General features: G+C 38.5%; 2 protein-coding genes and 1 long non-coding RNA gene across 3 annotated transcripts; 2 read left to right on the plus strand and 1 right to left on the minus strand.

Annotated features, from left to right (window-relative positions):
- Nucleotides 1–3059: 3059 nt before the first annotated feature.
- Nucleotides 3060–18213, plus strand: DECR1 (2,4-dienoyl-CoA reductase 1, mitochondrial). The gene is made up of 10 exons (XM_017830592.1): nt 3060–3143; nt 6441–6643; nt 7547–7604; nt 7745–7831; nt 10269–10416; nt 13542–13641; nt 14919–14991; nt 17154–17300; nt 17616–17678; nt 17773–18213. The coding sequence occupies exons 1-10, from the start codon at nt 3072–3074 to the stop codon at nt 17830–17832; spliced, it is 1011 nt and encodes a 336-aa protein (XP_017686081.1). The 5' UTR covers nt 3060–3071; the 3' UTR covers nt 17833–18213.
- Nucleotides 18214–23520: 5307 nt separating this feature from the next.
- On the minus strand, nt 23521–41178 carry CALB1 (calbindin 1). Its single transcript, XM_017830593.1, has 11 exons — nt 41007–41178; nt 40661–40737; nt 36049–36123; nt 31875–31958; nt 31730–31786; nt 28754–28831; nt 26369–26424; nt 26234–26273; nt 26093–26146; nt 25889–25960; nt 23521–25477 (listed from the first exon to the last, which is right to left on the minus strand). The coding sequence occupies exons 1-11, from the start codon at nt 41086–41088 to the stop codon at nt 25364–25366; spliced, it is 789 nt and encodes a 262-aa protein (XP_017686082.1). The 5' UTR covers nt 41089–41178; the 3' UTR covers nt 23521–25363.
- LOC108505013 lies at nt 33575–36102 on the plus strand. The gene is made up of 3 exons (XR_001877343.1): nt 33575–33974; nt 34863–34968; nt 35868–36102. It is a non-coding gene; the product is annotated as an uncharacterized LOC108505013 (long non-coding RNA).
- Nucleotides 41179–72089: the final 30911 nt, after the last annotated feature.

Genomic DNA, 72089 nt, shown 5'->3' on the forward strand with positions numbered 1-72089 from the left:
TTCCTTTTTTTCAATTCACAGAAAAATGATTCAGCAGTTCAAAAGTTAGAGACTATCAGAGCAGAAAGGGGCGTTTCAGATACTCATATGGACCACAGGCTTAACTTGCATCTAACTTTTGAAATAGTACCACAGCTGACACCTGTGAAACCGTATCTAAACAGAATATCAAGGCAATCTTTCATTAACATTTGCTCTTAACAGAAATTTAGATCAGCATTATGTCCATATTTTATTCCTGACCTAGGATTTTTTTTTCCTTAGTAGTCTTTTGTGTCAAAAGTCTCTTTTATTTTTAAACTTTATCATCAGGTGCTATTGCATTTCTTTCAACAAGGTAGTCTGAGTGGCAGAAACAGCACTGGCATGCAAGTTTACAATGGTGACTGAGGTTTCTGCTGAACTCTGTTATGCCACTTGGCTTAATCCGTGAAAATCTAAATTATGCCTGCCAGCTCTTACATATTCGTCACCTCTTAGGTATTTCTGTAAGAGGTGATTAAGACATCATTACCTTTGCAGAAGTCTAGTCACAGACAGACACTTTCAGATCATGCTTTTCTGGGTATTACATTTTTTGATTACTTTTTCCCCTACAGATGTTAGATTTAGTCTTATAATTTCTCATGTTACCCTGGAAGATTAAAAAACGAAAAAAAAAAACCACCAAAAATCCTAACAGATACTTTCTGCTTTAAACCTCCTGGCATGCTTTAAAACAGAGATTGGATGCTTCAGTATTTCAGTTAAGCTGTTCTTAAACTCTTTCTAAACTTATAAATCACCCAAAATGAAGTAGAATTTTAGAAAGTGGGGTAGTAGCCTATTAAGCCAATTTATTTTCCTTGTAAAATGCTGGTAGTTCTTCCTTCAATTATATTTTTAGATTTTTTGGTTGGTTAGGTGATTTTTTTTTTTATTTTTAGTTCAGTGATTACATATCTCTTGAGACTCAGTATGTTTTGAATTAATTAATTTTAATCAAATGTTACCATGTAAATCTTAGAATGTCAGAGTCTCGGACACCTATCAGATATGCAGTTTTAATGGTACTGTGGAAACTACTGCCTAGCGGTGTGGCACTATTGCTTCAGTGGCTGCCAGATGGTGTGCAGCACCTAGATGTTAGGTACTCTAGAACTTACTGCACCAACAGAGCATCAACATTATTTTTTTTTTGTTTTTTCTAAATGTTGAACATTTAGAAAAATAGCTGTTTGGCCATTTGGCAATGATGACTAAGCTGTAAGATTTGAAGTCTGATGGCTCTGAACTCCCATAGCAGCGTGTGTTCAGTTTGCCCTGAATTCAAAAATTGATAGTATAGACCTAGTGATAGTTTTTTTGTCTTTCATGGCAAGTTTTCTAACTGCACAGATTCATCAAGTGTCGTCTCTTCCCCTCAAAACCAGCAGCTTTATTAAATCTCTATGTTCTTACAGGTACCATTCATTTTCCTCACACCCTTACCCTCTCATTCCTTATGGGCAGATATGACTCTGCAGGTTTCTCTGCCTTATTACCCAGGCTGTGCAAATGGGTAGGTATCAGTCAGTCATTACCTTTCTGGTTGGCCAGTCTATGTGCTCAACATAGATAAACTGAATGTCTTGTTACCTCAACATAATCCCCTGTCACTGAATGGCTTAATGTTCGCAGACTGCTCAGGCCTTTTCTGAACTCCCTTGACAGTGCTGAATTTGAAATGAGGAATCTTGATCTTTCTGATAAACTTTGCCTCATGGCAGTCAGCCAGTGTTGGTGTGTGCGGTGGAGCCAGCACAGAGCCTCTGTGCTGCTGCCCAGGAGTGATCTGTGAATGCACAGTCTCACCCCAAATCAGGCCGCATGTTACCCACTCCATTTGAAATCCCATTTATCAGACAGCTGTGCCACCCCTTTTCTCGCATTCCTTAAATAAACAACTCTCCTCCCCCAAAAACACACACCAAAAACTGGCCACCATGCTAAGGGTAGAGGGCACAGAAAATCCTGGGTTTAGATCACAAGGAAAAAAACAAAACAAAACAAAACAAAGAAAACAAAACAAAACAACAACAACAACAAAATCCTAACAAAAACAAACAAACAAACAAACAAACAAAAATCCAACAACAACAAAAGGAAGAAGATAGTTATTTAGTGTCCTTTAAGTAGCACTGAGTAAATCACAGTAATAAAACCCCAACTCAGTGAAGCAGTTAGCCTGAACCCTGACCCTCACAGCTGGAACTGGAGGTGCCAAGGTGGTGGCAGTGGCCATGAAGGTGCCCCTGTGTTTTCCAAAATAGGTTCTTTCTCCCAGTGTGCAAGAGGCCAAATCCTCGCAGAGTCGAGGTATTTGATTGATTTACAGTTCTGTGAAGAAAGGGGTGCTGGGTGATAAGTCCACAAAGCCAGCACAACGACTTCCAAAACTTTTCACTGAATGTATATTTTAGCAAATAAAGACACTAACATGCATTGTCCTCTTTTTAAAGAGTATTCTATCTTCTACTGGTTAATGATTCTGTCACTTCTCAAGCTAATTAGTCCGCAGGCTCAGTCTTTCTCTTTTGGGTCCGTGGGCGTCTTCCCCTGCCAGAATTAACTTTTACCCAGTCGGAGTTGATTTCACCACAGTTGCTGAGTTGTCTTTATTAGCTTCTTTCCTGTCTTCGGGTTCTGCTAAATGTCCTTGTGGTCTGTAAATTCTGCATTCTTCGTGTCCACTATCAGTGGTACATCCTTTTTCCCGAGCTTTGTTAACCTCCCGTCTGAGATAGCTGAAACATAGATAGCCTTAAACCCTTAACAAGTAATTTGCCATTCTAACACCTGGACGTCGCTTACAGCTTGCTTATTAGCTGCTGTTTCACGGACTAAATCTCCTTTCTTGTGGATTACGCTTGAAAGCGGACAAAGATCAAACACCAAAGAACATCCTTTCTTAAGAACATTTTTACACATTCCACATTTCGCAACACCTGGGGCGGCGGCGGCCTCGCCGGCTCCGTGCCCTCAGCGGCTCAGACGGGCGTGGCCGCGGTGCCCGCCCGGTGCCGCCCGCGGCGCCACCCCCGCGGGGCAAGATGGCGGCTGTGGCGGCGGCGGGGCTGTGGCGGCGCGCGGTGCGCGGCTCCTGTTTCTGTGGCAGCGGGAGGGTAAGGCGGTCCCTGCGCTGCTGGGGCTCAGCGGGGACGGCGGCGCCTCGGGGGTGCTTCGCCACCTCCTGCCCCCCTGCCCCGGTTTGCCGGGGCGCCCTTGTCCCCTCTCAGGGCACGGCGGGACCCTGCGGACGGTTTCTTGCTGTCGTCGGAGCTGTGTCGAGGGGCGGCTCAGGCCGGAGGAGGTCTCCGGCCGCTGGTCTTGGGGAAACAGCCAGGAACCCCCCCGAGAGTGGGAACACTCCTCGGTTCTCCTCAGCTCCCGGCTCTGTCTCGGAGCCCCCGCAGAGGACGCGGCCCCTGCCCACGGCCGGGCAGTTCCCGTATCTCCCATTTCAGTGCGGGCTGTGGGGGCATTGGCGTCGCCCTTTGCCCCCAATACCAAAGCTGTTTGGGTAACGTGGTTTGAATGTTGCTGTCCAAACTGTGGCGTGGCTGACTTGTGACCGTGGTGATCTTATTGCAGCATTCCAGTACCTCAGGGGAGCCTACAAAAAATCTGGAGAAGGGCTTTTTAAAACGGCATGTAGTGGCAGGACAAGAGGGAATGTATTCAAACTGAAAGAGAGTAGGTTTGTATTGGATATGAACAGGTTGCCCAGGGAAGTTGAGGATGCCCCAGGTTGGATGAGATTTGAGCAGCCTGGTCTGGTTGAAGGTGTCCCCGCCCATGGCAGGAGTTTTGGAACTAGATGATCTTTAAGGTCCTTCCCAATCCAAACCATTCTGTGATTGGGGGTTGCTGGAGGCTGTTCCTAGTGAGTTCTCCCAGGGCACAGTGCTTCTTACCAGTGACTGCTTATGTGTTTCTGAGATGACTTTCTGCAGTAATTTCACAAGTCACTTCTACCTCCTGAGTGAGGGTTGTTTTATGGCTTGTCTATGATTTGGATGTTTGTTGGGTGTTTTGGTTTTTTTGTTCTAGTTTTGTTGAAACAGTTTCCTGGCTTCTATATATCTCTGTTTACACCTGAGGCATAATTTAAAACCTTGACCTTAAATAGTAGAATGATTAAATTGAGTGGATCCTGTCGTAGAAGCCCCTTGTGCAAGCTAGTAATGAGACGATAGCTGTCTAATGAAAAGATTGCTGAATTATACCGACTTCACTTCACTGGCTTCTGGATATCATTACAGTACTTTATTAGTCTTGGTGCAGTCTTCTGCCAGCCCCTGCTATGGCCTGTTTCCTAATCTTCCTCCCTGGAGCAGAAGGAAAGCTGCTTGCATGGTTTTGTAGTGGTGAGCAAGACCAGTGGCTGTGTCTGTCATTTAACAGAGCACCTAATCAGGGAGCCTCAGTACTGCCTAGGGGTTATGTCCCTATCCTGAAGGAAGAGGGAGTCTGAGTGCTGTCTTGATTTGCAGTCTCTGCCTTCAGCTGAAGTTCTCCAGTGGGAGCTTTTCTCCTGAAGAGAGATGAGTAGGAAACTAAGAAAGTCCCAAGAGAGAACCTTCATACTTCCCTTTTCTGGAGGCTTAGTAATAATGTGGTACTCTGTCAAAGTATGCAAATTTTATTTTCACTATAGAATTAAAAAAAAAAATCAGTATTTTACAAACTTTACAATTTTTTAGTAGTGGATCTGAAGAATTGTATTATTTTAGAAAAATGTGATATTCTTCAGAATTTCCTTTTGGTCTACTTGTGTTCCTTAGAACTACCTTTTGTTTCTTTTTTTTTCTTTTTTTAGTTTTTTGTGACAAACCTATTGCACAAAGCTGAAGAGTCCAAGTTCCAGAAAGAATCCCTGAAGTACACACTTGATACAAATGCTGTAGGGCTTACTGCACTGCTTTACTTTTGTGATAATTCTAGCTTTAGTTCAAGCTTTACTTTCTGAATTTTGTTACCCACAGCTCTTCTTCACTCCTAGCTTTTCACAGAATATTCTGAGTTGGGAGGGAGCTACGTGGATCATCGAGTCCTACTCTTAAGTGAATGGCCTGTACAGGGATTGAACCTGCAGCTTTGGTGTTATTAGCATCATGCTTTAGGCTCCATTAAATTGTCACTGTAGTTCCATGATTGTTCTCTCTGTTTTCACTTGTATTACTTATGCAGATGTATTACCACACAGAAAGATTCACATGCACGCTTTCTCAGACCAGATTTAAGCCCTGTGAAACCCCCAGTGCATTGTAGCTTTGGCATGTACAGGTTAATCATCTACCACTAAAAGTGTTATTTTTTAATTTTAGTGCTGAAAATGTTAGTACGGATTATTATTAGAGAAAATAAATATAATTTACAGTCTTCTAATTTTTTGCAAATCAAGTCTAGTTTTGTCGTACTTGAAAGTGTTTGCAGCTTCAGGTTAAGGTAATTTTTGTATTCTAAATAATAAGGGAATTTCTGAATTATTGCTGTAATGCTGCTGTCCCAAGGCATTTAATTCAGTCATTAGATTAGGGCTTGAGTTAGTTTAATGTATTGGGATGCTAGAAATATCCTCTTAGCTGTTTTTGTTGTGACTTTCCTGGTGACATCAAAATTGCTGATTGAATTAGTGGGATGTTTTCTTACTGGTATAGTTTGCTAGATGTAATATTGAATTTTCTTCTCTTTTCATGTGTGTTTTTAAACACATTCCAAATATGTCTTTTTGTAGGGACCAGTTCTTGAGAGGCTAATTTACTGTAAATGGTATTTCTGCAGGGACAGACTGTGATACTGGTAACCAGACCGCACTCAGTTTTGTCTGGGAGATGACATTGGTTTCCTTAGCAGCACCAGAACCGATTGGGACAGGTCTTGTGGAGTTTGATTCTGTCCCATTCTCCAGTAAAGAAGGTGGTTTTGTTGCCTGCAGCAGTAGAGGATCGAAACCTTTTGCAGTAGTAAAGGATCAAAAGCTTTTGAATTTGTAAATATGTACAGATGTAGCCTCTGAATCACATGGATTTTTTTATGCATAAAGTTCAGTGCAGATATGAATCCCAAGCCCAAATTCTACTGGCAGTCAATAATTAGTTGGTAATGGTTTTCCACATGCTTTAGTAAAAGCTATAGACACAAAAATACACAAAATAGCAAGAATCATGGTTAAAATATTTTCTCCAGTTGTAATGGAATATCTAAAAATAGTTCAAGTGCTTTCCTAGTGTAGTGTTAGCGTCAAAGTGAAGGTCCGTGTGTGTTGCTATAATACAATCTGGTCATTCTTACATTCAGTTTATAATTAAGGCAGTTATGGTTGTTACTTCCACTGGCATAAGAAAATCTGATCTTGTGTAACAATCCTGTATACAGAAAGGAGGGAAAAAACTAACTTTTCTCTTAATTTCTTTCAGTTTTTCAGCCGTGGGCCAAATGTGCTGCATCAAGACAGCAGTGCACCACAAGCTGCATTCTTTTCACCTCTTCAAAAAGTGATGTTGCCACCAAATACCTTCCAGGGGAAAGTGGCCTTTATAACTGGTGGAGGTACTGGGCTTGGCAAAGGGATGACAACAGCTTTGTCCAGTTTAGGTGCCAAGTGTGTTATAGCAAGCCGGTAAATATTAATGAAGATGTTTTAGAGCTGTCATTTAGTACCAAATACTGAATAGATCTGTTTTCTTCTTCATAAACTGGAAAATATTATTCTATTTATTCTACTTCAGTGCTCTTTCAAGTTATAATGTCATGTTCTGGATTCTATAAACTTGCAGATCCATCTACAGATGGCTAATTGGGTAAAAAACAATAGGAAGAAATAAACCAAATGCTTTTCTGTGAAATGTGGCAGCAAACAACCCTGAATATTAAACATAAATTCAACTAAAGCCTTAAGGAGAACAAAAAATAATATATTATTACAAGTGTTCTTGAGACAGATTTGAATCGCAATAGAGAATTAAAGCCATTCCTCTTCTGACTTTAACAAGAGTCCTGGTTTTCCCTTGATGAAGATGATCTTTCTGCAGCTCTTTTAAGTAGCACTGCAGTAAAGTCTAGAAAAACAATCTAATTTTTAATCAAATTAAACAGAAGTATTGTGACATTCATCCAAACAGTGGTTTAGTTAGTTTTAAATCTCAATATGCATCTCTTAATTAGTGCTAGTAGAGTAGTAGCTAAACTATGTGTGATGATTGTATATTCTGAAAGAAAATACTTTTTCTAGCTTGTGACGTGCGATTAACTTTAGATAGTCTCTTACTGTAGTCACTTTTGAGTTGCTTTGAAGTAGCACTAACCAGAAATTACTTAGCTTTGAAGTTTTCATTCAGCAGGTTAGTGTCTAAACATAGTCTTAATCTTAAAGCTCAGTTTTTGTGAAAATCAGCAACATGCATGTGCACAAACACCTTTATTAAGTAGTAGCTCATCCTTGCTCAGAAAATCATGAGATTTTATTAATCTGAATGGTAATTGCATTTAACTGAAATAAGGGATGTTGTCTACTTATTTCTAGGAAGCTTGATGTTTTGAAAGGAACAGCAGAAGAAATTTCTTCTAAAACAGGGAATAAGGTACATTTTTAAGGGATTGTGAATATGTTACTTATTGTACTTTTTAGAATTTTTTTGGATTGATGTGCTTCTGTGGACTTGTTTAGCCTATGAGTGACATAGTTTTCAAGTCTAACAACTGCCTTTCGATTATTATGCAGGTTCATGCCATCCAGTGTGATGTGAGAGATCCAGTTTCAGTTAAGAATGCTGTTGCTGAAACAATCCAACTGGCAGGACATCCTGATGTAAGTGTTTTACAGAAAGGAAAGAACTTCATTTTTCATTACTGAAAATACTTTGCACAGTAGGTATGAAGAAAACTACTATGCTAGAAAGTTAGTGGAATCTAAAGAGACACTAGACTGAACAGTGGCAGTACTTCAAGGTAAAGCAAACATTAATAGTTAGACAAGAACCACTCTGTTCCTGTGGTTCTTAAAATACTTAGAGGCCAGGTGGACAAAACATCCTTATCTTTACTCTGAGGATTAATATTTTCTTTTAAACAGTAGGACAATTCTGATGGGATTCTTTGAATTAATTAAGTGAACAGAATATTGCCCTTAAATCCTCCTGAACAGGTGACTTACCTGTGTTTACTGAATTGCAGCTGTTGCTTATTAACAGAATGTCTCTCAAATTAGAAATGGAAGTTATCATAAACATCATCTTTGATCCTTGCTTAGACTTTTTAATATACACAAAAAAAGTTCAAACTTGAAGACTAATTTCTCATAAAATCAAGAAAAAAGTATTCAGCCAAGCTAAGCATCTGTTCTTTAATAGTTTGGCACAAAACACAGGGCTCTTTACATCAGACTCTGAGAAGGGTGGTCTGGTGGAGTCCAAAGCAAATGATAGGCACCAAATTTTGATTTGATTGTGAGATAAAAACTTTGATCCTACTAGCTGATAGAAAGTATGATGAGGCTGTTAACATTGTTGTAAAGGATAGTCAGATTTAAAACTGTTCACTGTAGATTTAGAATTGTTGTATGCATATTGTAGACAATTTGCGCTCACCAGGAGCTTCCTATAGATGTGGTAGAGAAACTACTGAATTTTAAATATATTAAGAAGTGGAGAAACTGTTTCTTGCAGCTGTTTGCTATAACAGTGCTAGAAATAAGGCAGCTCACTGTCCTGACGTGTAGACAAGATACTCTGGGATTTTTTTGACTACTGCTAAATGCCATTTTTGGCCAAAACACATTATGATCTCCAGATTTTAAGTGTGTGCAGAGAGAGAGGAGACTTTTTCCTGTATTTTATGTTTTTAGTACACAAGTAGTTCTCTGAATAAGTACTTCCCATGACTTGTTCTTTACTAGCATTTACTTTCTCTTTAATTTCCCATATTCTGTGTATTTAAGATAGACTGCAGAGTAAATTGAATATTCAGTTCATTTTGTCCAGTTTTTCTTTTAGTGACAGACAAGAGATGTAAATTTATGAATACTGCAAGCCTGGGTATCACTCCCTGCCACTGTGCATGTGAGGTGAGATCTCAAAAATAGAAGTTAATGGCAGTATGATAGTCCTTCTAGCTTTGCTTTATTCATTCTGCTCCTAAGACCATTACTCCCAATTAGAAAGCAATCATTTTTTTGTCATGGATTACTTTTCAGTCCTGTATATCTCAAAGATTGTATTGTGCAGTCCTTAGTTCACTAGTTTTAGTATTATGTCTTTGCTGTATTTATTCAGTGATTCAAGTAACCATCCAACATCTTGAGGTGTTTGGATTTTTTTTTCTTCATAACTCCAGGGAGGCCTTTAAATTATATTTGCTATCCATATGTATAATTTATGACTGCTGTATATTACTAGTCTTATATTCATGTTATATGTGCTGTGCTCTGCTTTGTTATTGAAAATTCTGATGTCTTCATTTAGCCTGGAAGTTCTTCAGGACTTTGTTTTACATGCAAACCTTCATGAATCGAGGTGCCATTCTTTAACCAATACACCATTTTATTACTTCAGCACATTATATGACTAAATATGCAGGATCCGGCCACATAGGTTTTGGTTTAAAAACTGCTTATGTGATGCTTAAAACGTTATCTACTCTATTGGCTTGAAGGGCTAAGCAAATAATAAAGTGAAAGTATTCTCTGCCTAATTATTGTTTATAGAAAAGCAGCAAGTGAGGGATGTACATCTATTCAGTGAATGTTTCATAGCAGTTGCTTGTGGCACACTGTGTCAGAATCTCCTCGTCATGACTGATTTGACTTCCTGTTATGCAGCAGTCAGCCAATCCAGACTTTAGTTACCAGGTTGCCTGAACTTCTTTTGCTTTTATTCCCATGCATCCATTATATTAAATATGTGGGATATTGGAACTTGGTGGGGACAAACTTTTCTGTTAGGATGCACTTCAGATACTGTGGAAAACAGTGACTTAAGTCACCCTCTACATTTATGGTTCCTCAGTACTAGACTAGTAATTACAGTAGTTTGGAAATATGACTCATTTTCTGTTACTGACACATGTCTGTGCTGCAGATGTTAAAATTCTGATGGATTATTTTCTCTCTCTCCCCACCCCCTGTGCCTCATTTGATGAGGATATTTTTGCTTTTGTACCTGGAAACACTAGGAAGTTCCTTGTAAGTCCTTTGGTTTTGTCTCGGGAATAGTTCTTTTTAGTTAACTCTTAAATTTTCCTTTTTTCAGGTTGTGATAAACAACGCAGCTGGAAACTTTATTTCCCCTTCTGAACGACTTTCTGCTAATGCATGGAGAACAATAACAGATATTGTGCTTAATGGTACTGCTTTTGTAACTCTGGAAATCGGAAAGGAGCTCATTAAAGCCCAAAAAGGTATCTTAAGATAAGCACTGTGACATGTTATTACTTGCTTTCCTTGCCTTGCTATTATTATAGTAGTTGGAAAAGAAATACAATTTTTAACATTCTTCTAGAAAGGAACTTCACTATCAGTGAAAACTGTACGTAGGTATCACACAGTAGATCTGGCTAACAATTATTTCATTGTAGCCTTACAGGCCTTACAATTGGATCCAGAAGTCATGAGGTTGAATATAAAAATGGGAGTTCTAGTTGTAAAACATTTTTAAAACTAAAAAAAATAAGGCTTTGTGTAAAACAAGTGCTGTTATTTCTTTTAAGTCTGTGTTGGTTTCATTGAGCAACTGAACATGAGATATTTATTTACATGAACAGCAAGTCAGGATATCCCCTTGAAATTTCCTCCTACTCTTAAATAAGTAAAATTTACAGCTGTGCTATTTGACTAATAGTAGTAGAGAATATTACCTTTGAGATAACTTGAAAGATAATTTCAAAATTGAAATGTGTTAGAGTTTATTTTCCCAGAACCCTAGTTCTAGACTACCTAGGAGTTTAATCCAATATCATAGCTTTACCTTAAAAATATGACAGTTCTTTCTTATACTATTTAGCCAAAGATTTGCTTAACCAGATTATTGTCTTTAAGGGAAAGATAATGTATGCCCTTCTATGTTATTTCATAGATTATATACAAAGAACTGCTTTCATTTTATATTATCTTCCAGTTACAAATTGAAAAACAATGAGAGTGGGGTTTTTTTTGATCAGAATTATATAATCTCAAATTCATTTAAAAGCAGTAGCTGTATTATGGTTTTTCATGTGCCCTCACTTCTGAATCTTGTTTTCTAGGTACAGTCACTGTGTTGCAGTACTACTTTATTATTTGCACTGTATTTCTCTAACTTCTGAATTAGTTGAATTTCTTCAAAACTTCTCTCCGAAAAGTACTCATTGAGTTTATACTATTTAATTATAACAATATAAAGTTAATGTTATTTTGGTAGGTCTGTAACAGTTTTTGTTAGTATATAGGTATGTCCCTCCTATATTTTAGCAGCACATGAAAAAATCATTCCACCATTTTAAAAAATGTTGATATTCCCACATTAGAAACCCGTCCCCAGTTCTGACTTACTGTATAATTACAGCAGACCATTTTAATACTTTGCCTTATGGCCTTCCAGGTTCATGCAGTGTTTCTGTATAGTAATGTGAAATATGGCTTCAAACGTGCTTTTGGCTTTGCTGTTGTGGAATGAAAAACTACTTTCCTTTCTTCCATCCTCAGATTTGGTAAAATTCAGAAGTTATTCACCTTCATGTCATCTCTCTTGCTTTCGCTTCTAAGCTTATAAAACATGTGAATTTCTTTTGCTGTTACTTGCATGCCTTCTTTCTAGGGGATTCCATCTGTAAGTAAGACTTTTTATTTAAGGCTTTCTTTAAGACATGATTTTGCAAGTAAACCAATTGTACCTCTTTGTCCCCTCATTCTCCACCTTTGTTTTCTTCTTACTTGCATGCTTTTCTAATTTTGAGCAGCTACCTTAGTTTCTGATGTGATGGTGATGCTAACTAATGCAGATATTTTAGAGCAGTCTGTGAGGATACTATGAATCTGACAGTTTCTAAAACATTGACACATCCTTTAGGTCTGCAGCATGACCTACATTAAATCTAATGTAAATAATAAAACTTTTCTGCTTTTAGACACCCAAGTTTTTACTGGTATTTAAAAGGAATTTTTATTCTGCTAGTGTGTTACGTATTTTTACAACGAGGGAGAAGTTAATTGCTGAGTTGTTGTCCATTTTATGAATATAGGCTTTACAAATAAAAGTTGTGTATGAACTGAAGCGTACTTTAAACTTCAGAGCTGTAAATTTATCAGTTATTCTTGCTTCTGTATTAGATTCACCTAACTCACCTCTACTTAACTTGTATTTTAAAAAAATCTGTGGTTTAATTCTGTGAAATGTATAATTAGCAATCATCTCTAGATAGCTTCAGAGTTGTTCTGTGGTTTTTTTTCCTTGTGTTGATTTTTCTTTTCAGAGTCTCTCAATGTAGATTACATTTTTATTAGCAGGATCCATGGTTTCTGGATATCTGCTGGCATTTCAATCATGCTTGCTTATGGTTCTTTTTAGTTTCTTTTGTGTAACACTGTAAGTTTTTACCTGAGTTTCTACTTCACATGCAGTCTATCAGTGATGTATATTGTTTTAGAAATACCCCTGGGTAGCTTTTCTAATTAAATTATTTTTAAAATACAGAAAGTAGAACAGTTATTTTAGTTACTGTGGCATAAGTAGTGAACTGTCATCCCTTGTCCTCCATTTCCCAGTTACAGTAAGCTCATACTAGTCATTGACCAGACAGTTGGAATTTGCAGGATTCTATAAAAGAAAGATTAAATAAACAGTTGCAGTTTCCATTATTTTCCAGAATGTTTTTTTGCTAAACCTGTTACAAAATACAGCATATAAAAGAAAGTAGTCTTTTTATAACAGAGTTTGTTGTGATAATAATGGAGAAAGTTATGCAGGTTAACTTCGTAATAGACTCTACTGCAGAAAAAGCTTTTGAAAATGTCTTTAAAAAATTACTTTTTTTCTGCATAAACTTTTACTCAAGGCCTCAACTGTGTCATTTTAAGATTATGCCAAACCTAATCATAAATGCTGATTCCCCCCCCTCAGGAATTGATGAAATTAGGGCAAAATACCTGATTACTGATAACTAGACTAGTGCAGCTTCTGAAAAAAACAATGTAAGATCTTAGGCCTTCACTCCAGTTAGACTGATTTGTGCATTAAATTCATTAATCAGTAGAAGTGTGAGGCTTTAGACCTTTGGAACTTTATCAATAGCTATTTACACTTACCTGAAACAACTCTTAAAAGTCTTGCAAAAGAGGGAACTGAAATAAAAAGGCTTGAAAATAAAGTTTCCAAGACTATATTTCTAAAATGCCTTTTCACAACCCAGAGTGAAATGGCATCCCTAACACTTGAACTGCTAACTTCTATACCACTGATATTACTTTTACCTTAAGTTCAGAGTTTGATCTTCATGTATTTTTGTTTGTTTAGTGTGGGATTTTTTTTAAATGTGTTTGCACCTTCTAGGAGCAGCATTCTTGGCTATTACAACAATTTATGCAGAGAGTGGTTCAGGATTTGTGTTGCCAAGTGCCTCTGCCAAAGCTGGCGTAGAAGCAATGAGCAAGTAAGTAATATAGCAAAATGTGTGCTCTGGTTTTCACATCCTTTAGGTAGAGTAATTGGTGCATAAAAGTGGAGCTAGTTGGTGTAATCCTCCTATTCCATTGTACCATAAAAGATCCCTTCAGGCTCCAGTCTTGTCTTAGCAATATCTTAGTATGCTGACAGCTTCTTACAGAAAAAAGTATTAACTGTTATTGTTGTGATAGTTTCTATCACAAGGCAAAGATACAGACAAGTAGGACTACTCTTTTGGCAATAGCAAGTTCCAAAGTTTCAGTTTTAAAGAATTTTGATATTCAGATTCTCTTGTGTTCTCATAGGTGAACCAACACTTCAAGACAGTTATTAAGGGAACTGTTCAAGGTCTATAGTACCTTGCATGTTCTTTTGTCTCAGGAAAAGATGTACTTGCATTTGGGTACACTATACTGTGGCTTTACCTCTGTTTAGTTTCATCAAGAAATTTGTTTCCTGTCACTATTTTAAATTAAGGTCTGCAGTTATGCTTAATTCAGAACAGTATTGTGTAAGGTATTCATGTTACTCGGCAAACAAAAGGATTTCTCTCATTATTAACTTCACGCTAGTCCATAGCACATAGACCTTCCTCTGCACTTCAGCAGAAGGAATTGAATAGTTTGGCAGCTTTCTGCTAGAAAAGTTACTGCTAGAAATCTTTATCCAGAAAAAAACGAAGGACTGAATAATGATTTTGATTTCTGTTCTATAGAGCTGTAACTGAAATTTGTACTTTTCAGAGACTTTATGACTCAGCTAATTAATTCACCATAGTAAATCATCTATCCAAAATACTTGTTATGCAGACAAAATGTCATAAAGCAAAATTATTTTAGTGGTCCCATATTAGAATGTGTCCTCTGTTTTGTGTTATTTCAAAACGCTCAATGTGAGAGCTATGTTGAAAATGTTAGAAAAGTATACTTGTGGGATAGTCCAAGTAGCCAGAGAAAGATGGTGGCCTAACAGTCGTTTGTCAAGGAATTTAGGTGCTGAAATCATCTGTGATTTTCAGGGGAGTAAGACTTGCTCCTTAATGCTGCTTTATCTAGGATGCATCTATTAAATCAATATTCCTATTTGTGAATGCGTTTTTGTTTTGTTTTTTTTTTTTTCTTCTCTGAAATGTTTTTGTTAAGAACAAGAATAAAACCTTAATAGAAATGCTTGTTTCAGGAAAGTTCTAATGTTTTTTTTCTGAATAGGATTATTAAAATATTGTGTTTAAAATATTGATGCGTTCTGTTAATGAATTTTTAGGTCTCTTGCGGCTGAATGGGGTAAATATGGCATGAGATTCAATGTGATTCAACCAGGTCCAATAAAAACAAAGGTACATAGCATGAAGTAAAACACAGCCTTGAATATGCTTTGTAGTACAGACTTAACTTTAACATAGTCTAACTTTAACATAGTCTTTTCTATAACTGTTAAATTCAAGTATGATTTCCTTGGTAGTCAAGACTCTGCTGGAATATTGAACACGCTTCTCACTCAGATGCTTTTTGTAAGATAGGATTTCTTGAACTTCAGAAATGTGCCACTGCCCTTTCTACTACAGCTGATTTAAACTGAACCCGTTTTAGTGTTTTAGAGAATTTGTATATCAAAATACTTAATGTTGATTCTTATCAACTGTTCGTACCTAGTTTGTCAAGTAAAGTGAATTTGGACAGTTGGTGGAGTAAAGTGCCTGTTTCTGCCTGAACTCCTAATTATTAGACAAAATATTAATTCCAAAATCTCAGAATCTCTTTTAGGTATATGAGAACAGAATCTCACTAGTTTTCTTGAAAATCTCAAAACTAGAAAAACTTAAGTTGGCAAGGAAACGAGAACCTTTGATGTGAGTGAAAAGGAGGACTGGAGGGTTTGAAGGAAGTAATCCAGACCAGCTGGAACAGGAAGAATAAAGAGAGCAGTCCTGCAGGAGGAGAGAGGAGGATCCGTTTCCCATTGAATCAAATTATTACAATTATGAGCAGTAACAGCTAATAATGGTATTGCTACTACCTGTAAAATGTTTCACAGTTGGTTTTACTGTTGTTTTGGGGGTAGGGGTGCAGAGTTGCTTTTCTTTTTACTTTTTCTTTTTTTTTTTTTTTTTTTCTTTTTTTTTCCTTTTCTCCTCTTGTCAGTTTTAGATCCGCTGTACGGCTTAGTTAAAACTCATTTGACTGTAAAGAAAAGCAAATGGCAGAATCAGCAGGGTTATAAGAATGTTGAAATAGCATTATAAGATCAGACCAAAAGTCCACCAGGCCTTGTATCTTGTGGATTTTTAGACAAGAGTAGAAGAAAAACATTTAATAACATTTCTTTGTGTCATCAACCTCTAGCATTCTGGGGATTTTGATACAGTTGGTGTCTCTTCATATTGCAATTATCTTCATAGATTTTATTCTTCCATTACTTGTCCTGTTCCTTTTTGAATCCATATAAATGTTTGGCATCCACTATATCACATCATGAGATCTTTTCAATTTATAAATTCTCATAATTTTTGGCAAGTTAAGTGCTTTAAATGTCAATATTACTACCTCCTGTTAATGTTTCTTATTTAAATGAATAGTGTAAAACACACTTGAAATACTGTGTGTTCTTAATAAAGTACTATATTTGTTGTACTGGTTCCGAGTTCAAATTTCCCTCAAAACATAAAAAGGCTTTACTTAAGACAGCATATTGCAAAATCAAGGTTTTCTGCCTTAGGGGCTGTATCCATTTATCTAAAAAATACTGTTGTAAGTCATGATGGGAAAAGAAAAAGGCATACAAGCTCAATAGCATTAAGGTTATAAACTGGCTTTTAAAAACATGGCAACAGATGACTTAAATGGCATGACTATAGCCATATTTACATAAATTACAGTGTGCTTTAACTCATAACTTCAGTAACAATGTAAATATTACTCTTACATTTTTCACATTAGGAGGTTTTTCCTTGTGGAGGAGCCAGGAAGAACAAAAAAACCTTTCTGTTTTGCATGCCATTTTAAGCTATTCAAATACTAAAACTTCCAGTGGCTTACTTTAGTTCTGGCAATTGCTGCAATTTAACTGAACTTTATCTTTTTTTTTCTTTTCCATTTTATTTACTCTGTCATATGTAATTTATTTCTGGCCACTTTCCTGCTCTCTTCTCCCCTGATTCCTCTCCCCTGTCCCTGCAGCAATTTTGAGTCTTGCTTATTTCTTCAAATGTTTACCAAGGGTGTTTGAGGAATAAAGATCATTAATCCCGTATGTGTTTCACAGGTAGATGATGGGCGAGTATCCCAAAAGTGTCAAATTCCAGCTTATCATCCTCAGTAGTTGCAACAGGGATAAATTGTTTTCTCTTTCCTACTCCCTACTTATTCATGCTACTGACAAAGAGGGTGTAGACAGCTTACTCACAAATGTTATCTTCCATGTTGTGTCTGCGGAGTCAAATCTCTGTTGGATTTTATTTTCTGATGTAGTTATAACTTTAATGTTTCTCGTAATTCTCAGGGTGCTTTTAGCCGCCTTGACCCAACAGGCACATTTGAGAAGAAGATGATTGAGAGGATTCCCTGTGGTCGTCTGGGAACTGTAGAAGAAATTGCAAATCTTGCTGCCTATTTCTGCAGCGACTATGCAAGCTGGGTTAATGGAGCAGTGAGTTTTGGTTGATCTCGTTTATACAATTAATCCCATGATGGTATGAGTTTTGCTGATATTTTTTAAAGCGCTGGTTTCAGAAATGAAGCAAAACATCTTACTTTGAAATCCTTTACAAGTATTATTCACCTTTTGATTGTAGTGCATGGTAGTTAGTACTTTTAAAAAGAACTTTTAAAAGTGATTGAATTGCATTATTTTCAGCATGGGGCTTTCTCACTCAAATCAAGAAAAATTACTTTCACAGTTCATAACAGGGGAAGACTACAGAAAAGCCACTATTACTAAATACACTGTTTATGTTTTTTCTAGGTTATTAGGATGGATGGTGGAGAATATGTTTCTATGGCAGGAGAATTCAATGATTTGAAAAGGGTATTCATTTCCTTTCTTGCTGTTTTACATTCAAACACTCGAATGTGTAATTATTGTATGGAATTCCAATAAAATGCTCCTTTTCTTTTATTAGGTTACCAAAGAGCAGTGGGATATGATGGAAGCAATGATTAGAAAAACAAAAGGCTCTTAAAGTACGTAACTGTATGGTGGAGATTCTTGGAAACGAACCACTGCTTTTTCATTAATATTTATAAATAACCATTTGAGAAATAACCTTCAAAATCTTTTGTATGCTAATTTTAATAAAATTTTTTGAAATTGTTGTATTTTGAATATAGCTTATGTGTTTTTCCCCATCTAAAATCTAATCTGTTGCCAACAGTGAACAATAGTTGGTACCTGAAATTTTACTGTTCTTTAGATTGTCTTACACAGCCGTGGTCTACAGTTAGCTTTTTTTTTATCTTTCAGAGGATTTTTTCCTCAGATATATGCAAGTGTCTCTTAATATTGTAATTTTAATAGTGTTTCAGCACTGTCATAACAGAATGTGATTATTAATCTGAAGAAAAAAAAACCCCAGAATTAAGTCCTAATCTTCACACTTCAATAAAAAGTCATAAACTTACAAGTAAAGTTTCAAGTTATTAGCGGGACTAAATACACTGAGACAGGATGTAACTCCTGTGGTTCCTTACAAAATCTTGAAATGTCTAACTGTCTTGGTCTCATCTTTTGTGACATTTTCAGTCTGTTAATTAGCTTATGCTGAACTTTAAAAATGGCATTTAAGGACCTGAAATGCCTTTCTGAGGAGCTCATTCTTTGTCATGATTAACAGTGTTCTTGAAAATGAGAAACTAAAAATCATTTGCTATTAACATATGTGTGACTAGGGGAGTCTCTCCATAAAAAGTGGTTTGTATAAGACTAGTAATGGACATTGGTAAATTGGAAAGTGTTGCTACTCGTTTGTTGAGATTTAGAAAAAATCCCTAGGTTTCATTTGCATTCACAGACTGGTACTAAAGAAATTTTAAGATGACATTACCTCTGAATCTAGTCAGTTTGTCCATCCCAAATAAGCAGGTGATAAAAAAGTTGCTGTCCCTCTTTTAGTATTATGTTTTCCAGATTAGAGAGTTGCTAGTTGTTTTCCCTCCTGCTTCAGACAGTGGTTGGAATTCTTCAAAGAAATTGTCAGGCTCTGGCCTTTACAACCTGAAATCAATGCCTTTTTAATTTTTTCTTTTTTTGTGTTTAACCAGAGCTCCAGCCTGTCTACACACACAGGTGTGAACTTAGTTTTGTGTGCTTTGAGACTGACACAGTGATTTAAGAGTCCAGACCATAGAAGCAATTCAAGGATGTCTTCCTCCAGGTGCTGGCAGTGCTCATGTATTTTTCCTCACAATTCAGGACATACTTACATATACCAACATCTGGCTTTGAAGTCACTTGATTGCCTTATTACAAATCTGAAGCAAGGTGGTATGTGTTCTGCCTGAAGTGTTGGCTACACTAGTGCAGGCTTCCGTGTGCCAGCTTTCTCCCATGAGTGATGGTCCCGTGGGGGATTGAATCGCGTCTCTGGCACTGATAATAAAAACAAGCAAGTGTGTTTATCATAGTAGCCTTCAAGGTGTCTATTGAGCATAATGCAAAGCTTTTTTGTAGTATCTTGAGTTTGTTAGGCCTACTGTCAAGATTGAGTTCTGACATGATATCCATGTCTTTTCCCCAGAAGAGTGATTTAATTCAGAAGTTAGGCCCATATATACTGTTTTTTGCTCATCATGCTTTGCATATACTTATATTTTCTCTTTGTATGGCACAGTTGCATGGTAAGACTTTGACACTTGAAAAACAAGTGTTTCAGAAAAAAAATTCAAATATATGTTTGTGAGCTGTGGTAACATCAAGTATTTCTCTGCAGTATTTAGTAGGTTATCCTCTGGAGCTGGGCTGTGCATGGTCTGTCCTTTGTTTAGAAAGCAAACTTGGCAGAGCTCATTTTGGAAATGTTTCTCTTCCGCAGCAAAAGCAGTGGGTTCCTATGCAAAAGTACTTAAAGAATGTCAAGGGCTTTTGCAGTTTAAAATGAAGACTGCTTTTTGATCTAAAAATTAAAAAATGAAAACATCTTTTCTTTCATTTTTTACTCATCCGAGAGATTAAGGCCAGCTTTGCATCTGGAAGAAACTCAATTTATAGTGAACCTTTAAGGGAGTGAACTTCCTCAGCAAACCATCAGAGTTACTGCAACATATCCTTAAAGGATGGCAGGAGTTGCTTTATCTGATAAGGTCAAAATATTGAAGGAGGCCTCTTAAAGCTTGTCTTGTAAATAGATACTGGAGATTTATTCAATAACAGAACATTTGTCATTTGCAGAAATGGGTATTTCTTCTGAAGTATCATCTTCTACCTGTTTACTGTTCATAGCTAAATGAATTATTAATTGTAATGTAACAACAAAACATTTTTAAAACATGTGTTATTCAGTGATGGAACCAGAAAGCACATTTTAAATTTTAATGAGCATCTGTAATAAGAACAGACTTTCTTTTATCTTGCCTATACCAGTGACATCCATTTCAAACTGCACAAGTTAGTTGCTTTTAGTTTCTGAACATTCTATCAAGATATATACCATGTGTTGATGCTGATTTTAGAATTGGCATATAATGTTTTAAGAGTTATATGTTACTGGATAGTTTACAAAATATTGCCTAATACATAGACCTGGTTAAGTGAAAAGACTTAACTCTGGTCTTGTCATCCACGTCTGCAGGACAATGGAATAGTCTGACTGGGATGCATTTCTTTCATTAAGACTTGGTAGGGACAGGAAAGGAACATTATAATGATGACATGAATCTTAAACATCTCTTAAACATCTCAAGTTTTTGTTTTGCCTAAATACAATTTAATGTATAAATAAAGGAGCAACGTGACATCCGAGCTCAGGAAAAGAACAAAAGCAAGTGCCTTTATAGCAACTGGTTTGGCTTGAAAATTCCATAAGAATCTGTTCCTAATGCTAATGAGAATTAGACTGTCCTGAAAAGGCATAAAATATCCCAAAAACTCAAGAGGTGCCCAATCCATAAGCATGCTCCACAACTGGGTATTGCACAGTGACTGACATAACTCACAGTTATCACAACTGCTTTATTCCAAAGGTAGCAAAGGTGGCAGGAGATAGTGTCCACATTAAACATGCTGTCTTAGACTGGCATATTTGCCTGAGATTGTTACATTCTTCATGCTATCTGAGATTGCCAGTGAGCTACAATGTAAAGGGAAGTGTGAAAAAAAGTATTTATTTGTGGCATAATCGTTCTATGGAGATGAGGTTGGAGGGACAGGAAGGTGGAGGAATGAGTCAGAAAAGGTGATGGTATACATTGGAGATTGCAACAGGAGTCAGTAGGGTTGCAGAAGCAGTTTAATTTTCATGAATCTTAAGGAAAACTTTCCTGGATTCCAAATACCTTTTTTTAAAATGATTTTTGCATGACCCATCAGTCAAAGGTGTTATCACTTCCATGAATTAAAGTTGGAGATGCCCACAAAGGAGATTCATTGTCTGTTTTTAACTGAAAAGTACATCTTCTCTGCTTGATTAAATCCTGAAATTACCCTTTTTATTTCTGCTGATGATTTACTGTCTTTGAACCTGTCTGTTACAATTTCTTAGATTCAATGCTGTAAGGGCAGTAGAGGCTTATAAACAAGTTATAAAATTCATTTAAGATTGCAAATGAAAGAGACCAGTTGTATTACCTCTTCACTGTGATACTAGAACTGCCGTCAGTCTTTGGTTCTCCTGTTTCTGGCAATTCCCTCCTCTTAAATATTTCAGTTACTGTTGACAATATTGCTAATGGTTTTTAATTCAAGAATTTGCTTTATAAGCAGAAGATGACTCTGAGTGGTGTTCCTACCTGTCCATACTGGCTTCCATGTTCATTGTCACATGAACTGCTCATTTATATTTACTTTTTTTCACATATTGATAACATATAAGTAAAGACACTGAATTGTAAGGAAGTTTGTGCCTTTATCTGACTCCATGGAGCGTCTTGTGTTGTAACTGCTAAGCATGTAATCCCACTTCAACCAGGGTAACCCCACAGTCTTTTATGTGATTGTTTAATATGCAGTAAAATAGTCTGGGATTTCAGTACACCGGTGTGCACACGGTGCAGAACAACTTCAGTTGATTTCAGAGGGATTTGGATGTGCTCGGCATTTCAGAAATTCGGGCCAGTTATATTTGGGTGCCTGAACAGGGATTCTGTGCTTCCTCATAGACTCTGTAAGTCAATGTGGATTTCAGTTTGCCTCCATAACCAGGGATTATAACGATGATTATGATGAGGGCTTAGTATAAATCAGAAAAAGCAAACCTTGTGTAACGAAACGAAGACTTAATCCAAGTTTAAGTGGAGTTCAGCAGCAGCATGTATGTATCTCGTTCATTGGCGAGGTTCATTTTGCATAAAAGCGCTGCTGACTGTCAGTATCCTGATCTGTATTTGACATTTTACCATGGAATGTGCTGTTCTGAAATTTTGTAAGCTTGTGTGGGTAATCTTTTTAAAGATGCATAACTAAATTGTAAACAGGGAGGATTAGATCAGTGCTGTGTACTGTACATGAACTGTTGAGGATAGAACAGTGCAGCAGTGAACGAACAAAAACCAAATTACTTCGAGATCTATGTTCAATCCCAGTTAAGTCATCGGTGAAAATTCACATGATATTCTCCATAATGGTCAGCTGGGCAGTGTTAGTGACCCCTGAGGTGGGCTGATGGACAGTGGTGTGGGCACAGCTAGAAGCAGGCACTCACTTTGCCTGACCCCGGTACTGTTAAGGTTTACTTCTGTCAGCAAACACTGCATTTATAATGCCAAAGATTTATGAAGGGCCTAATAGTTACTGTTCTTGTTTTTTTCTTTCAGTATTACTGAAAATTTGCTGGCTTGTGCTTTAAAATTATTTGAAAATCACCTTCTTAGACTTGAATACCTAGCACTGCGTTAAATTTTAGTCTGTACACATTTAAACTAGAATGGGCTAAAATTTTTTACAGCATATGTGTAATTTATAGGACAGTTTGAGCATTTGTTAGCTTGAATGCTTATTTGAATGTTTATTTTAATAAAACACGTATTTTTAGACAGCAGAAATGGTTAATAGCTTCAATAAAGTGGAACCCAGGTAGCTCTGTGTTAGTCAGTTTCTCTGTTTAGCTGAAATATGGAATATTTGCACCACATCTTTTTGCATGCTGCAGTTTTACTTTTCTTTGGTCACCAGATATCTACCAGAAGAAAAAAGCTTGCAGTCTTCCCTTTCACCACCTTTCTTTTTATTCTAAGCCTCATTCTGCCCCAGCCATGACATTTTTAAAAGCTCTGCCCAGGAGTGATTTAGAGAATTTAAAACCTGGAGTTTTTACAGCAGTTTTGACTTAGCCATACTTGTCAGGCTTTCCTTTGCACTGACATAGTAGGCACCTTTGCTAGAACTGAGGTTTTTAATTGCTGCCTTCTAGTCCAAGTTTTATTTATGAGAAATAACTGTAGGAAACAGTGTCTGTGGGTGACTGAGACTTGGTTTTGGTGCTGTGCTCCACAGCAGAACCAGCTCGTGGGCAGCAGCAGTAGCAGAAGGGTGTCTACAGAACAGATATGTGACACTTTACTTTACTCATGTTCAGGAAGACAGATTTCAGTTTCTGTGGTAACTCTTTGTCAAAACACTTTAAATGCTTTATCTTCCACTTAGCAAACATTGTATTTTGACACACAAGGTTTAGGGTTTTTTCTTTACGCTCTTAAAATAAAGCAAAATCCAGGGTTTCAAGTGCACAGTATGAACAAGATCAATCATTTATTGTACTGATAGGCAAATTCACTGTTCCTTCACTTAACGTACACAGTTGTATTTCACATTGCATAGAGAAAAGAGACAAGCAGATGAGAAGTTAAATCACTGTGCGTGGAGTGGGAGTAAAGCAGTGAGTATGAGCTAGCTTAACCTTATTTTAATGTTTTGTGTGTTTTTTTGCCAGCAAGACCCCATCCAGCACCACCTACTCCTTAACTTTCCAAGGCTCAGCCTGGAGAGAGCCCAAGGCTATTAAGCCTTTCCTGAAATGGTATTTAGTTGCCTGAGTTCACCTGAGGAATTCAAGGATTCATTTCAGTGGGAGTTCATTGACTGTAATACCAAAGGATCTGAGCCTCATTGTTTGAGACACATTTCAAATAAAATGCATTTGCTTCCATTTGTTAAATAAGATGCAGAGATGCATCTGAGAAGTTGCACATAGCTAATCTGCTAACCTGGAATTGCTTCCAAAACAGGTTTCTTGGCCTTAAGACAGCCCAATTTCCTTCCTTCTCCAGTACTTACTGAGAGCAATGGCCTGGACATTCATGAAGTTGTCTGGCATAAAATTGGTGTAAAGTAAAAAGGGAGCCAGGCCAAAAAAAAAAGATGCAAGAAGACAGGGATGCTTCGTAGTATAGTTTCCATTAGAAAATACATCTCTAACATAATAAAAAGCAGAGCCCACCATGTAAACTAAATTACCATATTGTTACAAAATCTTTACTATTTTTTTCATTTAGTGTCAAATTTTAATACTACTATTGTAGACTAGTGATTCAGTGTAAGATGCAAGGAGGCACATTTTTTTAGAATAGTCAGTTTGTCCTTTACATGGTACAGAAGTAAGAATTCAGGAGATACACAAACTAGACACCAACAATCTTAGGATATTAAATTTAATTATAGATTACACAGAATATGATGTAAAAACAGCAATTGACTAGAATAATTATAACCTGCAAAATGTGAAAATAGTTTAGAAAATGGATTGTCATATTCTCTGACACAGCAATAGTCATGAAAGGTACACTTATAATATCATATGTTAATCTGTGTATTAACTATACTACCTGTCATTTAGCCAGGATTCCAAGATGGATTAAAGGCATTTATTTATGAAGTGCCTATGTTTAAATTCAGTAAAACAACTAGATTGGAAACACTATATTTTTATCAACTACTGCATGGAGATCTATTCCTGATAAATGCTTTGTCTATATGCTATGAATTCATAATGAGAAGAGTAATTGTAAAACTGCAGAGAGCACAGACCTGAAAGTGGGCGGCTTGACAACTGAAAATATTTCTTAGTGCCTTATTAAGTTTTGGAAATCAGACATGTCAATGTCTCTTTCCTCTTTCAGACCTAGATCATGTTTAATCTGAATTCGTGTGATGTTTAAAAACCTCACCTTTAGTTGAAATGGGAAAGATGCCTGTAGATCTTTTTGTTATGTAGTTCAACAAGAAATGTTGCAAGTGTCAAAGGATATGATGACCACAGCAATGTCAGCAGGTTTAATTTTTATCCAGCCATGTTTATGAAAGCAAAAAACCCAACCAAAACCAACCCTGGCGTATTTTAGTTTCTTTTTGAATATACAGACTGGCCCAAACATAGACATTCTCTTTATCAGTCTTATTGTTACAAAAACTGTACATTACAAACAGTATAGAAACAAACTGAAAGGAATGTGCCACACATCCTGGCTAATTTTCTATATGCAGTTTAAAAATACAGCCTACTCCCTTACAGTGCACAGTTATTGTGTAGAGTACATCACTAGTTAAGTGGACATGATAGAAGAGCTCTAGTTTTCCTCAGCACAAAGAATAAGAGCCAATTCTGCTCGGTAAAGCTTTCCTCCATCCGACAAGGCCATGATGCTTTTCTTGTATGTTGCAAGGTTGGTAATGTCTAATTCCTATTTAAAGAACAGATAATACTTTATAATCCTGTTTAGTTATCAGCATGAACAAGTTTACTTCCAGTGGCAGGAAATGAGAAGAAAAAAAAAGGGTATTCTCAGCCTGTCCAAATGTAACACATTGTAAATGTTATTTATTTGTATGTTATCCACGTTATTGCCATATGTTAGCTTGCTGATAGCTGGTGTCTCAGAAGCAAGCAAGATTTTAACAGTGTCATTGTGTAATCACAACTTCCCTAGTTCAGGATTTACACTGCTATTATTTCCACCACAATTTTTAGTTGTACTTTGACTTCAGGAATTATGACTTAGAAGCTCTATATTTATCTTATTAGGATGGATTAAAGTGTCCTTAAAATCCAAATTAAATCTAATCTCTAAGGGGAAAAAGTCCTCTAGGATTACCTTTTTGTTCTTTTCACAGAGATCCTTCAGTAGGGCATCAAGTTCATTTTCATCTATATAGCCATTGCCATCCTGAAAAATACCATTGAAGATAATTTTAAAAATTTATTTTTCATTTCTGAAGTTATGGCTAGTTTTCCACAGATTCAGAAAATAAGTGCCATTAAACTACACTATTATTAAAAAGGTGTTTTGAAGACTTACTTGATCATACATCTCAAAGGCTTTGTTGAATTCTTTTGCACACATTTTGACACCCTAAATGCCGAAAGGAAAACAAATCCATTAATGACACCAGTTATGTGTGATGGTGACAAGTTAACTGAAGAATGTGAATATTCATACCTGGAATTTAATAAGAAAATTTTCCTGTACAGGGAGTAGTCTTTGGAGAGAAAAAACAAAGGTCAAAATATTTGATTGTTTCCATTACAGCATTTGGTACATGGTATTTGTTATGAAAAGAAACAGAAGACATACCTGGCCAGTTCAGTAAGCTCCAACTTTCCATCATTGTTTGCATCAAACATCCTGAGCTGAAAAAATATATTATTTTACATTGCTAATGAAAATTAATCAACATAATGAAGAAAACACTTACTTAGAAAACTTAAAATCAATTATCTTTATCCTGAAATTATGGCCCTGGGCTTTAATCTGTCACATTTGCTGTGTAATACATTTATTTTAAGTACTGACTAAGTAATTTATAGTAATTCTGATTAACCTACTGTAAGGTAAGTCTTAAGACAGTGATGAATGTCCTGTATGAGAAATGCACGTGTAATTGTTTATAAATGAGGGGAGTGTTGATGTGATAACACTTTACTTTTGACTTCATGTCATGATTTGATAATAGAATTATTATTCTCTATTCATAAAGATGAAAAAAACATCAGATAAAGTTCAATAGAATCCCAGCCATTCAGCTCTACTTAGACAGAAAATAATAGACATTTCATCTAATTGACTGCTAGGTCTAAATATTTAAGTAACGATAATGTTCTGTTACTGTGATATATTAAAAAAAAAAAAGGGTGATCCTGCAGATGATGAGATTTTGTTGATGGTATTAAAATGGGAAAATAAATTTCTCCAACTATACATAATTAAATTACAGGAATAAATATATTAATGTAATTTGACCAAATAAGTGAATAATAATTTTTAATAACTCTCTTGTATTAAAGTATTTTACTTTGAGGCCTTGAAAGTATGATCTCCTGCTGCTTGAGAGGCACTAACAGCTTATATTAGCTATTAGAACTAGATGGAGATATTGCTCCTGCGTGGGACTTCCTCTCCCAGTATTTATGTCTGTATGGTTCCATTTTTCTACTTTCAAACACTATATTGCATTTGCTGTATAAAAGAGTCACAAAAGCAGTAGACTACAAAACACTGAAAGCACCTCCACCAACACTCCATCCCATCACTTGCAATCGCAGTAATTTTAGATGTAATTTATACATAAGAGGAGAAGCAACATTCTGTACTGACATATCTACCTTTCCTTTAAAAGAGAAAATTAATGCAATGCAATGGAAAAAGACCTAATTTCACTTTACACAATAAATGGCAAAATATACCAGAAAAAGTTACCAATTCTACAAACATTTATTTCTACGTAACGCCCTGGTTCCTTTTAATACTTTCTTCCTTTTGTATAAAAGCATCTGCCTTGCATGTGTTTCCCATGAAAGCAGATTTGCATTTGGGCAAGGTAAGCAGTGGCAGCTGTGAAGTCAATGTATTTTGATGGGTTATTAGTGGCTGGCTGTACCTGCCAGCAGCTGCTCAGGACTGTACATTTTCTATTAGTCTTTTGTTTTCTGAGAAGATTATGGGAGAGCTGGGCTTATATGTTTTTTCTTATAACAAAATTCTTTGTGATTGTGTATCTCCACAGAGGCCAGAACTTATAAAACACTTTATGATGATGGTTAAAAAGCTCCCTGAATGAACAGGATACATTTTATCTTCACCAGCAAATAAACAGTGACAATTCTAAATAAATGGTTCATACTGGTACAACGAATCAGCAGACTTCTTCCAGGAGAAACACAAGTTTTGTTCAACCATTCTTAAGCCAGTGTGAGGGTTAGAGTGTTTACCTAGCATGTTTTAAATTGCTAAAAATATTTTAGGATGAAAACAAGCTGATAAAACAATAAATGTAGTGATATACATTTTCTGAAGACAAGAATTCTTTTTTTTTTTCTTGAAAAGCCCACACAGAAGCCAGTACTAGTCCTCACTGTGGAGTACCATAGCAGTGGGATGGAAGGAGTGTTCCAAGGATGGGCTGATTTAAGGTCAGGGAAGCAACAGTTTTGTTATAGTGTCTATCTAAAACATCAATTTCTCCTTCTTGAAGCAGGCGGAGAAGGAAAGTATGAGATGTTTGTAAGTCTGGTAAGAAATCACCATGCAGTAATGGCTTCTAAGACAAGAGACGGACATCACAGCACTGTAAGAAGGCAAAATATAGACAGGAACTCCAAATTAATTTGATCTAAACATAATAATGTAATTATGACAGTAGCAACAGTTTTTCTCCTAACTGCGAAGATTTCAGTTTTACAACTAATGGCACAAGGAAACAAAACAGGAAAATAGCATGATGTGCCAGATATATATACACCAAGAAGCTTAGAAATTCCTGGGCTTTTGTTTTTTAAGCAGCACTGAAAACTGCCCATCGAAACTCCATAGCTGCAGAAGTACTTGCAGTGCCACAGTTGTCTCTCTGTTGCAATGACACAGCTAGCCTGATTGGGACTTAGTTGGTCTCCAAGTCATTTGGAGCCTTCTAGTGGCTAAACAGAGTGTAGATTAACCCATTATTCCTTTGAATAATCTTACCATTATTTCTGTGTATTCCGTTAGCTTTGAGTCTTCAATCTGCTTATTTGCTTTCTGTAATAAATCTTTCAAGAAGCTCTGTTAAATAGAAGAATAATAGGTGAATTTTTATCTACAGTATAAAATATTTGACTTGCTAACTTTGGATTAAGGTAATGGAAAATACTATTTTACTTCCACTTTAGTATTTACTGTTGAAGTTCCAAATAAGTATGAAAAAAAATAGTTACAGCTAAGAATATAAGTTTCTTTTGATAAGTTCAAGTACACTGCATTTTATTTGGAAAAAGTGACTCCTAAAACTTTCTGCATTGTATGCCATTTGTTGTATTGTGAATTTGGAAAAAAGTTTGGCTTTCAAGAATACTGCTTCCTAATCAGCTCTATCAGTAAACTAAGCTAATTAACCTTGGGTCTCCTTTTAAACTTGGATGCCTATTCACTTCTTGCAACATAGGAACAATTTTACAGAAAGGATCAATGATTAATCAGGTTTTGTCCTTGCCTATGGCAGTACCCATTGCTAGATATGAACATTGCTCCTTCCTACCTTGTACTTTAAATGTGTGCAGCCAATTTCATTGCATTTTAGAATGAGAATTTGATGTCACATTACTTGAAACACCAACCATTTTTACTTTAAAAAATAAGATGCTTTTCACCTATTCAGTGTTTTAAATTTCTGCACTAGATCTGTGACATTAAAAAAAGAAAGATACCAAATTGTTTAGCAAGGGCATTACAAGACCTGTTATGTCTGTGTGCCTGTCAATGCTCAATGAAGCACCTAATTCCTGTCGTCAATTGGAGTGTCATTATCTTTGTGGAATTTTGGGCCACATTTCAAGGTAGAAAATGGGAAAGCATATAAGAAAACATACTTGAAGCATATAAGAAAACATACTTGTTGTCCTCAACTGGAATGCAACCATGTCGATAGTCATACAACTAATACTCGCTGCAGTTGTTTGAGTTTGGCCCCCTCCATGCTGGAGGCCCTTCCTGGTAGTTTGTATAAGAAGAACACGACTGAAATGCAGTAAATGGATGTTGTGGAGACACGTTTAATCTTGTGTCCTTTAAAGGAAAATAGAACTGGAAAGGACATTGAAAGGCTATCTAGTCCATCTCCATGTCTCGAGAAAGGATTCTATTATCTAAACTTCCTGAATTACTGTCTGATCTGAGCTATTGCCAAACCTTTCCAAAACACAGTGATGATGAGTTTGCCTCCATCTTAGACAACATATTCTACTGCCATTACTATTGTTAGAAAGTTTTCCTGATTTCCAGCTTGAATTTCACTTACAAAGTCGTCCGTGGGTGTACTCCTCACATAGCAAATACTTAAAATGCTTGTGCTTGTCAAGAAATGCTGATCTAAAAATAAAACTGTGTATTTATGTCTCATTTTCAACATGTTAAAATGACCTGTTTGTCTGAGGCAGACAAAATCTCACAACACGAGATGGGACCATTAAGGATTCAGTTAAAATGTCTTCATTCTTCAGCCGGTCCTCAATCAGCCCTGCCTTTTTAAGTCTATTTTAAATTATAGCAGTCAGCGGCAGTCCTTAAGGCATTATCTAACAGCTGGAGAGTTCTCAAGGGCTACCTCCTCCTGATCCTACCAACTTTAGACATACCAACCTCCTGCAAACAGTCATCAGGAGAATGGGCTCATCTACCTGAGGGTTACCTTAAGGTTAAATCCTCAGCAAATATCACACAGATACCAAACTCAAAAGAGAAAGGAAAAACGAAAAAAGATGTGAATTTTCTGATGTGGATTCCTTTTCTGAACAGAAGATCTGTAATGATTTTGGAAAGTTTGATCTCCTGGTCCTTTAGTTAATAAAATTTACATAACTCTTCTTTATATGACATATGGGGAGAATAGTCCAAATTAGATGGATAAGCACTGCTAGGCCTTTCTCTTGCTATGAATTGCTTTGATTCCTTTGAATGTAAAGCTACAGTAATGAATCAAGTACAATTAACTGTGGAAAATGGCACCTTTCTACTCAGATGCTATTGAATATGACCATCTGTCCTATGAGGAAAGGCTGAGAGAACTGGAATCTTCAGCTTGCAGGAGTTTCAGGGTGACGTTGTGAAAGTATATAAATACTTCAAGGGAAGGTGCAAAGAGTATGGAGCCAGGCTAGTGACAGGACCAGAGGCAATGGTCACAAAGTGAAACACAAGAGGAGCATCAGGAAACATATTTTCACTATGAGGGTGGCTGAGCAACTGGGTTTAAGTGGCTCTGCTTGAGCAGGGGGGTTGGACCAGGTGACATCCAGAGGTCCCTAACAAGCACTCTGTGATTCTGTGACAGAGAATCACAGCATCTACAAATTGCTGTTGGTTGTATGACTAGAGAAGTAAAATCACTCTAGTTTTAATGCTTCTGCAAGTCTGAGATGACCAATGGAATAATCTCGATTCTGCTCTTATTTGTGCATATTAAAGCTGATACCAAAATCCTACTAGGCTAACCAAGCAAGGGCAGTCCAATTCCATTTGTATTAGTCTAACAGTATGACAGAGGAAACTGTAGGGTTACATGGCACTTGAGAGAGCATAATCTGTCCAGCAGCATAGTGATTAATGGTAGAAATGCCCTTAGGAAAAACCCAACAAAAGAGACCTCCTCCCTAATATACCCCAAAAAATAACCAACATAGCTTCCAGAGGCCCATCGTACTTTCTTAACCTTTCTTACTTCTAAGCTACCTGCTGCCCTGAGTCACTTGAGACAAACTTGATCTGAATTAAAACATGTTTTAAACCACGTTGATAAGATTAGGGTTTCGCTTTAAATAATTTACTGGTGATAAAAACATCAGCTAATTATATTCCTTTTTTGTTGTGTTTGAAATGCAAAAACATGCATCTGAAGAAAGAGATAGCAGCAGGGCTGTAATCCAACACCTGTTCTCATGTCATACATACTCAGAGATATTGATTTACCTTAAGTTCCTCGGAATCAATGAAGCCACTGTGGTCGCTGTCATATTTCCTCCATGTCTGCAATCAGAATATGAATGCTTTAATGATATATTTATGGCAAGCAAGTCTTGGATGGTTTTACAACAGGCAACTTTTCATACTGTACCTGCATGAAGTCTTCACTTGACTTTAGCTGCTGGCATCTGAAGAACAACAGGAAATTCTCTTCCGTTGGCAATATCTGAGCAAGCTGTAACACAATTTATGCAAGATTGAATTTTGATTCTTCACTAGGCCAGCTGAGCCTGTAATAGAGCATGAAGCTTTTTAAAAGCATATGAAATTCTTTGTGCTCATACTGCCCTATAGTGGCCCCATAGGAAGCTTCATCCTGCTAGCTGAAATGTTTGGAAGAAGGCTCTGAAAGGCTTCTGGCTTGCAGCTTTGCCATATTCATCAAGGTCAAACTTAACTGAGGTCTGAGAGGAGGGAGTGAGGCGGCACTTTACGAAAAGGGTAGCTGGGGAAAGGGGAAAAAATGAATTCACCCATGTAGAGCTAGGATCTGTACTGAAAACCATTGAATTGGCATGAAGGGAAAGCATAATGAGAGAATGCATCGATGATAGGTGTGAAGGACTATGAATGAAGAAAGTGAGGAAAACAGACTGCTCACAATGGCAAGGAAGAGCAGGAAGAGAGATGAACGCTGACATGAAGAACACATATGTAAGGCAAATGGTTAAATATAAGGAAAAGCCAGGAGAAAAGAAAGAAAACGGGGAGGGTAAGGGTTGGCAACCAGTGCTCAATTGTCGGACTTGGAGATGTGTTCAAGAAGAGCTATAAATACCAGAAAGAAATCAAAAGGGTTTTTAGCCCTGCAAAACCAGGGGTGGTTCTTCCAATGCCTCTCCTCTACAAAAGGCTTTTTTAAAATCAGACACATTATTGTACTGATTATTGCAAATGTTCATTTACTATAACTCAATTTTGGCAAGTGACAAATGTAGAAGATGGAAAGCATTGCTGTATAATTTAATGTAAAATCACTATTTGTTTTTAACAAAAGCCCAATATTTTTTTTTCTGTCCTCAAAATGTATGAAATGTGTTTTGATTAAAGAAAACTTTTTACTTGGAGAATAGAACAGCTGTGCTTACTAGGAAGAGAAAATGGAGAAAGACAGATTTCTTAGCTGAATTCTTTAATGAAAAATGACATCTGCAGAATTCCTGGAGTCCCATCTTAAAATTTCTAATCAAATTTTTGTTTTTCTGCCTTCCTTTCACATCCTCAAATCCCTTGTTCTGCCTATTTCAGTGCTATTGCCTAGTTGCTGAGGCTTTTTTATTGGGATCCAGCAGAGCCATAAGTGAGTTCAGCACTCACCCCACAGGCACAAGGAGGCTATGGAGACATATCTCTTGTTTCTCTACAATTATCTATGCAAGGAATCAGTTATATTCTTTGATTGTTGGTACAACTGAAAAGACACATCAGAGCACTCTCCTTACAGAAATGGCGCAGCTGATGACAGGCTGTCAGACCCATCAGAGCCTTCTGAGTACTTTTGCTAAATGGCTGAACACCAAACCAAAAGCAACTTGAACAATGCGTTTTTGTCAGCAGCTTTCAAAATCTACTCCATTATAAATAGCATATACACATGTGGGTAAGTACATATTCATACAGACGCAGTAGCTAAATGTGTCTTGATTTATGGAAAAATGTTTTTATTTCTCCTATGACAGACAAGCTTGATTTTTAGAGTACATTCCTATTTAATAGCAAATGGAATGGAAGAACTGCTTAGAACAAAAAGCAGAGTTTGGGGGAAGGGACTGATTATGACAGTGGGAAAGGGTTTGCATGTGTGGAAATTATAAATAAGATGTCGTTCAGTGACATAGGTAACTCCTGTGAGTTTTGCAAGGACACTGTAAAATAGTACAAGGTGCAAGGGTGAATGTAAAATAGTAACTGTCCAAAGAATCATTAACAGCTTATTAGCAGTACCAAACTGTATTTGAGGTACAGAATATATGACCTTATTTTAAGCTATACCTCTCACTCTTTCTATGTCTCAGGGGAAAGCATTAAATTGTTTTTCGTGGAAAACTTTGCAGTATTAAGGGATGAAGAGGTCATGTGGAAACAGGCTCAACTTCCCAGTTTTATACCGCTACTGAGAAGAAAGATGGAAACCTATTTCAAGTCATTACTTCTTTGTGAGGATAAGCATAAGGGGACTTCATGAGAATGTGTGAGTAAGAGTGCAGACCACTGCAAGTCCGTGTATGGCAGCAATAGTAGTTTAGTGAACTTTGCTGCTTTTATGGAGAGCATTGGTTATTTCTGTATCACAAATAATAGAGGACAACCACAAAGCCTGACACTGGTTTGACTACTCTCTGCTCAGCTGCAGGCTGAGATGTGTCTTTATAAGTTACCTAGCAGAAAAAATACTCTCATTGCCTAAATCATAACTTTTTTCTAGAAATCGTTCTCTAAGTAAATTCCATTATATTTAATGCTATTTAAAATTCCTTTCACCTAATACAGTGAATTTTCTTTTTTAAAATCCTATAATAGAACATGGGAGGACAAAGAATATTTTAGGCTAATGAGTAGTTATTTTTATGGCAGCAGTAATCTTCAAATAATTTGAATGTAGAATTGTCGCAGTTCCGAGTTTTGAAACCTTGGGTTTCACAAGCACATTTTAGTGAAAGCGTTGGTCTGAATGAGTACAAAAGGTGAATTAAAGGTCTCTTACACAATGACAAGAAACTGAACAGGTCAGACTTTGCCTTTAGCTGGAGAGCACTGGATTAAAGCCAGTGAACTAACTGCATTGTGCTTGCAAAGACAGAATTGACGCTTAATCTGATCTGAAAATCCACTCCTTCCTTTGTGAAGCCACCCAGGCCTCCTCTTTATCTCAGTCAACAGACCTTTCCTGAAAACTCATTATTTGCTCGCACATTTTTTGTCACATACTGGGATATTCATTATGATGGTTGGGAGTCTGAATGCTTTACATGATTTTTTTTTAAACAGCATTCATACACGTTTCGTAGAAAAACTATTTGATATACTATGTAAATGGGAGCAATCTGGAATAACTGGACTTTTTTTTTTTTTTTGTAAGGAAGGAGAATCAAATCCAAATACCAACTTTAATTTCATACTGCTCTGCATGTACAAGATTTTTCATGAGTTCCATCAGCGCTTTCCAAATCAAGCTTCATGCTGATGTAAGTGAAATAAAATATAGCTATTGGGTTTGGAAACTGCTATATTAAGGGAGAAAGTCCCTTCAGTTATGGGACTCAATACTGTCACTATTCAGTGGCTTCCGTGGATGCTGAGCATGCTTGGTGCTTCACTGGGGGTGATGAGCCATATCAGAACCTACTGGCTTTGTTCATCTTTACCCATTAAGTAAATATCAGAATCAGAAAAATGATTTGAAAGGTAAATGTTCCAGTTATCTTTCCTAAGTGAAGAAGCATAGTCTTTTTCAGGCACTGTTCACAAATTCTTCTTGCATCCAATGCTTGATATTACACATATGCAAAAAGACTATTTAAATAGGATTTCTCGATACCAAATAAATATGGGTTTGTTAGTCCAAACCCAAACATTTTGTTAGACCAAATAAACAGTAGTTCTTTCTAGATGCAGAGCTATTTGATCAATACTAAGTATCGTCAAAAGATGCATTTTTAAAAGTCAATTACAAGTGAAACAAACTGATCATATTTCTATGGTATTTTAGTAATAATTACATATGCATTTAAACAAGTATATGAAATTGAGACATATGACAGAAAAGATATCTTTACATTATCTATTATATCAGCAGTGATACTTCCTATTGACTTTTACAGATTCTATTCAGTCCTCTATTTTAAAATTAGCTGCTGACCCAAAGTTGGTCACTGTAGAATTTTTCAGGCCTGGCTTGTTTCCAGCTGTTCCCTAATTAGCTCTCTAGGTCAGATTTCTTATTATCGGGAAAAAATATAATATCATTTAATAATAAAACTGCAGTCTCATTGCACTCAGAGTGACATAAACGAGTTGTCAATTTAAGCTCAAAAAAGTGACTTCTTAAACTGTAACCCCACGAATTCTCCTTTTTGTCTTGCAGCACTGAAGAGTGAAAGTGAAAGAAAACCCTTTCCTAGCAAGTCGCCTAAATCGCACAATTATTGAGCAGCTACACAAGGAAAAGAGATTGGTTATCTCATGTTATGTTCATGTTGTTCTGTGCTAAATGTATTTTCTTCAAGTAAACATGTCAGTCTTTTGTTACAAAGTAACAGTCTTACCTCGACTATTCCTATTTTTCCATCAGTAGTCTTCCCATATTGGTCCACAAAAGCTTTCATTTCAGGTGTCAAATCCTACAAAGTTGCAATGATAGAATCATTACTTCAAGATACAGAGAAACCTATGTAAAATTACTTGAATATTCTATTAGTTGCAAAATAATACGCTACATTTAATGAAATACACTCATCACGGCTAGACTCCTCAAGTTTAAATGAAAATTAGTGTTTTTTAATCATGAATAATGTCATTGTGATAAATTTTACTTCCTAAGGAATTATATTATAGTCAGTGTGAATGATTGGCATTTAAATGCTTAGAACTCTATTTTAGTTTACAGAATGAAAAAATTATAAAGACAAGTGTGTTGGAAGATGCATATAACAGCTCCTTTGTTTAAGAGCATGACAGTGTAGTTCATAGGCAATTATTAGTCCATTTCCTCAGTTTTCATTCTTAAATTAGTGACTTAAAGGCAGTGTGAAATCTTTCAAAGTAAGAAAAAATTCAGTATAAGACATCTGAACACCAAAATAGCCTTTCCACATCTTTGAGTGGATTTTTCCTGAACAATGGATGCTATTTTAGTCCTAAAAGAACTCATCACAGTATCATATTTTTCACTGTTTAGTATTTGGTTATCATGGAAACAGAGTCAAAATGTCACTGCTGAACTGTAGAGAGGCAGATTTAGGGGGAAGAAAACTTCAAGCAAAATCTTAAATCTGACAGAATAAAGCCATCATTGTTCTTCATGTAAATTATGGTCCCTGCTATACATCTGCTCTCTTAAGGCTATCCTCATTCTAGGCTGTGAAAAAGATGCCAGCCTTGGGATGAATATCTAAATATTTGATTTCACACTTCAATTGACTTGTCTTGCTTTGATGTGAGCTGCCATCAACCTTCAATACTGATCAAACTTTTAATTTTCATTGTATTTCTTGTAGGTGTGAGCTATTGAAACCATGCAGCATGAATCAGGGTTACAGTTATAATAATACAATGGACAGTTCTATGGTTATAGATGAAGATACAGCAAACTTTGAAAATTAAAGGTTTAGTTGCTATAATAAATCTGATTATATAGGGCCTAAGTGATTCTCTCACTGGAGACATGGGGAATCTCAGCTGTACAAAGTCCATTGTAGTTTGTCCCAAATTTCACTACCAAAGCTAACTAAAATGTCAGTTCCTTGTAGCTGATACAGTCACGGCCTAGTATCCTATTTCGGTCAAAGTCATCCATGGCAGGTTAGTAATTTGCCGTGGCTTTAATTAGAGATGTGGTTATTAATACAATGCACTTCAAAGTCACCTTTCATCTAATGATCCCAAAGTGGGGACAAGTTTGCTTAGCACGTAGAATGGAGAATTTAGACTCTTGGATTTTAATTAGTCTTGGTTAAACATTTTACTAATCTTTCTAATAGCAGCTCTGCAGTGCCAAACAGTGTCCAGCCGTGGAAGGAGGCAGAGTAAATTACAGGTTAAACAAAACAGGATGCTTGTCCTCTAGTTCATTATTCAGAAATGATTGTGGGTTTTTTTGTGTTCACTTCACCCTCTCTTCAGCTGTTTGATGAGTTTTTTGAGTTATATTACTCAAATAAATATTTTTGGTCAAAAAAACTTGCCTAAATTTAACCAAGCCTACTTCTAAACTTGATCCAGATGCAATATTCAATTTTTGAAATTAAGAAACTAGCCCTTCACACCTCAGTCAGACACCTCAGAAGAGAAATTTGTCCAACAAGTGGAACTGTAGAAAAAAAATAGGGTTTTTTTTAATATAATTTGAAAATGTAAGGATAGATGGCACTATAGAAACACTTACATGACTGTATTCATAAATCATATTTCTGTGGAGAAATATTGTCACTATCTCTATATGCAGGGAAAGTGAGAAATGAATGTGGAATAGTTCAGCCAACATCCACCTATTGACACTTTATCAGCTTCTGTATTAATCACTTATATCTCAAAGTTTCTTTTGGCAAATAGGGAATGTATTGCATAAATGTGGAGCACAATAAATGGAAGCTTATATACTTATATAGCTTTTATCTTTAAAAAAGAGGCAGTTCTTTTAACATGATTGAAATTAGATCAGATCAAATCACTGTCTACCATAATGCCTAATGTTACCAAAGCCCAAGCCCTAAAACTTGTGAGTACACATTCCCCCCATTGGGACTAGCCTGAATCAAGCTGCATGCTCTATCTGAGAAAAAACAGCTGTGAAAGTACAGGCTTACTGAGTGGATTAATACAGGGATTAGCATTAGAACATAATTAGAATAGTTCCATGGTTGGGAAGAATATTGGGAAATATTAAACCATCCTATTTGATGACAGAATCAATGTGATTCTTTAAAGCATACGGCATGACTGATGCAAAATCCAGCTATGAAGAATGCATAATTGAATATTTCAAAAATAGTGAGAAGGAGAATGACCTGAAATGCAGAAGTTAATGATGACAAAGAAGCTTTGGGGTGTTAAAAGAAGGACAGACAAGGAAATTACTTATAACCTACACTAGTTTTTCAATGTGTCCCTTCTGGCAAAAAACTAGAATTCAACGCTACTGAATTAGTGTCCCATGAGACAAAAAATGAACTAATGAGATGCTTGTTTGGCAAATGAGCCTTCAAGTCCAAGAATCAGATTAGATCTGAAACATAGATGACATATAGCTGTACTTCAGAGCCCACAGACCAAGTGCTGAATTTGATGTTGCTACTGTAGATTGCTCTTAGCAGAACACTCCAAAGTTAGGTTTGAATCAGAGAGATGGGAAAGCAAAACTTAGACACCTGAGCATTTTTAAAATATAGCATGAGATACAGGCAGGGGTTATTTTAAAAAACCCACATAAATTATAACATTTGTAGCAGATAAGAATAATCCTATGAAGCTTTCTGTGTTGCTTTGAATAGGATCTGTTTTTAAGAGATGCATGCTTAATTTGAGAGAGAAATGAATCTGATTTTTAAATGATAAATACTTTTGTCCTTGAGCTTCTAATTATTTTTTTAACTACTGAATAATATATTAGCATTTCTACTAACAATGCCATTCATACTAAATATACATAGGCTTTAATATCTTCTTTCTACCGAGTATACTTAAGTTTCCTGCACTTTAATATAGAAGAGAGATTTGTTCTGTTGCGATACTTTAAATGTATTGAAGTCGAGTTTAATCTTTTCTGTGAAAAAAATATACTTCTTCCCTCTAAAAAACCCCCACATTCCTCTCCCAATTAGCTGTTTTGTTTTGTTTGGTTTTTTTTTACTTTAGATTTGTTTTATTTTATTTTTAATTTTAGTTTAAACTTACTTGCATTCACAAAAACGAGAGCCTACACCAATAGCTCTAAGAAGAATTAACTAGTACCTAAGCTGTAGTAACATTAGAGGCTCTGCTGGGAGACAGATTTTCATATATGTAAAGTTTACACTCATACAGTTAATAAGAAGATACAATTTTCCACAAAATCAATGAAGATTATTTTTTTTCTTTTTGCATTTACTGCTAAAATATACAGCAACTTTCAAAGCAAAGTTAATTATTGAAATGCTATTGCTCAATTTGGAGGCATTCTTATTATGAAGTATTAATCTATTTCATCCATGCATACATGTCATCCAGTTAAATTATAATTTTATTTTCTGTTTCTTCAGAAGTCTTTCAGCATAGATTAATTTAAACCAATTCCCTTAGGTCATATATTGGACTTTGGTGCTAAAAGTGGCCTGATTTAGAAACTGATTATTTTAAGGGCAATTTCTTTGTTAAAAACGTTCCCTTCTCTTTTAATTCAAATCTTTACATGGAATCTTTAATCTTTCTTTGTCTCTTTTTTTATTGTTGTTTTTCTCATATGGGTATACTTTGGAGGAAATGAATAATTAATTTTTCGATAACTTATACACAGAAGAGTTTTGACAACACTGTCAAAAGCTTCGTTGTCTCTCTGAACAGTTTAAACAGCCAGGATTTGGTACTCATACTCATACTCCTAGTGAAGAACAAGAAGTGATTAGGAATCATCTGCAGATCTATTTAGTGACCACCAAGGGGCAGGAATGCATTTCAGCCCGAACTGCCCGTTAGGTATGAAAATAAAACAGAGTCCAACTACCTTGAAGTGTTTTTTTCTTTTTCTTTTTTCTTCCCCCACCCCCTTTATCTTTTTTTTTTTTATTATTTTTTCTTTCCCATTTTAGTAAGAGTACATATCTAGATCAGATAAGATTAATTGCAATGGGATAAGGTCCCATCCAAGACAAAAAGACAACATCCATGTATTTCTTGACTTTTCTTTTTTAGCACTGTCAGAAGTATCAGCTTGTAGCCTGGCAAGGCATGAGCGGGACCCGCTCTCCACGGGGGTGGACCCTGGTCTCACCTTTCCAAAGTAGACGATTTATTTCATTTGCAACCTGCTCATTTCTAACCGAGCTACTTCCCTTTGCCTGGTGAGGCAGGTGCATGACCCGTGTCATGGCAAGAGAGAAGAAAAGGAACTGGGGCACTGGAGTTTGCTCAAGAAGACTCTTCTTTCCCGAGAAGACGGAAAAGTGGGGCCAAACATTAACCTACCAAGCCTGCCTTCTTCCGTGCCTGCTGCAGCTCCTGGATGAAGTTTTGTAGCTCCTTCCCATCCATGAACCCATTGCCTACAACACAAAGAGTTACGGTTGCCGTCACCGCTCCCTCCAAACTCTCCGCTCTCCAGCGCCGGCACAGGGACGTCTCCGACCCGTCTCTCGCTCCCGGCGGAGCGGCGCCCGCGCCCCTCGCCCGGACCCCTTCACGGCTGCGGGGCTGCGCCCCGAGGCTGCTGCGGCGGCCGCCAGGCGGGGAGCGGAGGGGTCCCCCCAGCCTCCCGCGGGCCTGCCCCCCTCGCCCCCCGCTCCCCCGCCGCCCCGGGGGGGAAAGGAGTCACCGTCGGAGTCGTAGTGGTGCCAGATCTCGAAGAACTGGGCGGCCGAGATCTCCACGCCCTGCAGGTGGGTCTCCGCCGTCATGGTGGGCGCGGGGCGGCGGCGCGGGGGGGGGGCGCTGTCCGCGGTCCTGACTTGACTGTGACCGCGGCCGGCGCGGCGGCGGCTCCGACGGCTCCGACAGATCCGACGGCTCCTCCCGCCGCCGCCCCGCCGAGGGCTATTTATGAGGCCGCCCCGGCCGGGCCACTCCCCCCGGCGCTGCCCTCCCTTCCTCTCCGCGAGCCCCGGCGCGCCCTCCCCGCCCTGCGCGGGGGGGCCCGGGTCTCCCGACGGCGGCACCGCGGCTGGGGCCGGCCCGGAGCTGAGCCCTCGGGAAGCGACACCCTCGACTTGGCAGCGAGGGAGGGAGGCAAGGAGGGGTGTGCATGTGCCGAGCGGGGAACCCCGGGCAGAGGGAGTTGCTGAGGATCCCTTGCTGTAGAAAGCCTTGCTGTAGAAAGTGTGACCATGAGACGTGAGGACAACCTCCCAGATTAGCCACGAGGTTTCCAGCTGGAAGAGGGTCCTTGAATGTCAGAATGTGGCTGGTAGCACCTCAGGACGTCACAGTACAAAGAAAAAGCCACTTGAGACATCATGTAGGGTTCAAGGAGCCTGATTTTCAGTGCTCCATCCCCAACCCAGACCTGCACACAGCTTTGCATAGACTTGATCTTTGAAGAGCTGAAACCTGATACTCCCTCTGAGATATAGTGGGGCATTGAGATATCCATATTGAGACAATATACGTACAGTGCATAGGTGTGAGGGACACTACCAGTCTGCTCTGAGTCGGTAAGAGCTTTTTTTTGGTAGATCAGCTTTGCAGACTTGTCCTTCTATAGGAGTGGGTTGGTGGGAAGGGACAGCACAGCTCACAAAAGTCTTCCTTCTGCAATGGGGTAACCTGTAGCTGTTCTAGTAATGATGATTAAGTCCCTTTTGGGATGACTCATTTTAGCCATTAGGGTCACTGGGTGCTCTGAAGCACTGAACCTGACTTTCTCCTTCCAGCACTATCTCCCAGATGCTACATTGAGTTACAATGTGTGATGGTCAAAATGACCAAAACTTACAGGACACTGTCAAATACAGTAGACAGTATAGTAAGGATGAGGGATGAGAACAGCTGGGAAAACCAGGAATCTCCATGTGTTAAGAGAGCAACATGAGCAACAGTAGGATAACAGTATGTTAAGACTCATGTACAAGGTGAACATAAAAATAAATAGGATAATGCAGAAGACAGCAAAATGCCAATGGGGGTGGATAACCCAGCGGTATGAGAAGTGGATGCTTAGTAAAGGCTGACATGTCCTGAGAGGGATTTCAGTAGATTGGGTGGCTGAAATCTTGTATGCATTATGGAACAAGATGTGGGCATAGCGATTAAGTAATCATGAGACCTTATACTTGATTCCCTCCATCTTTCCATTCTCCTATTTCTCCACCTGTTATGTGCAGCTTTCTCTCCTTCTGTTGCTGCTGTTTGGCTGTGAGTTCTTCAAGAGATACACTGGGTTGGCCTGTGTTTTGTTAGCTGATGAACAAAGCAGCAGCTAAGAGGAAAGATAAAAGAATATGAGCACTAATCTCTTCAGTTCAAAGTATTTGTATTAGTGAAAAGTGTTCAGATTAGTTTTGCAGTCACAAATACCTTTATACTTGCAAAAGGAATGAAGACATTTTAAATATTTCCTTACAATCCTGCTCTGTTTCACCATGTAGAAAAAAAAAAGAAATAAAAAATCATGACCGGTCCAGTTTCCCATCTAGGAACCATTTTTCAGGCATGGCTTTCTCAGAGGAGCAGACTTCAGTGGGAGCCCCACCCTGAAACTTCTGTAATCTGCCTACATCTTGCCTTGAAAATAAAAGTCTGAAACTAACGCATTTCCATAAAGTAGCAGTGATGATCAGAAAAGAGAGAATTCATGAGGCTTTTTTTTACAGGTACAGATCTGGCCTTGAGAATTGTAAGCATAGTGAATTGAGCTTGGCTTTATCCATTGTGCTTGGAAAAGACAATGGGGTGCCAGTGACGCAAGGACACTGGAAGGAGACAAAGGTAGAACTAGCATTTCCATCATTTTTAGATAGAAGGGGTCTGTGCCAATGAGGCAACTTCTTATACGCCAAACATATTGAATTACCCCATCCAGTGCAGAATTTCAGCTTCCAGCAAGCCTGCAGGAAAGGAAACCGAGTACTGAACCTGTTTCAACAGACCTCTGACTTGCATCTTATGTTGATTTGCTTCTTGCTGCATACCATTTTCCAATGGCACATCAAATCTTGTGCTTGTTCCTTTTCTCTGACCCAGAAGACTGTAGCGGAATGGGGGCAAAAAATTTAACATTGTTTGGGGCCAGCTCAGCCTTGTTCATCTGACTGTTCAGACTTTTAAATAAACAGGAGCTGCAATGTTTACATTTTCAGAAGTTCTCAGAATAAAATATTTTACATAGGTCATATGTGGCCAGGAGGATTTGAAAGAAGTCTCACCAGAACTTTGCAAATATGGTGCTTCTCTCCATAATTGTATAACCGAGTGCAGGTGCTTGGACATGTTGACCTCTCATTATGCTAACATCTACAAAATCAGTATTGACTACAGAGCATTTATATATTTTTTTGTGTTCTTTATAAAACAGTATATCAAGGTGAATGTGTTCATAAGTTCTCACTGCTGCACTTGACATGATCCCTCTGCACAGGCATAAAAGTAGCAGACATTTCCGTGCAAAAATAATCACTTATATAACTAACTGCACATCATATTTTCATGATTAATAAATTACCAAGCCAGCATTCATATTTAATCCCACTGGACTCTGCTAAACTAAATCAGAAACTGGTCATTTCAATTCCAAGAGGCTATTAATTTCCATTGAAAGAGGAAGCACTGGAAAAGATTTAAAAATGTAGATATATACAGGATGTGATCCATAACCCAATGAAGTCCATGCACATTTTTCCAGTGATTCTAGAGGGCTTTATGCAAAGACAAAATTTTTCATATTTTCAGAAATTATGTGTATTGTGATAAGCATATATACAGAAGCCTAAGCCTTGCCATTCATTTTAGCTAAAGCTACATGAGCCAGATCCATATCTGGCAGAAATCAGAAGTGCTACACTGAAGCTGAGTAGGAATTTGACCCAGAATTGAAGTGAAAATTACTATCTTTGAAAACATTTGTTGTTCATAGCTATTCTTCAAAAGCTTTTCATTAATATTTCTTTTTTTTATATGTGGTTTTTCTAAGATGACTTCACTCTGACTACCAGACTTCTGTCTTCACTCTCAGAAAGGCACCTTGCAGTGCCTAGTAAGACCCCAAGGGTTTCTCAAGGCATGTGGAAATCAAATATGCCAATTATAATAGCAATCCAACCTAAAATATCCCCCAAATAAAAACAAGAACTAACAGGGCAAGTAATTTTCAGTCAGAAAACACCAACATTTCAGCATCATGTCAAGCATTACAAACTTGATTTTGTGGAACAGAAATCAAAAGCAAGAACTTTCAAATGAACACATCCTACATAAAGGACACAAAAGCTCCACAGAAGTTGTTTATTCAGCTATTCTCAGTCCACCATCAGAAGATATGTCAAAGACAGAGACCATTGTGTCACCTCTCTTCTGAAAAGCCAAATTCTTGTGTGATCCTGAGTTGTGGCTGGATTTACCTAATCAATATCTTGTTTCCCACTTGATGCTTAGTGACTATTAGCACCACAGTCAGTCTTGAAAGATGTGGAAGGAAATTCTGGTCCTTGGCTGTAGTTACTCACTACAGTTCTGCCTTTCTGTAGAGAACCATAGGAGTAAGAAGCATTTTGAAGCAATTGAATTCCTAGATTGTAACTATAACCTCTTCATAATTGTCAGATACAGAGAGGGTCTCTCTTACTCTTCTATGCTCCTACATAAAAATACGTATCTGAAAAACATCATAACTGGAAGTCTTCCATAAGAAAAAAAATGTGTGTAGATTATGTTAATTCTGAACAAGGGCAAACACCTGTACCTATACAGAGTGTAGTACAGTACATTCTGCTATTGCAAGTTCTAATGCACAGACCAAATGATAGGTATGGGCTGGTGCTTTATAAAGTGATCCTAGGAACCCAAAACCTGCAGAAGACTTTTTTTTTATGGGTATATCTTTGATCCAGGTACTCAAATAAGATCCCCAAACTTACTCCTGACACATAAACCAGGCAGAGAAGCTGTAACAGTATTGGTACCTGGTTTGGGCTGTGGTAGGACTTGCAGTAGTAGTGTTGTGCCCTAGAAGATATGTGCAACTGCCATCAAGTATGGGTGCCCGTGGGTGGAGGAATGCGTCTTTTCAGAATATTTGGCTAATACTACAGAACAATTTATTGCTTACTTTTTCTTTATCTACATTTCAATTAGTATTTTTATTCTTTAAAAATGAAAAGGAAAATACAGCATTGAAATTCACACTCTGCTTTATGCTGCCAGTGGCTTATACAGTCCTTACGGTAAACCACTATTGGTACAGGAAATATATTATGGAAATAGTGATGTACACGAGCCTTCAGTGTTTTTCACAGACAGCATTATATACAAATATATTTTTCATGCACAAGACAGAATTGTAAAAAATAATTTTGAGGATTTGAAATGTATTTTAATAGAAACTGCAAATTGGTGAGTCACTTGTGAATTCCAGCTGTGGCCTTGACAGGTGAAACTAGGGCCTAATTCATCCCTTTTTAAACTACTTTATACCCTTACAGTCTCATCTGTAGCTTTCCAAGGAGCAGCATAATGACAAGGCAATGCTCAACAACAGTTTTCTTAACATTAGGAACGTCCAAAGTCCATGTCACCATGTTTTACCAAGTCTTTCCACCCTGTAAGATCCTCAGAGCCATCAGAATATTTCATTCTTTACATTGCAGCTCCCTTCCTTCAAGAACTACATGAATGCCCAGCACAGCCTTCATGGGTGGCACTGGCCTGGCAACTTTCTCTAGCCCAGCCATTCCCAAGGGCTGGGAGCATGACAACCTGTGGCTACAGTAATGGGGAAACAGCATTTATCTTGAAGGAATACACTACCATGTTCGTGCTAGATATGCATGAAGGGCTGTACTGGGTTATCAATGCCTCAGTGCCACCAGGAAAAGCACCTGAGGTGGGTAGGATCTGTTTGATGATGTACATTACTACAGACCAACTGGGAAGCCAAGAAGAAAACAAGTGAAACCATGCAGCATTCTCGTATTTGGCTCCACCTTTTCCAAGATAATGCCTAACTGTATTTTCTTGTATTTTGCTGGTAAATGCCTCCCTTACTATGAGATATAGAAGAGTCTCAGGGATGACTTAACTGATACCAGTAGAAAGCAGCTTGGGAATGACCTAACTCATGCCAGAAAAAGCAGCTCCTCTTGCTTACCTGCCACAATAACACAATACCTTTACACTGGTGGCATGTGAGGTGCTGTGAAGTTACTGCTACAGCCAAAGATACTCCTGGCACGAGGAGACCTTCAGCTGTTGCCTCTGCATGGCACAGACTGACTGGGGATGGGCTGCAAGTCACTGGACCCAGTGCTTTGTGTGAGCTGACCCAATGTTTGTTAAAATCAGTGTTCATCCTTGATTTTCAATGAGTTGCCATGGGATTTTTAGCGGCTTATGTCGCTGTATGACAGACCACATTTTTGTTTTATTTTTTATTAGATTTTCTTTCTGTTCCACTATTTGGATCATGTATATTTGCATATAATTGCAAGTGGATTCAGCACAGTTTAGTTGTCCAGCAAGTTATTATCTGGGATGTTAGTGGTGCTAATAGACGTGGCAGTTACTGAAGATTTCAGAGACCCAGCTCGTGAGACATCTTACTGAGAGACAGCTGGAAATTTAGGATCCTAATTTAGGAGGTTTGCTTGTCTCTTTGGAGGGTTTTAGAGTGCCTTTTTTTAGTATTTAGGACACTTTCACTTTACATCCTGGAGAACTCAGACTGTGTCTGGTTTACTAGGCAGTATGCATGCTTTGGCTAAGCATTAGCTCCACAATGGGAGGAGAGCTGGATGTGTGTCAGTGGTCCCTGTTCCCAGTCTTCACTTCCTGAGATGTCACTTTTTTTTTTTCTCAGAGAAACTTGAGCTGACAGCTGAAAGGAAAAATAGTACACCCACAGGTCCTGCAGTCCTGGTGAGTGAGGGACCAGGGCTATGGGGGTGCACCCTGGGGCACACCTGCTCTGCAGTCCAGGCACATCCATGAGGCGTTATTGTACTTGGAGGAGAAGCTGATTGTGTGATTGAAACTTGGCAGTGCAGTTTAGGAGTACATTAGATGTGATGGGGTCCATATTGAATGGTTTTATGGGTCACTTTCATGTGGACAGAATGGGAGAAATATCGTCCTCTCTGCTCTCTGTACATGTTCTTAACTGAACTCAATGATCTTTAAGAAGACCATGAATCATGAGAAACACAACCTGTGTCCCAGAGTAGCTATGCGGGATGATCACTTACTGTTAATTTGTAACTAGGAAAAGCAGTGTTCTTCATAAAGGTTGAATTAAAAACTTAAACTGCAGTTTTTTCCTTGTTTGAGTTCACAGCACAGACCTATCCTATCCAATCCGTGTGCTGCAAGGGTCTACCACAACATAACAGTAGCTTGAAAAAGTGTTCATTTTAACAAAGTTACAGAATATGAAGGTGTTTAATAAGTAGCCTCAACCTTTTGTAAGTAATGGAAAAACTTGTGTTATCTCATTCCAAATTCCTTTATTACAGTTATAGGTCAACCCACACAACTTCAAAGCCGTAAAATTACATGGTGAGAGTCTCAAAGGGTAATATGGAAAAAACAATAAATAAAGCAAACAATATTATAAGGTGAACAGGTTCATCTTCTAACTGTGCTGAACTCAAAACTAGCTCAGCAAAAATGACGTAAGTGCCGTTGTAATAAAAATCTCAGTCACTGCATGCTGCTGCACAGCAATGTGGTTTCTTGGTATGGACAGAAATCTGTGTGATCAATGATTACTGCAATTGGAAGTCTATTGAGGCAGGCATGTAACTGTTTACTTTTTCCATGCAATTCCATAACTGTAGTTCAGCTGTAAGGTCCATTCTTATGCATGGCTCTCACTGAAGATCCATGGCTGGTAATCTTGCATATAAAAGGGATAATAAGTCTGCTATATACTATTTATCTCCCAAATTATATGAACTCTTTTTGCATAGACTTATGTATTCTTTTATTAATTTATATTTTTTCTTTTTGCTTTTAATATTTCCACCATCTTATCTCCTTTTTTATCCACAGATTAAAATATATGTGAGATTTTATCAAGAATATAGAATGTTACATTGAGAAAGCAGACTTGCTAACAGTGTTTTCCATCCCTCTGATCTATTTAAAAGAAAAGTTTAATGTTCTTTAGAAATTTAAATAATTTACTTTGTAGATGAGTTCAAGATCAGAAAAGAGAAATTTGGTAAGGAATCTCTTTATTAATTCTCTGAGGCATATAACTGCTGAAGAGGATTGACAGCTACTTCTAAGTAACTCCTGGAAATGATTACAGCACCTGATAAGCACAGTGGTTTCTTGTAAGCTTGTGAATGATACATTAAAAAGCATTAATTTTGTTTTATTGCAAAATTTGATCCATTCTACTTGCCTGCACTCAAGTTCAAGATTAGAAGCTTTTCTTCTAACAATTCATAACATAACTACTTATCAAAATTGTCCAAGGTTTACAGTAAAATTATGATTAGAAGGTTTGATGTAAAAGCTGGACCCTTTTCTGAGCAAAGATCAGGGCCTCGCTTTATGATCATGGAAAGAAATGACATTTACAACAGCCAGAGAATGGAAAATGTTAGCAAGTTAAAGCAAACAGAAGCTAAACGTTAGGCTTTCACAACACAACAGTGCAGTGTGTCCAATCTGTTATCAGTTTACAACTTTAGCCTCACAGCCCTTTTCCAGACTCACAAAGTTCTTTGTTACTTCTGACTGAGGTCGACTTGGACTGCAAGGTGATTCCCACTGTGCCTCACGTGATACCGGTGGTGTGGGAACAAGAAGGAATGTAAGGGCTATGCAGACCAACCTGCTGCATTATTCTTCATCAGTGAGGGAGAGTATTTACTATCTGTCATGAAAAGATTTTGAGGAGCTTGCTTTCTGTTCTCAGCTGAGGACTAGCCATGGCCATCAGAGGGACTGCCAGTTTGACCAGGTGGAAGCAATGTAAATTAGAAAAAGTTAACCCTATATTTAAACGGCTCCAAACTAAAGAAATTACATGAAAAAGTACATGTTGTGGACATACCAACTGATCAGGTTTTGCACTCAACCATACAGGAAAATTGTTTCATGAATACTTGAAATTACTTCTCTCCTTATAGGGCACAAACTTACTTGCCCAGGTGTTTTTCTCTTGGTCTCACCAATTGCAACACAAGACTGACCTCAGCTCCAGGTTTCTAGTCCCATATCTGCTTGTGAAAGAAACATAGGAACACTCTCAGAAAGCCTCCTGTCTTCCACAGTCCCATCAGCAAGATTTTTATGCCGATTTTCTTTGTGATCCACCGTTAGCTGTAGTGGGGCTCTTCACCTGAAACATAGGAATCCCACATATTCAGGTGCCTGGGCTGGCTCCCAGATGCCAGTTTGTCTGCAGTGAACATATCCCGAACTTGCTGGTAATGAGAATAATATCCAGAGATTTCCCACAACTTCTCAGCAATGTCTCACTGGCTGTATCAGTTACTCAGTTTCAAAATGACTGGTTTGAAATGTCTGTCCCTCTGCTTTTCATCACATCCATGCTCTTCCCACTGCCTGGAGGAGGGTAAGGAAGAATAGTCCATGGAAAAGCATGGAGGGCAAAACTGGCAGATAAAAGCTGTGCTTTCAAAATGAGATACTCTGCAGCCTGAAACAATATGTGAATCTGTGACCAGAATGAGCAGAGAAAAGCCACAAAGAACTGAATAAACCAACTGAGAAATAGTAAAACTTGTGAACTTTAACACCAGCATCGCTGCAGCCTGACAGACCTGTGTTAGACCTGAAGGAGGCCCCAGTAAGGGATTATCCTTGTCCCTCCACCCATATGAGGGTGACTTTCTCCAGCCCTATGTACGAAGACAAATTACTCTTGCTCTGGTGCAGACAGAGCTCTAGTAACTTCTCTTGAAGTCATTCTGCATGCTAAAGGACAGACATACCAGAAAGTAAATATCTGTGCTGGTGCTGAGCTCCATTCAAGTCCTGCTTTTACTCTATGGAGCTTATGCTTCACTGACCAAAAGCTTGCACTGTGGGTAGCTCATATACTTTACAGCAGGCTCATTCTGTTTTTCCATTCAAATTTGCATTGTTCTCTTTATTTCATGAATATCCCACATGGCTTCTGGGTGGATACTTCTCTGATATTATCTAGGGTACAGATAAGTGGAAGAATAAGGACTGTTTTGCATGGCTGCTCTTCACTTTCTGGTACACTTAGAGCCTTTGTCTTTGAGGAAAGTTTGCTAACTTAGGTGAGCCTTTTCAGCACCGTTTCTAGAGACTTAGAACAATCTTTTTCATCATACACTTTCCATTGACAAGCCAAGTTCATAGAGTAGGATTAATCTTTAATTTTTATAATTGATGTTTCAAGTAACCTGAAGATGTATTATTAAATATTGCAAACCACATCTCTTCTCTGGATGCCGGGGTGGGACTTTTTTTAACTCACAGCCACAATGAACATGTGTATGTCTGGCTTCTTGATGCTTTGCACGTTGATATAAAAGCTGTAGTACTTCTCCTGTTTCTTACACAGGACTCATGTTGTTCCCTTTTGCTACACATAAATCTTCAAGGTCATCTGTTCCTAAAACTAATGTAACAAAGTAGATACAATTCAAGAAAGTGGGAGGAGGCTTTAATTTCACAGGATGGCATAGTGGGCAGTCTGGATTCTTTAGGCAATAAAGTTGGCGGAAGCTTTCTTCGTGGTGACTTCTTCATGTGGAGATCACCGGTAATTGCGATTCATGATCTCCTCTCCACATAATCAAAAGACAATAAGGCACAAGCAAACAGCAACAGTGTACTCCTAAAAATGTTGAAAACCAGAAAGTATCTGGAACTTGCATGTGGAAGACACAGTCCAGGAACTCCCACCAGAGGTGACCCACACAAAGCAGCCTGATTTCAAGCAGGATTTTTGCACTTATCCTCAGTGAAGACCATAGGAAAGCACTACTTCAATCTGGAAGGGGTCTGAAGACAGTCTTGAATGTCATAAGAAAGTCTTTAAGCTTTGAGAAAAGGTCTTTTTCATTAACTAGTATGGTTGTAATATACCCAGGCCTATAGCTCCTGGGGCTTTATTATTCCCCTGTCACAATGATCAGAAAATACGTATTTGAAAAAATACAAACATGCTTTTGGGAGGAAGAATGATGGATTTATTTGTTCAAACTGGTCTGCTTTCTGGTTTTATGCACAATCAGCCCATAGCACTGGTGTATGCAGGAATCTGTACATATTTGTGTCCTGTGCTGGGGGAGGAGCTGGCTGGGCCACTGGTAGCAGGGACTGAAAGGACCAAGTAGTGTTCACTTCCTCCCATCCCAGTGGGGAAGGTTGCTGCTGAGAGCATATATGATATCATGAGAAAAACTAGAGTGTGAAGCTTAATTTTTAAAAGTTTATTAAAAGAAGAAGGGAGACAAGTTTTTTTTTAGTCAATAAAAAAATATCTTAAGATTGCTTCTGGATGAACAACATTTTCTGCCTGAATTGCAGCAAACTAAAAGCCTCATTTCTTCAGAGTCTGAAACTTCTTAGGGAGGAAAAGTTCTGGGCTTCTGAGTCCTGATGTTGTGATACAGAAATATTTGAAGATCTCTTGAGGCTGGATAAATTTATTAATAATGTAAGCTAAATGAATGCCCAATGTGATTTTCTGTGCTTTGAATCAAAGTTGTTAACAAATGCTAGAAAACAAGTAAAAACGTAACACTTTGCAGCTCATTTTTTCATGTGGATCTTTCTTTCTCCTAAGAGAAGAAAGGCTGGCAAAAGAATAATACGTATTGTTTAGTCAGATTGCCTGATAGAGGCAAAACAGTTTAGAGCTTTATATCTGACTCCAAAGTCTATATCTAGGCACCTGTGGACACACTGTATGACTTTCCAAAACTCAAATGCACAAAAATCCTATTAAAGCAGTGGAAGCTGCAGATATTCACCATCACTTCATGAAGGTTTTTCCTGCAGGCAGAAAAGATTATCATCCTCATTAGTTTCAGGACCTTTAGTGGGGTGTACTGTAGCTCAAACTGGAAGAAGGTGAACTTCTTCCTAAACCTCCAAAGTGGAATAAAATTTTTTTTTTTTTGATTGGGACCATAGCTAATTTATGATTTCAGCTGCAAGGGCCACTGAAACACGCATAACTGTGCCTGAATGGTCTTCATATCTAAGTGTCTGTTTCATTTAACTCCACTGAGCTCAAGCTATTAGTTTGGAAAGTTTACGAATTTCCTGTCTCTACGATTCGATGCAGGCTACATAATGATCATGACATTATATCAAATTGAGATCAAATTTTCCCAGCACCAAAAGAGAGGAGATGAAATGGAAGTGAATGGTCTAAGATAAAACTAGTCAGATCAGATATAGTTAACTTGAATTGCTTGTGAAGATCTATTTTAAACTTAAGATTAACAAGTTCGTATTGCTGTGGGCATCACACTATCAGACTGGTTAACACCAGTTGCTCTCCCGGACATGCTCTCTAGATGAACCAGACATGAAGTAACAGAACCTAAATATAGGTTTCTATTTTTGTTAGAAGGTGTTATCCTTTCTAGGTAAAATTTCTCATTCCTTCTCTTGGTAACATATATGCTTTTTATACAGTCAATTGCTTTAAAGTAGAGGCAAAGCAGTTATTGAGTGGTCATTTGTAAGTATTTTACATCGGCAAATTAAAGTATTTGGAGCCATCAAAAAGAATTTGATGCAACTGTTTTAGTAACTCTCCTTGATGATGCTGAAGTCTTTCTAAGGCCTTTAAGCATGAGGCATAAAAATATGAGTTAAATCACTGCTCATGCAAATGCTGTTAGCTGTCAGGCAGCTGTCTGGGAGATGTACATTGGCTTCAATCTTGATTATCAGCTTTTCTGGGTTTTTTGTTTGTTTGTTTGTTTACATCTCCCTTTGGACCTGGGTCCTTTTCTAAGCAAACATTTATGCATTGGTGTATAATTCAGAATATTCTGGAGTCTTTTATTTTATTTTATTTTATTTTATTTATTAGTTTGTGAAAAAAAGCCAACAAAACCCACAAAACCCTTAAGATGCATCAGTTTCTGTAGCATTAGAAAACATGAAAATTAATTACTCCTTTTTTTATTTTTCTTTCCTTCTCAGGGCTTTAATTAGGAGGAGGTAAGGAGAGAGGTCCTTTAAGCTTTTAGCAGGAAATACCCTTGTTTTATCAGGTCCTGCAGCCTTGGCTCAGTAAGGCACCTCATTTCCAGTACCAGGTCACCATGCCCAGAAAATCTCACACCACTGGAAGGAGTCCCAAATACTGTTGCCCTAACACTCCTGCAGCTTGATTCTCCATTATCCGCACAAAGCAACCCTAATGCCACTTAAATGGCATCCAGATGATCCCCAGCTTGGGGGGATCCATGGCTCTGGGAAAAATCATTTTGACAACTGCCATGGCACCTCTATGGACCAAGGTGGCTGGAGTAGGTGAGCAAAGAACTGTGAGTAATTCGAGAAATCCTTCAGCAGCTCTTATGACCAGGCTAAGAGCTGCAGGGGAGGCTAGGAAAAGGGTGAACCCCCGGGTCAGAGTGCACAATAGCCACCTAAGTTCTTCCTCATAAAAGTGATGAGCAGTGCCAGAGGTTTTTAACTCATATCTATATAAGTTAGGTATAAGTTGTGTATATATAGTTGTGTTAATGGGTTGAAACTCTGATTTGTTTATTGCATGTTAGTCCACATTTGCTGTTGGATTAGTGACTAATCTGCTTGTTAATGATTTGGCCAGTTTCTTGTTCCCACTTGTACTAAAAAGAATTGGTTCTGAGAGGGAAAAACTATTCCCGCAGAGCAGAGATAGTAGTCTACTAAAGGAAGAGAATTCAGAAGCAGAGATAAGTGGGGATCACTTTTATGTTAGTTGCTATTATTTACAGTTTGTTGGCATTTACAAACTCAAGACCTGTAGGGTCAGTATTCAAGATTTTGGCACCTGTGGTAAATATGTTTCCAAAATTGAGGTGTGTACCCTGTTTCCCACAAACCCCATGTTTCCTCATTTGTATCTAGGCAAAGCTTAAAAATACTTTGTTTTAGTGTGTCAGCACAAATGTTGCCTGCAGAGAAAGAGTCTGACCTGGAAGGAAAGAACACTGTTTCCTCCAGACGGTTTTGAATAAAGCCTGAAATGCATTTGTATGAAGAAAAGTGGTGTGCAGATTTGTCCCAGCATTTCCAAAGGTATCTCTTAAAGCCATCTAAGACACTATTTCATAGCTAGTACACTTGGGTAATATGAAATGCAAGAAAGGATTAATCAGTCTTCTATGATACATGACATAAAGTTCATTATTTACATGGTAGATATAAATAGTTCCAATAGATTTGCTTAATACAGGGTTGAATTAAATTCTTATTGTATAAGTGAAGTTCTTGCTGGTGATCTGCATCTGAGGAAGGACATAGACCTCTTGCCATGCTGGTTCTGCCTGCTCATAACCCTGTTACCAGGATTTGCAGGGTGACAGCCAAGTATGGTATAGATGTGACAAATTCTCTTTATCCACAGGAATGTCTCATCTTTCATTTCTTTCACATAACCTAAGAATCTAGAAGGCACTGTGACCTATGACTCACATTTGAAAATAAGATTATAAAGAACATAGGCAAATTTTTCAAGGAATATTTTCCCTTTTTCGTGGGTGACTCAGAGCTAAATAACCAAGGACAAAAAGCAATGCTTTTATTGATGTATGGAGTGGACCAAAAGGCAACTATTAAGCTGGGGCACGCAGGTTCTCTGCATCTCCAAAAGTAAGAAGAGCAGGTTTGCACTCTTCCTTCTGCCTGTGTGCTCAGTTGCAGGGGTGAGTGCCCTAGCAGCAGGCTGTGGGGTGCCTCAGGCTGGGAGTCTCCCATCCTCCTCTTGCAGCTGTTTGGCACTGCATTGTGTAGCTACATGTTCCTTTGGCTGAAGGGAAAGACTATTGTCCCAGCCACTGGGCACTCTCCTGAGCTATAGGAGAGAACAGACGAGACACCTGCATTCCTGTCCCTGTGCAGGCATTAACAGGAGGCAGGATAGAAACACAGTTGTCCCCTTGCCTAAAGGAGCGTCTAGAGAGTGATGCTTATCTTCTGACCAATTAATATTTAATCATCCTATATAAAATGAGCAGCTCCAACAGGAAAAATGGGATTTCTTCCTTCCCTCACCCCCAGCAACCTGTGGTAACCTAAAAGAGATAGCTTTCCTCCCCTGAAAAGTGTCAGGCACCATGGTTTCGAGTCCTCGTGGGCAGAGCAGGAGGGTGTAATCCCAGCTCCCAGACTCAGTGAACACTTTGCACAAGCTTGATAGGTCAAGATCAGGGTGTGGAAGTTTCCTTTTTTTCTCAAATCATGTGCCTGGCTTGCCTTGTGTTACCACAATCCTTGACAAACTTTTTGAGCTTATTTGAAAAACTCAGTTCTGTGACTGCCTTGTTCTTAAGTGTTCTTTATATTGTAAGAGGAGACATATATATTCTGAGGAGAAATGTTTTAAAGTGCCCCATCATCATATAATACAGTCAATATCTGGGGATTGTGAGTAAAGCCCTTGGGGCCAGAGCGGTCCACACCAGACTGAGCACCTTGAAAATTTCCACTTGCGTTGTAAGAGTCTCATGTTCTTTCCTTTGTCCATCTTCCAATTTTGGAAGCAAAGATCAGAATACATGGCCAGAATATTTACTGATGCAATGGCTGGATTTTACAAGGTCTATGCTGAGGACTCTTTTTCAGTAAAGTACTGGCCCATTAAGAAATGTATATTTACGGTGTGGAAAACTTAGAAAATTACCACCTCAAAGTATTTTGCTGCCTAAGTAGGAGCATGATAAGACACATTGTTTACTTTTATGGTCAATAAAGTAAAGCCTGTTCTCAAGTGCAGTGCTCTTAAGTGGCTGTCCATTGCTAACATGAGACTTTAGACTGATTTTATCCTTCTGACGTTCAATGGAACAAATATCCTGTAGTTTGCTGATAAGGATCACTCCAGGATCAGTTTCAGTTTGACACAGTTGTTTCAAAATTCACCTTGGGTATATTTTTTCTCTTCAACTTTATCTAAAAAACTAATCAGCCTGGCTAATGAATTAAAGGGGTCAGAGGAATCAATGGTCCTTATTTGCATTAATTCAAATTAATACATACCTGTTTTATTAAATAAGAAGTGACAACTCCGGTATTCATAAATAACTGATAGAGAATGAAAATTCAGTAAAAATATTCTGTTTTTCTTGTTATGAATCAACACACACTGAAAATATAAGTATTTTTTAAATTAAAAAGATTTATCGTGTGAAAGTGATCTCCATGCAGGTAAATGGTGCTATTGAAAGGAAAGGTGATTGAATAGCTGAGGTCCTGCTGTTAGATTGAGGAGATCTGGGCTCAGTGCTCCCTGAACTGACTCCCTGAATGTCTCTGGGAGCTCTTTGGATCTCTGGTGCTTCAGTTTCCCATTCATGAATTTTCTTTCTTGGAGCAGTTTGGTGAAAATGAATACCTGAGAACCTAAGGATGTCAGATCTTTCAGTTGTGCAATATGGTAAGAATAAAAGACCAATACGAAAGAAAAAAGGTCAGTCTCTTTCAAATGGAATAAAGAAACGTAGTGGGAAAACTGGAAGGGCTGACAAGGCTTTTTTTTGTTAAAGTCCACCTTGTTTTTCCATGACATGCTAAGCTAGGTCAGTCTGTAAATATGGAAGGCTACAAGAAACCTTATTTGAAAGCACAGTCTGATTTCTGAACCATGCAGTTCCTAATAATTCTCGAGACCTCTAGAAAATTGCCCTGTATTCTTCTGGAAATTATTACATGTTTTTAAGGTAATGAACTTGTCTGACTGCAGGCTGCAGAGTCAAAAGACTCATGAATATTCCTGCAACATTTGCTCAGAGGAAAAATACCCTGACTTTAGGTCCCACTCCTGCTGAAGCATACCTGCTTTTCATTGCAAGGGCACGGGATGTCAGCTGGCAGGACTTTATTAGTGTCAGTGAGATGGCTCAGGTGGGAAACAAAACTCTTCTGAGCAAGTCCCCTTTATGCAGAAGTCATGGACACGTTAATGCTGTACAGTCCAATGCTATACAGAGAAACCTGAACTGTTTCTGTGACTCCAGCTAGGACCAAAAAAGATGGGTAAGCTACAGCAGCCAGGGTGTAGTGCTCCACTGACATGGCCCCATTGAGACAAAATAGTTTCATTTGCAGTAACTACTAAATGTGAAACCCTTTCTGCAACCTGTTTTAGATCCTGAACAGTTATAAAAATGATATCCTCAGGTTATCTGTGGTAATCTTTTATTAAAAATTACTTGATACAAACCCCATAGTAGCAATCAGGTGTCTTATCTCTCATATAAACATCCTCAACCACAATAGAGGAAATGTTTGTTCCCATCTTCCATGCAGAAATGAATAGCTTTTACAGCAGGGAGGAGATGACTTTTTTGCAGCCCACAAAGGATGCACAGACAGGGCCCTCTCACGATCAGAGTTCAACCCCCTTAAGACAAAAGCGGAAGCTAAATGTGGATCTCTGCATCTCAGATATCTGCTGACACCAACAGAGGAACCACCAAAACTTTGAATGAAAGGGCTGTGTCATGATCAGTTCAGAAAACAAGTGAACTCAGAGCAAGATTCAGGAGTACTGTGGCACCAGCTCATCATTAATGGCACCCAGTGTAACACCTACATCAGAAGAAAATTGCCTGGTACAACACTGATGCCTGAAAGGCCACCTCCATTTCCCTATGTCAGTGCTCACCTGTATGGGGAAAGATTTTGAGCTAAAAGTCTCAAATAGGGAGGATTTTAAGATATCTTTTTTGGGTTTTTCTGCTTTGCTGACTTAGATGCCTTTCCTCTGGATTACTGTTTTTCACCTGTCTTTTTAGAAATGCTGCACTATTTCCAGCCTTTGTAAGCCAGGCAGTCTTCCTCCCCAGATCAGAGGCCTAGAGGGCAGCAGTCTAAGATCCCCTCTGTATTTAACCTTCTGTTAGTTTTAACAATAGTTGAAACCTGAAGGCATCCAGATCTTTTCTGTCTATTGAGAAAGAAATGAAACAAATACTTAATTTAATTTAACAGCAGGGCAGGAAGGAATGTTTCACAGAGCTCCATGATGTTCCTATTAACTTTCTCCATGTGCCACACCTTTAAATTTCTTCCCTCTTTTTTTAGTGAAAATTTAAGGACAAAACTCCTCAAGCTGCTTTTATCTCTGTAACAAGTTGTGGTTTTAACAGGAGTAATTTTGGGGGTACTAGAGAAGGAAGAGGGAACATTGGACTCTGGGGACACATTCCGTAGGGTAATGCTATTGAGCTGCTCGATTTGTGCATATCATTGTGCCTTGGGATGAAAACCAGGAAGGTGTTTGGAAAGCTACCTACTCACTCAAGTTGTTTGGTTGAAGTTTGCCATTACTTGAGCGTGATCCCAAAGCACCCATTTGTGTTTGTAACTGTGCTGTGCAGATTTTTGGCAGATTTGCTGTTACACTGAAATATGGCTCTTTGTTCTCCTTAATAAGCAAGAATTGTTAATACTGTGCTGTGTTTCTGGTGTCTTTTTGCTGGTCAGTACTCTCTGTCCCCTTTGTTCCAGCACAAGTAGGAATAGAAGCAGTGACAGAAGACCACTGCAACTCCCACTTACCTGGTGTTAGAGACTGGCAAAGTGAGAAGATGTCTGGGAGGAAGAGCCATTTTCTTTTAATCAATTATTAACTGGTAAGTCATAGAATCATAGAATCATAGAATCGATTGGGTTGGAAAAGACCTCCGAGATCATCGAGTCCAACCCTTGGTCCAAATCCAGTCCATTTACTAGATCATGGCACTCAGTGCCACGTCCAATCTGCGTTTAAAAATCTCCAGGGATGGTGAATCAACCACCTCTCTGGGCAGCCCATTCCAATGCCTGATGACTCTCTCTGTAAAGAATCTCTCTGTAAAGTCACTCCAGCCAATCTTCGCTCAGCAGTTGAGTGAAACTTTGGAGCAGTTTTTTGAGCAGACCAGGCTTAGCCAAAACCGAGTGAAAGGAAAATCATATTCTGAGCAAAACTACTGAAAAAATAAGCAGATGACAAACTGTGGAGAAAATGAGAATATACTTACTTATATTTATAGAAATGCTCTTGTCCTAAGTATCATAAAGCTCTTTAGAAACCTAGAAATGCATGCAGTGCATGGGGACTCTTTTATTTTACCACCAGAAACAATAAGTGAATGAAAGAGGCCTTTTTATTACAGCACATGGTAGCACTGCAGTGAAGAATACCTCATATAGTAGCAGGATATGTTGGCCACATATAACTACCTAGTACCAGCTTGGCACAATGTTGTTACTTGTGCAGCTATTTTTACTGAGAGTGATATAGCACCTGTAGTGAGTATATGTTGTCAAAACACTGATGATGTCTTCATCACCACGATACCCCTTAAAATGGAGAAGTGCACAGATGCAGTACAGACATAAATCCCTCATTTAAACTCTTTCTTTCCTTGAAAAGAAAAAAAATGCAAAGCTACTCAGTTGGTTTTTTTTCCTTACAATAAACCCCATCTGTTATTCTGATAGGAAGAAAGATGTCTCCAGTTCAACAGTCACTCTAGCTAGGTATTCTGACAAAGGTCATCAAAAGATGCATATTATTAAAGGAAATAGAGTCAAAGTTTTGGATTCGCAATGACACTGAATGCTAAGGAAGCATGATCCAGATTAAGGTTCATCACGGTAAGTGTCCCAGTTGACCTGCTGGAAAAATTAATTCCTGTAAGTTTTCTGTGGAAAAGCTGATATATGTTCTCTACCTCTGATTCATGGGTGACAGGACACACAAACCTGGTCACCTTTTAACACCAGGAAGACTTTTTATGGCTCTGCAATTATAGCTTTCTTGGAAGAAACCCTCTGGGACCTCAGATTGCCAGTCCTCCTGCAAGTGTATGCTACAGAGTTTTAATGGGGACCTGATGTAAACAATACCACACGTTTGTTTGAGGTGATTAAATGTTCTCAGAACACTTAGATTCTCAAAAAATGCAGCTGTATATAATTTTTGTAGTTGCCTTCAAAAGAGAACTTACTATACAATCACAGAGGTGTACCATTAATGAACAGCAAATTAATCAAAGCATTCTTCTGTTAATGTGCTTGTCTTCTACTTACATAAGCATTACTTTCAGCAAAGAATTTGCTAATGAGTTTCCTGCCACACTAGGACTTATTCAACAGAAAAAATGAGAAATGCACAGAGAGAACTGTTATGAGAGTTTAATGCTTCTAATTCACCAGAGCTGTTTAAATGCAGTCCTTCTCAGAGCACCTCTGGTGTGAGCTGTCTCTTCTATACATAAAAAGTCTGCTTTATATGTTTTTCATTTACTTTAATGCACTATTTTTGTTCAGAAGTGTGTTTTTAAACAAATGTCTCTGCTCACAATTACCATGCTTTGGTTCCTATCGTGAAACAGTTTTTGAAGACATGAACAGGATTATTTTTGCATGAAACCAGAGGGGAAAATGCTCTCTAATAGTGTAGCTAACGCATTGAAGCTACAAACAGGTCTTTAGTCTGTGGGATTGGACTAGATCTGCTCTGAAGAAAAAGGCAAAACAAAACCCTGTGTCAGCTGCTGTGTGGATGTTGGGTTCTTAAACTCTTTCCCTTTATAAATCTGCTCCTACTGATCCACACAATTAGATAATAGAGATGCAAGCTGTATCCATCTGTATCTACAGAAGGGAGTGACAATGTGTTGCTTCCATCCTTGCTGAACCAAGCTAGCAAAGGTGCTGTTTAGTTTTGTGTGCCACTTCATGTTTTCTTCTAATCCAGTCATGTTCTAGTCCATTCCTAGGTTTAATCAACAGATTTGCTTAATGAAATACAAAGGATAACATTTGGTAATCCCTCTGAAGTAAAAAGGTTGCAAAAGTGTCACTGCCACTGCAGACTACATGAAATGCCATGGGGTCCTTACATACAACCTTATTTGACCTTGGTTACCTTATTAATGCCGATGACATGCAAGTAGGAATAACATTTTTAGTCCTGATCCCCTTCAGAGTTCTCCAGACTGTAAAGCATGTACCTTATTTGTATAGGTAACATGGTACAGGTGGATCTTGGCAATACTACTTTTAGAGAGTAGAAATGGAGTTGACACGCAGAAGAGGCCCAAGATAAGAAGCTGGAGATGGTTTTTAACGTGTAATTAATGGACCGAGAGACTGCATTCATAATGACAAAAGACTAAAACTATTTGTTTACTAGAGTTCAGTAATTATTTTCTATGTTAGTCCATAATGTGTGAGTCAAACCTTTTGTCTGCTGAAGTTGTTAAAAATATTTCACCTGGCATCAGAAGGACAGAGCAGGGGCTCATTAGGAATAAGCACTTCCCTGACAGGCATATTCTCTAATGTGCATAAACTCTATTGCACTTACCACTTCCTTGGTAGAAATAATGTGCATCTCCGTACTAGAATTACATCTCTGTATATCATTGAAAGCAAAGCCAATCTAGATTTCCGTGGTAGTAGTACCATGATAATTTATTAGAAAAATCCTAAACATTTGCATGTCTTCACAAGGAAAATTCTTCAGACTTTCTATGGGCTGGGCTAATACCATTCTCAGATGCACTTACATGCCTTAGAAAACAGTCTAGGTTTTAAAACCACAGATGGAGAAACAAGTGTCTCTTTTCAAGTTAATTTCATTTCAAGTAGTCATCTTGGTAGTGCTATTAATGAATTTCTGTCTCCATGTATATGATATTTCTGAATGTCTATCACCAGGGTACCCAAATGTCATTATAAATTTAATGAACAGCTGCTGCCCATTAAAAGTAAGTGTAACTTCTATTGCTTAAATTAAACTAGTTTAAAGTAAAATGAGCATTTAGGTTAGGCAGGTGTTGCTGCTATTTATATCCAAAAGTTGAATTTCTCCTAGACCAAGGGCTAGTTTCAAGTTGCATTATTTTTGCCACTGTTATTTTGCTAGAAAAAAAGCTCAATGAACTAATTTCTAAACTGCAGGGATGGTAAAAGAGGCATCTACATCACAGCTCGGGTAATCTCTAAAGTGTGAGTATTCATGGCAGAGAATTGAATGATCTTAGATTAGGAACTTCTAGCATTTGCTTTTTACATTTCCAATTGATGATATTATGCTGAGGTTAATTGGGCCATTCAATCGTGTTCTGCCACTTTGTCTTTCCTTAAAGGATTCAGTAAGATTGCCTGCTAAAATTCCTATAATATCTGTAAGAAATCTTAGTTTTACTACTACTGATCTAAGAGCAGAGAAAAACATTGGGGCAGCTCCACTGCAGAATCAGTTATTGTCCTTGATGCTCTTTTGAATACTCAGTTACCAGAGTTCATAGGCGTGTCCAGAATCAAACTTCATCAGAGCAAACATACCAGGACAATTATAAACTCTCTGCCAGGTAATTAAGAGCAGCAAAAAGGGCCAGTTTCAGTGTATCTAGGACTGCTTTTCACACGTGACTGAGCAAGGCTCGGCCCCAAATCACAGAGCAATGCCCTGTGCAAGGAGATCATTCCCCTGCTCTCTCTAATTGTAGGAAATCTGTTTATTAAGGCACAGAAAATGGACATAATTTGAGGGAAATAGAGAAGCATATCACACATGCACAAATATTGATAGCATCTGCAAATCAAGAGGAAATGATGTTGTAAATAAGCCATTTAGCATCCTTCCTCTTCACCAGAGTATCTCTTATCATTCCACTTTAGACATCCACCCCACCCTCTCCTCAGCTTATCTCAGTAAAGAGCAGCTCTGTGAAGGTCTTTTTGCCTGTCTTGGGTCCTCAGGAAGCTTTTTCAATCCAGCTGTGAGTTGCTGATCCTTTAGTGATTCAGCTGCATGAAGAGGCTGAGAAAGCAGGACTTGATAGTAGAGTCCACTGAGTGATGCTTTCCACCCCACCTTCTCTCATCTGAAGGATTTCCTGCAGTGTTTCCTAACACATAGCATTTCCCATTCTGGGGAGGAGCAGTCAGGGCTTGGCCTGGCCATTTAGAAAGGAATGGGGGATAGGGGAAGGTGAAGGTGGAGTCCACAAACCTCTTTGTTCTTATGATAACTTTCCAAATGTTGCTGGAGGACATGTCAGCCTATGCCCATTGCCAGAGAGGTGCCTGATGCCTGGATCTGGGGCTGCCCCAGATGCCCTGCTCCCTGGTAGGAGCACTGGGGTGAGTGCGGGCTGCCTGGCCCTACTCTGCCACCACTGTGGGGAGCCCTCAAATCCTCCAGCCCTGAGCAGACCCTGGCCTGCTGGAAGCTGTTTGAAAGACCCCAGTTTGACTGTGTGTCTGCAAATTTTTCCATGTACTTTTCAGTGCATAATATTAATTATCAGAAACCTCAGAAGACTTTTAGCACATCTGGCTGAGCAGATCTGCAAACAAAATTGAATGCATAGTAATTTTCCATCATCTACCTGTGGTGGTTGGAGCCCATGTGTTTTGACTGCACTCCTGGTGTGGGACATTTGGCAGAAGTCAGATGGGAGAGCTCTGTTAGGTCCTCATTGCCTGAGGCTATCCCAGGCTGCAGCAGATCCAGCACAGAGGTCCTCTGCAGTTCTTCAACAAGCAGACACCTACTGAATTCACCATCTTATTCAGATGAGGAAATGTAATTTCCTCTTCCACAGTACTGCTGCCTCCCTTGGATTTTTCCTACTCTTAAGTATCAAGCTATTGCTGGCCTCATTAATATACTTATTTCTTCCTGCAGTTTGACCTAGTATTTGATACTTTTATTTTGAGGAGAAATAAATGCACTAGGTTTCTTTATTAGCCTGACAAATTCTGGCTTTTGAGTAGCAGAAGCAACATGATGCCTTTGTAATTTCTTAGTCCACTGGAAAATTATCTTTCTGTCCCTATGAACTTTAAACTTGGCATTTACTTATTGCAAGGGAGAGATGGTGGCTCTGTGAGACAGTGCCTGATGTCTAACCATGGTGCAACAGAGCAGGTGCAGGTCTCAGTAGGGCAGTAAAGAGTTCATGTGGATCTGTGCCTTAAATGGAAAAGGGAAGGACTCAGTGGCTGGGAGATCTTTTCCAGCCCTGTTATTTTTACCTTATTCTTTGCTGGATTTGGAGGATCATCTCAGAGGATGACAGACAAATGACAGGTAAGAAGGTTTCAGGACTTACCACAGCCTGTATGTCAGCTATTATGTCAGTCATTCTCTCACAATATTTTATTATAATTGCAAGTAGTTCAGTAACAGCTGGGTTTGGTTCATCCTTTACGAGTAACCAGAAGTGAAGAAGGAAAAGAATTGAATGATCAGTGACAACAGTCAAGCACCATCAGTGTGCATCATATATTTTAACCCCAACAGAGAGGCAACAGAGGACTAGAGACAGAAGTTAATTTACCATATTAAAACATCCTTCTGTGATGTGAGAAAAACCCAAATCTTTTACACATCCTGAAGTCATTAAAATACATGTCCTAAAGCAATAACTTTGAAGCATATTACTGAAGAACGGGACACTTTGATACAAGAAAAAAACACAATGAGGGAAGTCCTTGAGATGCTGTGGTATGAATTGGAATGTAAGATTTGGAGGTTTTGTCCAAGTTGTTTGGGAAAACTGAACCCAGAATTTCTAACGCTCTTAAAAAGACTCTAAGAAATGCAAAAGTCCCTTATTCAAATTTCCTCATTTGATTGCTAATACTGTGTAAATGTATCTTTTCGGGAGGTTTCATGTGTGTAACTTCCTTATTCTGGATGAAGACATATTGCTTCAGCCGGCTGAGTTTTGAATATGAAGACCCTGAGCTCTATTCCAGATGCCACGTACAGCAGAAGTGACTTTTAAAATTATTATATATATATATACATAGAATCATAGAAAGGCTTGGTTGGAAGGGACTTTAAAGATCATCTAGTTCCAATCTCCCCATCATGGACAAGGATGCCACCCACTAGATCAGGCTGCTCAAAGCCTTATCCAACTTAGCCTTGAATACTTCCAAGGATGGGACATCTACAATACCCTATACAATGCATATATGTGCAATACATTACAGTTTATTAGTCACACTGCAAAGAGTTTCCTACAGTGGAAGTAGCCATGCAAATATATATCCTCTGCAGCCACTAAACTCAGTGTCAGCATGACCTTGTCAACATTAATGCAACATCAAAGTGGAAGACCTCAGTGTGGACTGCAAAATTACTGGATATATATATATGGAGATAAATATATGGAGGTATATATATGGGGATAGATAGATAGATAGATATAAAGGATTTAATGAACATGATAAGCAGCTCTGTTCACTCCCTCCCCAGCAGATGTACTCTATGCTTCTAGCAGCCATCTGGTTTATTAGTAGACTAAAGAAGGGAAAAATGGTGTACAGGGTCACCTCTTCCATGAGAAACAGTTTAAAGGACTAAAGTTTGAAGACAACTAACAGATGGACAGAAAATTTTTTTTCCTTCTTCATAGCAATAGTATGCCTTCTTAATTACAAAGAACTGATTATGAACAAAATGCTAGTCAAAGCATGGCTTCACCGAGACCTTCAATTGTTTTACATCGTGAGTGATTATATCAGTGGACAAGGGAAGAACTACAAATATCATCTGGACTTCTATAAGGCCTTTGACATGGTTCCCATAACAGTCTTTTCTCTAAATTGAAGACATATAGATTTGATAGGTGGACTGTTTGGTGGATTAGGAACTGGTTAGATGGTCACCAGAGGGTAGTGGTCAACGGCTCAATGTCCAGATGGATGTTGGTGACAAGTGGCATCCCTTAGGGGTCCGTATTGGGACCAATACTGTTTATTATCTTTAACAATGACATAGACAGTGAGGTCACACACACCTTTAGCAAGTTTGCAGATGACATCAAGCTGAGTGGTGCAGTTGATACACCTGAGGGAAGGGATGCCATCCATAGAGACCTGGATAAGCTCAAGAAGTGGATCCATGGGAAACTCAGGTTCCGGGTCCTGCATCTGGGTCAGGGCAACTCTTGGTATAATACCCGCTGGGGGATGAAGGGATTGCAAGCAGACCTGTGGAGGACTGGGGGATACTGGTGGATTCAAAGCTGGATACGAGCCAGCAAAGTGCACTCACAGCCCAGAAAGCCAACCATGTTCTGGGCTGCATCAAAAAAAATGTGGGTGGCAGGTCGAGGGAGATGATACTGCCTGTTTACTCTGCCCTTGTGCCCACCTAGGTTACTGTGTCCAGCTCTGCCGATCTCAGCACAGGAAAGACTTAAATCTGACAGAGTGGGACCAGAGGAGATCTGGTTATCATAAGGTGATCAGAAGGATGGAGCACCTTTCCTGTAAGGAAAAGCTGAGAGTTCCGACTGTTCAGCCTGGAGAAGGGTAGACTCTGGGGAAACTTTATCGTGGCCTTTAAGTACTTAAAAGGGGGCCTATAAGAAAGACGGGGACAAATTTTAGTAGAGTCTGTTGATATAGGATGAGAGGTAATGGTTTTAAACTAAAATGGGGTATATTTAGGCTGGATAAAGAAGAAATTATTTATGATGAGAATGGTGAACCACTGAAAGAAGTTACCCAAACAGGTGGTAGATGCCCAGTCACTGGAATCATTCAAGACCAAGTTGGTCAGCCCTGTCATACCCAAAGTATTCTATGATTCTATGATTCAAAGACTTCTGGGCAACCAACTTAATCCTGGTTTGCTCTGTTTAGTGCCAACCTTGAGGTGTTACAAATAAGTTTAAGGCACTTCAGAGCTTAAAATACATTTTGCTGCTTCATGATGTAATTAATGTTGTTTAGCTCCAGAAAGGTTTGAAAAATATGGTAATTTTTTTTCACATTGCAGCAGCTGCACTGGTGTGAAACATTGATCAGTTCTGCATGATTTTTAATTAATGGTGTCCAGTCTCTACAAATGTACAAGGGGAGTGGTTTTCATTTGTGCTCTACTATTGTATTTGTCTTCCTTTAAGAAATCATAGACAGTCTAAGTCAGAAACATTGCTCAATATGAGAACTGGGCCCCTGAATTTTAAAGTAAAGCTATAGTTATCCCTGTGGATCTGCAAAACCCTCAGTCTGAGAAGTGGCATTCAGAAATTCATGTCTCAGGCTTGATTTATTGTGCATCCCATTTCAGAAAAGTTAGAAAGTTAAAAAGCAAAAGATCTCCACACATCCCTCCCAAAAAGGAGAATTGAGACAGTAAAGATGACACCTTCAAGCAGAACAAAAGCTGTTGAAACAGCAGCAATCTTCTTAAAAAATAAAAGCAATACAGAAAAATTATGAGTGCATGTAAATTGCTTCTTGCTGAGTACACAAGGTACTGGAAAATCCTTTTAAGGGATATTATGCTTTATCTTGGCCATGTGTATTGCTGCAATTACACGGTTTGCTCTTTAACTTGGAAGCATGAGGTGTCTGGACAGTAGTATTACAGCTAGTCGTATCCTCAGTTCCCTGCTGCACAGTCAGCAGGAATAATTTTACCATTCTCGTTTATAAGCCTTTGGAGCCATAAACACCTCCCAGCTTTCTGTGTGGAGCTCTGTAACTGGATAAGGAATGAGTTCATTAGCAATTTGGTTGCAGAGAAGGAGCAGGAGCAAGTGTACTTCTCCAGACAACTATATGGCTGCCATGTACTAGCTGGTGCAACCCCCTAATGAGGACTGACAGCAAATATCTGCTTCAACACCACCATGTGAAAAATTCAAGGGAGACAGGTGGAGATCAGATAAGCAGAATTAACCTATGTGTTTCTTGCCGTTTAAACACATATGTGTGTATATAACAAACTTTTGTCCCTTAATAACTGGTTCACACCCAGTTCTTTCTAGAAATACTTAAAACTGACACAAGATGATGCTTGGATTTTAACTTCTGGGAGGTGTTCCTTTCCATGTGGATGGAGACTGATATTACAAACTCCATGGCCATAGCTGACCCCAAATCTGACAGCTGGAGTCCAGAGTTGTAACCAATCTCTTAGCTCACAGGTGGCTCTTCCTGCATCAGGGCTGATGAGAACTGGTAGATCTGCCTATACAGGGTGCTGACCCTGATGTGAATTCTCAGAGCATAGGTGCAAGATGACGGTTGTTTCCACCATTTACTTATGATTGTTAAATTCACTTGGAATTATGAACAGTGTCTTGGAGGATTGAATGTCTTGCATCTTCAGCTCTGCAGAATTTTCTGCTGCCAGGCTGTGGGATGGTGTGATGAACTGTCATATGTGACAGGTTAATAGAAACAGACATTTACAGGTATGAGACTCCCCACAAGTGTGTGGTGGGAGGGAGCAGCTCATGGGGTTTTATCAAACTTCTGTCAAGGCAGTGAGCTCGTGATCTTAAATACACACCTTTTCATATTCATTGTGTAAATCTGACACAGTCCATTTCTATGGGAACATTAGCAGGGAAACACACATCTTCACTGGGTAAATGTGCAGCTGGCTTCCTTGCAAGCGCCATCTTTCTTTCTTCATTCATACATTCATGAACACCTCATGACACCATGGAGATGGATTCCTCAGCATCAGGGGTGAATGGAGAAGACAATTATTCCTCCTGTTCTGATGGACATATGTGGTTGAACAAATTTTAAATCTAGCTGCTTAAATCCAGATTGTCTCTCCACACAAACAGTCTCTTGGAGGACAGAGATAGGAAAACAGGAAGAATTTCACATGAAAGGAAGAATTCCCAGTTTTACAGCTGGAAGAGAGACACACTGCAGCCACACATCCTCCCCATGGACCTCTGAAGAATCATTCTTCCATTGGTCAGCAGCTAACAGAGCTCACTGGAGCGTCTGCGCTGTCAAACTGTCAGGAAATGTCACTACAGAGTAGAATTTTGGTATATACTATACTAGACTCTTAAGCTGTCCCTAGTGCAGCCCAGCCTAGCTATCACTCTTCCATACAATTTCCAAGAAATCTGAGGGTTAATTCAAACTAGGGACTATTGCCCATACACAATTTGTCTTGAAGCTTAAGGAAGTTTAACATCATGGCCACAGGCTGTTTGGTGATGGAGAAATTGTATAACTCTAGTGTAAACCTAGCTGGCTGGAGAACAATGCATCCCTCAGTCTGTTAGAAGATGGGTCAGTATGGCCAGTCTTCGCGAGCGAAGATTTGGGAAAGGTCATTAACCCCTCGAGCCTGCGCAGTGGATTTTTTAGGTGAGACCCAGCGTGCGCTGAACTGAGCCCACCCTTTAATCCTGAGGTTCATCTGCCGGGGCCGAGCAAGCTTGGACAGTGGCAGTGAGGTCCTCAGGACGTAGGTTTGTTTAGAGTGACCTTCTCTTAGATGGACGGCCTTACAGGGCTGACGAGCTCCATCTGCCCGGGGGGCTGGGAATCGAACCCGGGTCACAGCAGTGAAAGTGCTGCACCCTAACCACTAGACCACCAGGGGCCCCCTAGAAGATGGGTGGTAAAGCTTTAAATAACATGCACTCTGCTCCTGGTGTAATAAATGATGTTCCTGTTCCTGTAGAAATAGTGCTTTGGTTTTGGGAAGAGTGGTTGAACTGCTGAGTTTGTTGCTAGGAACAGTTTTGTGGAGCACTTTTAAACTCAGCTGTCCAGAGGATACATGAAGATGAGAAATGGGGACTGTGATCTAAATGTAAGAGAAAGGTGGAAGAATTCCTTCAGGAAAAAGACAAAGGCTGATACCAGAGAGGGTGAGTAGGAGGCCAAAAAGGGAGCTGAAGCTGCAGGGACATCTGCCAAAGCAGCAAGCACACCATGACCTGTTTGTTTTCTGTTACCTCATTTTCCACCGAATCTGCCTGAGTAGCTCATCTGTTGTGTCACTTGCACGACTCACAGGGACTGAGAAGAGCATGGGAGGATACCATCCTCTTCAGGAGTTTTCCACACTGTTGGTAGCATAGGTAGACCTTGATCTTGGGCAGCGCACCACTTGCAAGGCATTAAGGAACACAGCTGAACCCTTGCTTTGACCCCTATTCTCCTCTCATGGGAGGACCACTTCCCTGTGTTCATTAACTCAACAAAATTTACTAAAGAAGGAGCCATGCATTTCCCACAAGAGGGGTATGGTATAGTGGAGCTAGACAGACATGAAATCTCTGTAACATGAAGCTCTTCCAGAAAAGGGATGAACATCAGTTTCAGTGTGATGCAAACTTCAGGACTGACTGGGAGCATTGCCCAGATGAGGCTTCATAAAGCTATTATTGCAAAAGGGTCCTCCTCCCAAATGTTCAGAATACAGACAATGATATAGCTAAAACAAGGTTTAGCATAGACATGAAAAAAGGGATGGGTTGGAGTTGACTGGAAAATACACATGCACTGGGAGTTATGTTTAGAATCTTATGTACAAACACAGAGTGTAAATGATACGTGATTTCCTAAATTCTTATTAAGAAATAAATCATAAGGTGGTTGAAATCACTTTGGACTAATAGAATAAGAGCTGAATCAACAAATGAAATGTTCCTGGAAGAAGAGAACATGAATTTATGCATCCAGCCAGCATACCTAGATCTCTATTCCTTACCCACCCATCAGTCTCTTTTCAGTAGGAATTTCACACTAAAAGGGATGACTGGTTTAGATGCAGTATCAACGGGAAAAATACAAGCTTAAACTCCCTTTTTTGCCTCCAGATTTGTTCTCAAGTTGAAGCATGTGCAATCAGAATGGGATGCAGGGTGAGGCAATACGCTGGGGAATGCAATGTCTTTGTAAGGGATTTGTGAATTAAATACTTCCACAATCTGCACACATTCACCCAGCATAGAATAATTGTTACATCCTGAAAGTAAATCAGCACAATGAGATAGGGAAGCTGAGTACCGAGTTATTTATGCCCCTTCTTGATGTAAGATTTTGGGAGTCCAACAGCTGTTGGAAGAGATAACTCCCTGATTGCTTTTAATCTTCACAGCTAAGGCTGATTTCCATCTCACCTTCCAACACAAAGTTTCATGATGCACTGCTAAAAAAGTTTTCAAGGTTTATGTACAGGAAACTGATGTGTTTGCGTTTTGTCTCCCTGCCCTGATGTCTCTTTTCAGGGGGAAAAAACAGCTGCAGTATGAACAGAGCAGTTACAGGCACTGCAGGCATAGTGCAATATCCAAAGTTTAGGTTAGCACCATTACCAGAGTCATGGGATGTGAAAAGAGTAGGACAGAGGAATTACATATGCAAGATTGTGCAACAGAAGAAGGAATTTTGGTCAGTGGCCAAAGCTATATCATTTCTCTTCCTAGTAAAATTAGTCCAGTTCTTATTTTTTTTTTAATCGTGAAATTCTTTGATTCTGGTCTCCAAGTGCTATGTGTAATTTTTAATATTTTTTTCCCCAAAGCAGGAATGCGAAGGAGGTAATTATCTTGAGCTCCTGATATTTGCTAACATAATACAACTTCTTCAAGGAGCTTTTCAGATATTAAATCTGTGGGTCTTACTTTCTAACCTGCTTACTTGCCTAAAATGATGAAGTAATTTGCCTAGAGTATGGTGGATACTTTTGGGTGAGGGCTAAAGCAAAGTATTTTCTCCGTCTTTCAAGTTCAGGTTGCTTCAAGTCTTTCAGCCTGAAATGCTGAGA

The sequence above is a fragment of the Lepidothrix coronata genome, unplaced genomic scaffold, assembly GCF_001604755.1.
Source record: "Lepidothrix coronata isolate B3197 unplaced genomic scaffold, Lepidothrix_coronata-1.0 Scaffold181, whole genome shotgun sequence".
In the NCBI taxonomy this organism is placed as follows: Eukaryota; Metazoa; Chordata; class Aves; order Passeriformes; family Pipridae; genus Lepidothrix; species Lepidothrix coronata.

Coding starts and splice junctions, on each gene's coding strand:
- DECR1 (XM_017830592.1), top strand. CDS start 3,072: ATGGCGGCTGTGGCGGCGGCGGGGCTGTGGCGGCGCGCGGTGCGCGGC. Junction 14,992..17,153: donor CAGGTCCAATAAAAACAAAG/GTACATAGCATG, acceptor CGTAATTCTCAG/GGTGCTTTTAGCCGCCTTGA. Junction 17,679..17,772: donor AATTCAATGATTTGAAAAGG/GTATTCATTTCC, acceptor TTCTTTTATTAG/GTTACCAAAGAGCAGTGGGA.
- CALB1 (XM_017830593.1), bottom strand. CDS start 41,088: ATGACGGCGGAGACCCACCTGCAGGGCGTGGAGATCTCGGCCGCCCAG. Junction 25,961..26,092: donor CCTTTGAGATGTATGATCAA/GTAAGTCTTCAA, acceptor GGTATTTTTCAG/GATGGCAATGGCTATATAGA. Junction 25,478..25,888: donor TCTGTGAAAAGAACAAAAAG/GTAATCCTAGAG, acceptor TTCTTTAAATAG/GAATTAGACATTACCAACCT.